This window comes from Oncorhynchus tshawytscha, linkage group LG25 (genome assembly GCF_018296145.1).
Source record: "Oncorhynchus tshawytscha isolate Ot180627B linkage group LG25, Otsh_v2.0, whole genome shotgun sequence".
Taxonomy (NCBI): domain Eukaryota; kingdom Metazoa; phylum Chordata; class Actinopteri; order Salmoniformes; family Salmonidae; genus Oncorhynchus; species Oncorhynchus tshawytscha.
This window is the reverse complement of record NC_056453.1, coordinates 21,912,259-21,984,347: the sequence shown is the minus strand read 5'-3', so window position 1 is coordinate 21,984,347 and position 72,089 is coordinate 21,912,259. Positions and strand designations below refer to the sequence as shown.

At 43.9% G+C, this 72,089-nt stretch overlaps 2 protein-coding genes across 2 annotated transcripts in view; one reads left to right on the top strand and one right to left on the bottom strand.

Annotated features, from left to right (window-relative positions):
• Positions 1 to 33,850: 33,850 nt before the first annotated feature.
• On the bottom strand, positions 33,851 to 65,887 carry cpped1 (calcineurin-like phosphoesterase domain containing 1). Its single transcript, XM_042306310.1, is given in 7 exon segments — positions 33,851 to 34,007; positions 34,976 to 35,019; positions 35,022 to 35,167; positions 42,551 to 42,555; positions 61,776 to 61,943; positions 61,945 to 61,981; positions 65,881 to 65,887. Coding segments are annotated over 7 exon segments (564 nt in total).
• A 5,937-nt stretch (positions 65,888 to 71,824) lies between these two features.
• shisa9a (shisa family member 9a) overlaps positions 71,825 to 72,089 on the top strand; it is a 39,296-nt gene continuing 39,031 nt past the window's right edge. The window contains exon 1 of the mRNA XM_042306309.1: positions 71,825 to 72,089. This exon is cut by the window's right edge and continues 825 nt beyond it. The gene's annotated coding sequence lies outside the window, so the exon portion shown is untranslated.

The window sequence follows — 72,089 nt, the reverse complement described above, 5'->3', positions numbered from 1 at the left end:
ATGACAGTCACAGAGTGGCCTGCACCCTCCAACCTGAAGCAGCTACAGCGTTTCCTGGGGTTTGCACATTTTTACAGACGTTTCATCCGCAGCTACAGCCGTCTAGTAGCACCTCGCACCACTCTCACCTCCACCTCCACTCCGTTCCACTGGAGTCCTGAGGCAGAGGAAGCATTCCTGGAACTCAAGCGTCGCTTCACCTCCTCTCTGGTCCTTACTCAGCCCGACCCAGAACTCCAGTTCATCGTGGAGGTGGACGCCTCTGACACCGGGGTAGGTGCTGTTCTGTCTCAACGTTCACCCTCTGATCAGAAGGTCCACCCTTGTGCATTCTTTTCCTGTAAGCTTTCACCTGCAGAGAGGAATTTTGACATTGGAAACCGGGAACTCCTGGCAGTTAAGCTGGCTCTGGAGGAATGGCGTCCCTGGCTGGAGGCCTCTGTAACTCACTTCATCGTGTGGACTGACTATAAAAACCTGTCCTACATCCAGACTGCCAAACGTCTGAACTCCCGCAAGCCAGGTGGGCCTTGTTCTTCGGTAGATTCAGTTTCACACTCACTTATCGCCCCGGTTTGAAGAATACCAAGCCTGATGCCCTCTCTTGCCAGTTCACCACCGACAACACGGGTACCGAGCCAGAAACCATTGTGAGTCCTGTATCCGCCAGGCTCGGCAGAACCAGCCTGAACCGGGTAATGGTCCTAGTAATGCTCTGTTTGTTTCAGATTATGTTCGTTCTGATGTTCCTCAGTGGGGCCATTCCACCCACCTCACTTGTCACCCTGGTATGAACTGGACCCTCGCCATTCCTGCATCAGCGCTTTTGGTGGCCCACCATGGAGAGAGATGATTGGGAATTTGTCTTATCCTGTTAATTTGTGCCGCAACAAAACCTCCACTAAACCCACTTCCGGTCTGCTCCACCTTCTTCCCATACCCTGTCACATCTTCTCCTGCAACGCCCTCTACTGCTCATCCTGTGTCTCCTTGAACTACCACCTCTCCCCCAGTAGTCTCTCCCTCTCTCTCAGTGTGTGATTGTGTGGGCGGAGACAAGTGTGCTGGAGTCAGAGCAGATCCCCACCAGCTGCAATCTGTTCCATAATCAAGACCTCTACAAATACTCAGTTCTGCCACTTCCACGCTGCCAGATCGTAATCTCTGCTCAGTCAGACTACGCCTCTAGCTACTCAGATCCTGTTTCCCTGCCTGACGCTGTTTTCCTCTCCACTACAGTTCTGCCCGCTCTGACTCTGGTCCCTGTCTCCAGTCCCACATCTCGTCATCCTGCTACTCTGTCCTGGATTCCCCACTCTACTACTCCCCTGGATTCCCCTCCGGACCTGCTTACCCTGTCCCAACCCCTCTTGCTCCAGCCTCAGCCTCCGCACCTGCTTACCCTGTCCCAGCCCCTCTCGCTCCAGCCTCAGCCTCCGCACCTGGTCTTCTTTGGTTACTTCATCCCCGTGTCCTTGTCCGAGTCTGCTCTTGGGTTCACCATTTCCGCTCCGCCTAATAGGTTCAGGTAAAAGCAGCTGTGGTGTTTTGGTCCAGTAATTCATGTGTGATATGTTTAGGGGGTCTGGGGCACAGAGACAGGCCAGTCCTGATCAATACAGAACACAGTACAATACCTTTACTGGGAGAAGATGGGTGGGTGCACTGGGGAGGGAATGGTGTGTGTGTGTGTGTGTGTGTGTGTGTGTGTAGCAGATATGGACTGATGATCAACAATTCAGCAACATCACTTACATAATCATTGCAATAGTTAAACTCCAATGTTGATTTATTTTTCAAAAATACAACAGAACATTAAATGGAATTGTAGTGCGAGTAAACAAACTCATTAGGGAATTATCCTGACCAAACACCAACTTATTAAGTAGTAAATCAATTCACAAATCTAACACAACACATTTTCAATGAGGTCAAGAAGAAAGGCTTGAAAAAACAAGTAGTACAGAACATCACTTTCACAGACAGGACATTGCTGTAAAGGGACCTAAAAAGTATTGTTTATCTTATTACAGTCTCTTCATTGCGGTCATGAGTTATTGTTGGCCCACCCAGCACCACCATCAAACCCATTCAAGGAGGACAACGGCTGTTGCCATGACGATTTGTTGAGTTGGAGGATTGGATGGGGTTGAAGATAGAGCCATACAGGGAGTCGTCTGAGGGCTGTCGAGAGTCATAATATTACCACAGGAGGTTGGTTGCAACTGAATTGGGGAGGATGGGCTCGTGGTAATGGCTGGAGCAAAATAAGTGGAATGATCAAGTACATCAAACACATGGTTTAATGTCATTCCATTCACTCCGTTCCAGCCATTATTATGAGCCGTCCTCCCCTCAGCAGCCTCCACTGACTAGTACCCCTTGTCAGTAAAGACATTCAGTGCTGCTACTAGACTAGACAAACAATATTCCCACCCAAGCAAATTCTCAGGGACAACTAACACAAGACATGGTCATTGGATTAGTTTGCATAATGAGTGTTAAAGACAGTGGCTTTGTAAGACATAAGGTTTGTTCCATGTCATGCAAGCCACCAACCACACCCACATCAATCCCACCCCAACAATGAGTATATGGTATCAGTTCTGTATGTTTGACAAGTAGTATGGAGCTGTATTCTCAGTGAATTGGGTGGTGTGTTTTTCCCCTATTCAGATAAATTAGTCTAAAGAACTAGTTATTTCTATAGTCAGTTTTGTTTATAAATTCAGTTAAAAAAATGAAGCAACAGCAACTAGTCTCTTGTATGCACTGATCCAATAATGTCCACTTCACTTTCATGCGCATATCACAGTGCAGCTGTCAACAGCGAGCAGCATCCACTTCCAGCCATCACTCACCTGCTTCTATCCATCCACTCTTCCTGCTCATCTATTCCTCCATCAGTTTCTAAAATATAATTTAGCTGTGGTGGCGAGTGGAGATGCAGACCCTGATCAGTTTTCTGTTACCTTTGTAGGAGCAGCACGGAGAGCAAGCAAAGATGATACATGGTATATAAATTCATCCTCAGTATAACCAGTTCCCAGGTCAGTCTGAGTAGGCTTTGCAAGATCGCCGTCACGCAGCAGTGCCAGAGAGGAAAAGGAGGCCACTGCGTTCTGCAGACAATGCTGCAGACATTTTTTGGTACCCTTACCCAGTCTGTGCCTCGACACAATCCTGTCTCGGAGCTCTACAAACAATTCCTTCGACCTCATGGAATGGTTTTTGCTCTGACATGCACTGTCTACTGTGGGACCTTATGTAGACCGGTGTGTGCTTTCCAAATCATGAGCAATCAATAGAATTTACCACAGGTGAACTCCAATCAAGTTGTAGAAACATCTCAAGGATGATCAACGGAAACAGGATGCATTTGAGCTCAATTCCAAGTCTCATAGCAAAGGGTCTGAATTCTTATGTAAATAAGATATTTCTGTTTTTGATTTTCAATAAATGTTCAAAAATAAATGTTTGCTTTGTCATTATGGGGTATTGTGTGTAGATTGCTTTGTTTTTATTTAATGAATTTAAAAAAGGTCTGTAATGTAACAAAATGTGGAAAAAGTCAAGGGGTCTGAATACGTCCCAAAAGCACTGTAAGCCTAAACTATGAGTATATCAAAATCAATCCTTTTCTTGTGCTTCTTACATTCTGTTTGGTGTCTAATGTTACGTTTTTAAAGTTGGGAGAAGTGTGTTTATGTGTTTGTGGGAGAGAGAGTGGTGTGTGTGTGTGTGTAAGTGAGAGAGAGCGAAAGTGAGCAGGTTTCAGGCAGTGTTTTTTCCTTACTGGCACACTAACCATGTTTCCATCCAACCATTTCATGCAGATTAATTACCTGAGGCATGAAAAAAGTCACAACCGGGCTGATGAAATCATGAAATGCCAACAGACAATTTGTTCATTCGGCATGGTGGGATCTTTTTGTGTCGGTAATATATACTATGCGGGAAATGGCTGTGGAAACGCCTTTATGCTCAAATATTGATATACCACTGAATAAAAATATAAACGCAACACGTGAAGTGTTGGTCCCATGTTTCATACGCACAAAAAAAGTATTTCTCTCAAGTATTTCTGTCTGCAATAAAGCTATTTTGTGGGGAAAAACTAATTCTGATTGGATGGGCCTGGCTCCCCAGTGGGTGGGCCTGCCTCCCAGTGGATGGGCCTATGCCCTCCAAGGCCCACCCATGGCTGCACCCCTGCCCAGTCATATGAAATCCATAGATTAGGGCCTAATAAATTAATTTAAATTGTCTGATTTTCTTATTTGAACTGTAACTAAGTAAACTCTTTGAAATTGTTGCATGTTGCGTTTATATTTTTGTTCAGTATAATAACCATCAAATCGAAGAAGACATGGAGTAACTCAATGATATGTTGTGTGGTCCTCCCACTACGACTTGTTGGGAAGCATGCAGTTTATTTGGCTACATATTAAATCATTTATGATGTACTTCACAGGGTGGTGAATGTGTAAGGTGATGAGCTTGATGCTCCTTTTCAATAAATATTGAGTATGTTATTCTGGTAACATTATAACATTACTGTCTTTTATCTGCAAAAAGTCAGTTTGATGGAAGCACACCTCTGGTGGGAAAATTTGCATATTGTTTTAGGCAGATTTTAGAATATTTGCATGAAAATCTGTCACAAATTGGATGGAAACCAAGCTACTGACATGCAGATCATTGTGCATGTACAGTATATTCCTTTCTCCCATTCCGCCTGCCAAATCACAGGTAGGCCTTAGAAAATCAGCCATTTCATTGCAGTATTCTATTACAGTGAATATTGTGAAGTTAAATTCAATAACAGCTTATTTTGAGTAGAAGTGTTGTCAAATTGTATAAATGATTGGAGACAGGCGCAGAAATACGTAATAGGGAGTTTTAATACTCCACACAAAAATACAACATGCCATGAAAAGGCACGGGGCCGAAGCCCAAAACAAACACGTATACAAAAACACAGGGATGTAACCCAAACAAAACTGCAAATAAATACACGGGACGAGACCCGTAATAACAATACACGGGACGAGACCCGTAATAACAATACACGGGACCCGTAATAACAATACACGGGACGAGACCCGTAATAACAATACACGGGACGAGACCCGTAATAACAACACACGGGACGAGACCCGTAATAACAATACACGGGGCGAGACCCGTAATAACAATACACGGGACGAGACCCGTAATAACAACACACGGGACGAGACCCATAATAACAATACACGAGACCCATAATAACAATACACGGGACGAGACCCGTAATAACAACACACGAGACGAGACCCGTAATAACAACACACGGGACGAGACCCGTAATAACAATACATGGGATGGGAGACGAGACCCGTAATAACAACACACGAGACGAGACCCGTAATAACAACACATGGGACGAGACCCGTAATAACAACACACGGGACGAGACCAGTAATAACAATACACGGGATGAGACCCGTAATAACAATACACGGGATGAGACCCGTAATAACAATACACGGGCTGAGACCCATAATAACAATACACGGGACGAGACCAGTAATATCAATACACGGGATGAGACCCGTAATAACAATACACGGGATGAGACCCGTAATAACAATACACGGGACAAGACCCGTAATAACAAGTACACAATACACGCAGCACGAAAGCCAAAACAACAAAGCACAGGTACTTACAAGACCAACGGACATGGGAGCATTAATCGACAAAACAATGGTGAACAGAGGGACATATATACAATTACTAATCAGGGGGAATGGGAACCAGGTGTGCGTAATGAAATAGTTCAGTGACGCCTATAGGCCGGTGATATAAACCTCCGGAGCTGGTGCACGGAATAAGCAGCAGTACCAGGGGAATTTGTGACAAGTGTGAACGTCACTAGGCAGGTTTCCATTGACCCCATTGACCCAGTTTTATTCTATAAAAACAATGTCGCAAAAAAAATCATTGGACATGTGTAATGGAAACGGTAGATAAAGGATAGATTTTCTAAAGATCTACAACATTTGTTTAGCTTTTGACAAGGGGGGATTTTTCTTGTGTTGAACTTTCTTTATTGTGACAAATGATGATAGAAATTGCCAAATCACTTTGAAGGTAGGACTGCGCGGGGCACGTGATGTCACCGGTCACAATAAAGATCCACTCCATAATTCATTCTAAATGCCTACATCTTTTCACTATAAAATAGTATTTTCTTTGCAGGACAAGGATTGTCTTGACTTTCAAGAATGCTTGAGTTGCTTCGCCTTGCTTTTCTGGTTGGCTGGCAAGTTTCACCATTGCACAGACCCTGAAAATATCTTGGCACATTATTATTATTAAAATATGGCAAATATTAGTCAATTATTCCACTCTATCCATGCTGGCTACCTGAGACATGAAACCTGAGGTGGGAGGGGTTATACAGGCTGTCTCCAATTTATTAATGCGCAATTTTTATTCGACAGTGTAGGTTTTTTTGGGGGGTGACATCATTAAGTTTAATCGACAGAAGAATGTTAAATGGAAACGCACCCTAGCAAATGTCGCAGTTATTTTCAATGCAGTACTACTCGGTATTGTGATACTTGGCCTATGTCGTTTCCTTAGTAAAATGTTTGTATTGTGACAACACTATTTTTCTATACTTTAGAGTGACTTGGACATGAAGCAAGTTTTTTCTCTCTGGAGTAAAGTGAAATCCATTCTGCGACTGATGACCTTGTACAATACAATGGGCCAGTGCTTATTCACAGTAGGTCTTAAGACTTCTCAGACTTTATCTCCACTTTCTGGAGTTCTGGTCCACAGCCTGTATTCACAGTCAGAGTCGCAGTGCTGATCTAGGACCAGTTTTGCTGATCAGGGGGACCTGATCCAGGATCAGCACTCCTACTCTGAGATGCATTATGAATCGGGCCCTGGTGTTTTATTGGCCGGAGTGTGTCCTCTCTTCTGATTGGCTCAGACCTGCAGTGGTTTCCTGAGGTCCTCGCCCATGCCCCGCCCACTGAGCTGCTCCAGGCTGTGGTAGCGATGGTTAATCTGGTCGGCGGTCACTACCACCACCCTAGCAGCCTATAGCGGAGCTCACCAGCATGTCCAAGCCATTTTGCCCCCCCCGCGCGTTACGGTGGTAGTGGCCTGAGAATACCACCTTCACTCCTACACAGCACAACACAGAGAGAGAGAGAGAGAGTGTGAGGAGAAGAAGGGTTATCATTGACAGTATCAATTAATCATTTATTAGCATTGATTAACCTTAGGCGACATGGTGTCTGGCGGGTGTCTATCTCTGTTGGTGTTGTTGGAGAAAAGCCTGTTCTGTTCCTCCCTACAGCTCCAGACTGCATCCTGTCTACATGCATATGCAGAGCTAAATGTAACATATGCAAATTGTCCCTGATAAGGGTATCTACTCTGCATATAATAGCAATATATTAATATTAGCTCAATATAATTGCATAATGAGATCATTGGCTATGCCGTATCTGTCAGATAGACTGCAAATGAATGCCTGAGAAAGTAAAGAGGGAGGGAGAGGGGAGTCTGAGAGAGCGAGAGAAAGAAATAGGGAGGGAGAGAGGAGTCTGAGAGAGCGAGAGAAAGAAAGAGGGAGGGAGAGAGGAGTCTGAGAGGGCGAGAGAAAGAAAGAGGGAGGGAGAGGGGAGTCTGAGAGAGCTAGAGAAAGAAAGAGGGAGGTAGAGGGGAGTCAGAGAGCGAGAGAAAGAAAGAGGGAGGGAGAGGGGAGTCTGAGAGAGCGAGAGAAAGAAAGAGGGAGGGAGAGGGGAGTCTGAGAGAGCGAGAGAAAGAAAGAGGGAGGTAGAGGGGAGTCAGAGAGCGAGAGAAAGAAAGAGGGAGGTAGAGGGGAGTCAGAGAGCGAGAGAAAGAAAGAGGGAGGGAGAGGGGAGTCTGAGAGGGCGAGAGAAAGAAAGAGGGAGGGAGAGGGGAGTCTGAGAGAGCGAGAGAAAGAAAGAGGGAGGGAGGGGGAGTCAGAGAGCGAGAGAAAGAAAGAGGGAGGGAGAGGGGAGTCAGAGAGCGAGAGAAAGAAAGAGGGATGGAAAGGGGAGTCTGAGAGAGCGAGAGAAAGAAAGAGGGAGGGAGAGGGGAGTCTGAGAGAGCGAGAGAAAGAAAGAGAGGGAGAGGAGTCTGAGAGAGCGAGAGAAAGAAAGAGGAGGGAGGGAGTCTGAGAGAGCGAGAGAAAGAAAGAGGGAGGGAGAGGGGAGTCTGAGAGAGCGAGAGAAAGAAAGAGCGAGGGAGAGGGGATTCTGAGAGAGCGAGAGAAAGAAAGAGGGAGGGAGAGGGAGTCTGAGAGCGAGAGAAAGAAAGAGGGAGGGAGAGGGGAGTCTGAGAGCGAGAGAAAGAAAGAGGGAGGGAGAGGGGAGTCTGAGAGCGAGAGAAAGAAAGAGCGAGGGAGAGGGGAGTCTGAGAGAGCGAGAGAAAGAAAGAGCGAGGGAGAGGGGAGTCAGAGAGCGATAGAAAGAAAGAGGGAGGGAGAGGGGAGTCTGAGAGCGAGAGAAAGAAAGAGTGCGGGAGAGGGAGTCTGAGAGAGCGAGATAAAGAAAGAGCGAGGGAGAGGGGAGTCAGAGAGCGAGAGAAAGAAAGAGCGAGGGAGAGGGGAGTCTGAGAGAGCGAGAGAAAGAAAGAGCGAGGGAGAGGGGAGTCAGAGAGCGAGAGAAAGAATGAGCGAGGTAGAGGGGAGTCAGAGAGCGAGAGAAAGAAAGAGGGAGGGAGAGGGGAGTCTGAGAGAGCGAGAGAAAGAAAGAGGGAGGGAGAGGGGAGTCTGAGAGAGCGAGAGAAAGAAAGAGGGAGGGAGAGGGAGTCAGAGAGCGATAGAAAGAAAGAGCGAGGTAGAGGGGAGTCAGAGAGCGAGAGAAAGAAAGAGCGAGGTAGAGGGAGTCAGAGAGCGAGAGAAAGAAAGAGGGAGGGAGAGGGAGTCTGAGAGAGCGAGAGAAAGAAAGAGGGAGGGAGAGGGGAGTCTGAGAGAGCGAGAGAAAGAAAGAGGGAGGGAGAGGGAGTCTGAGAGAGCGAGAGAAAGAAAGAGGGAGGGAGAGGGGAGTCTGAGAGAGCGAGAGAAAGAAAGAGGGAGGGAGAGGGGAGTCTGAGAGAGCGAGAGAAAGAAAGAGGGAGGGAGAGGGAGTCTGAGAGAGCGAGAGAAAGAAAGAGGGAGGGAGAGGGGAGTCTGAGAGAGCGAGAGAAAGAAAGAGGGAGGGAGAGGGAGTCTGAGAGAGCGAGAGAAAGAAAGAGGGAGGGAGAGGGAGTCAGAGAGTGAGAGAAAGAAAGAGGGAGGGAGAGGGGAGTCTGAGAGAGCGAGAGAAAGAAAGAGGGAGGGAGAGGGGAGTCTGAGAGAGCGAGAGAAAGAAAGAGTGAGGGAGAGGGAGTCTGAGAGAGCGAGAGAAAGAAAGAGGGAGGGAGAGGGGAGTCTGAGAGAGCGAGAGAAAGAAAGAAAGAGGGAGGGAGAGGAGAGTCTGAGAGAGCGAGAGAAAGAAAGAGGGAGGGAGAGGGGAGTCTGAGAGAGCGAGAGAATGAAAGAGGGAGAGAGAGGGAGTCTGAGAGAGCGAGAGAAAGAAAGAGCGAGGGAGAGGGGAGTCTGAGAGAGCGAGAGAAAGAAAGAGGGAGGGAGAGGGGAGTCTGAGAGAGCGAGAGAAAGAAAGAGGGAGGGAGAGGGGAGTCTGAGAGAGCGAGAGAAAGAAAGAGGGAGGGAGAGGAGAGTCTGAGAGAGCGAGAGAAAGAAAGAGGGAGGAAGAGGGGAGTCTGAGAGAGCGAGAGAAAGAAAGAGGGAGGGAGAGGGGAGTCTGAGAGAGCAAGAGAAAGAAAGAGGGAGAGAGAGGGGAGTCTGAGAGAGCGAGAGAAAGAAAGAGCGAGGGAGAGGGGAGTCTGAGAGAGCGAGAGAAAGAAAGAGTGAGGGAGAGGGGAGTCTGAGAGAGCGAGAGAAAGAAAGAGGGAGGGAGAGGGGAGTCTGAGAGAGCGAGAGAAAGAAAGAGGGAGGGAGAGGGGAGTCTGAGAGAGCGAGAGAAAGAAAGAGCGAGGGAGAGGGGATTCTGAGAGAGCGAGAGAAAGAAAGAGCGAGGGAGAGGGGAGTCAGAGAGCGAGAGAAAGAAAGAGCGAGGGAGAGGGGAGTCTGAGAGAGCGAGAGAAAGGAAGAGCGAGGGAGAGGTGAGTCAGAGAGCGAGAGAAAGAAAGAGCGAGGGAGAGGGAGTCAGAGAGCGAGAGAAAGAAAGAGCGAGGGAGAGGGGAGTCAGAGAGCGAGAGAAAGAAAGAGCGAGGGAGAGGGGAGTCAGAGAGTGAGAGAAAGAAAGAGCGAGGGAGAGGGTAGTCTGAGAGAGCGAGAGAAAGAAAGAGCGAGGGAGAGGGGAGTCTGAGAGAGCGAGAGAAAGAAAGAGCGAGGGAGAGGGGAGTCTGAGAGAGCGAGGGAGAGGGGAGTCTGAGAGAGCGAGAGAAAGAAAGAGCGAGGGAGAGGGGAGTCTGAGAGAGCGAGAGAAAGAAAGAGCGAGGGAGAGGGGAGTCTGAGAGAGCGAGAGAAAGAAAGAGCGAGGGAGATGGGAGTCTGAGAGAGCGAGAGAAAGAAAGAGGGAGGGAGAGGGGAGTCTGAGAGCGAGAGAAAGAAAGAGGGAGGGAGAGGGGAGTCTGAGAGCGATAGAAAGAAAGAGGGAGGGAGAGGGAGTCTGAGAGCGAGAGAAAGAAAGAGCGAGGGAGAGTGGAGTCTGAGAGAGCGAGAGAAAGAAAGAGCGAGGGAGAGGGGAGTCAGAGAGCGATAGAAAGAAAGAGGGAGTGAGAGGGGAGTCTGAGAGCGAGAGAAAGAAAGAGCGAGGGAGAGGGGAGTCTGAGAGAGCGAGAGAAAGAAAGAAAGAGCGAGGGAGAGGGGAGTCAGAGAGCGAGAGAAAGAAAGAGCGAGGGAGAGGGGAGTCAGAGAGCGAGAGAAAGAAAGAGCGAGGGAGAGGGGAGTCTGAGAGAACGAGAGAAAGAAAGAGCGAGGGAGAGGTGAGTCAGAGAGTGAGAGAAAGAAAGAGCGAGGGAGAGGGGAGTCAGAGAGCGAGAGAAAGAAAGAGCGAGGGAGAGGGGAGTCAGAGAGCGAGAGAAAGAAAGAGCGAGGGAGAGGGGAGTCTGAGAGAGCGAGAGAAAGAAAGAGCGAGGGAGAGGGGAGTCTGAGAGAGCGAGAGAAAGAAAGAGCGAGGGAGAGGGGAGTCTGAGAGAGCGAGGGAGAGGGGAGTCTGAGAGAGCGAGAGAAAGAAAGAGCGAGGGAGAGGGGAGTCTGAGAAAGCGAGAGAAAGAGAGAGCGAGGGAGAGGGAGTCTGAGAGAGCGAGAGAAAGAAAGAGGGAGGGAGTGGGGAGTCTGAGAGAGCGAGAGAAAGAAAGAGCGAGGGAGAGGGGAGTCTGAGAGAGCGAGAGAAAGAAAGAGGGAGGGAGAGGGGAGTCTGAGAGCGAGAGAAACACAGAGGGAGGGAGAGGGGAGTCTGAGAGCGATAGAAACACAGAGGGAGGGAGAGGGGAGTCTGAGAGCGATAGAAAGAAAGAGGGAGGGAGAGGGGAGTCTGAGAGCGAGAGAAAGAAAGAGGGAGGAAGAGGGGAGTCTGAGAGAGCGAGAGAAAGAAAGAGTGAGGGAGAGGGGAGTCTGAGAGAGCAAGAGAAAGAAAGAGGGAGAGAGAGGGAGTCTGAGAGAGCGAGAGAAAGAAAGAGCGAGGGAGAGGGGAGTCTGAGAGAGCGAGAGAAAGAAAGAGTGAGGGAGAGGGGAGTCTGAGAGAGCGAGAGAAAGAAAGAGGGAGGGAGAGGGGAGTCTGAGAGAGCGAGAGAAAGAAAGAGGGAGGGAGAGGGAGTCTGAGAGAGCGAGAGAAAGAAAGAGCGAGGGAGAGGGGATTCTGAGAGAGCGAGAGAAAGAAAGAGCGAGGGAGAGGGGAGTCAGAGAGCGAGAGAAAGAAAGAGCGAGGGAGAGGGGAGTCTGAGAGAGCGAGAGAAAGGAAGAGCGAGGGAGAGGGGAGTCAGAGAGCGAGAGAAAGAAAGAGGGAGGGAGAGGGGAGTCTGAGAGAGCGAGAGAAAGAAAGAGGGAGGGAGAGGGGAGTCTGAGAGAGCGAGAGAAAGAAAGAGGGAGGGAGAGGGGAGTCAGAGAGCGAGAGAAAGAAAGAGCGAGGGAGAGGGGAGTCAGAGAGTGAGAGAAAGAAATAGCGAGGGAGAGGGGAGTCTGAGAGAGCGAGAGAAAGAAAGAGCGAGGGAGAGGAGAGTCTGAGAGTGAGAGAAAGAAAGAGCGAGGGAGAGGGGAGTAAGAGAGCGAGAGAAAGAAAGAGCGAGAGCAAACAGAGAGAAAGTGAACTCATTTTTTGAATATTTTTGGAAAAATGTAGAAACTTTTACTCGGGGCTAAGTTTTTCTTTTCAATTTATTTTCCATCACAGTCGTCATCGTCATTATTGAAATGATTGCTATCGCTTCCCCTGAAGCGGTGTTTCTGCAGCACTCTGTTTCTGCAGCAAAATAGAAGGCAGTGAACTGATTGCACACTCACACTGGTTGGCCAAGCAAGCCCCAGTCTGAATAAGAAGCGTAAATGAGTTCTTCACTTTTTTGTAGAGGTGTGGGCGTGTGTGTGTGTGTGTGTGTGTGTGCGTGCTCTACTGTGAGTTCAATCCAGGTTTTGGCAGACAGAGGAAGTAAGATGTTCCATTTCTAACAGTAGAGCAGTAGCTAGACTTCTTCTCACTTGCGGCCATTCCTCTGAAGTAATACACCATAAACACAACCAATGACAAGGATGTAATGAAAACGGGCAGAAGCTGGCAACAAAGAACCTCAATTCCGGTCTACAGTACAAATGAAGACATCACCCATGTCCTGGAAATCAATCCGTAACACTAAAATAACATCCAGAAAACCCCAGAGTTGCTTCCCAAGAACAGCCTTTGTTTTCTGGTAAAGAACATTCAGATTCTACAGACATTTGTCCTGCACAGTGCATATCACCAAAAACACCCTGGGGATTATCACAGAGAATAAAAATATAAATGATGTAAATAGCAAAACAGTGGGTGATTACACTGCACCATTGAATAATTAATCGAACATTGATGAAAATTGATGATTAACATCTTATTTTTGCATTCTAAGTTCATTTGCAATCAAAACCCAGAGGCTATGGTTCTAGCATACAGTTATGCCAATGCACCCCTCTGTTTTCCTGTGGTACCCCACAGAACAGTCATTTAGGATACTACGGCAGCTCACACTCAACCACAGAGGGTCTGCCAACTAAGGTGTGTGTGTTTGTGTGTGTGTGTGTGTGTGTGTGTGTGTGTGTGTGTGTGTGTGTGTGTGTGTGTGTGTGTGTGTGTGTGTGTGTGTGTGTGTGTGTGTGTGTGTATACTGCCAATACTGCAGTCCTCTAACAGTCCAACAGAATTACAATTAGACAAGCCTTCCAAACCTTAACAGAGAGAAACCGAAAACAACAGAGGGTGACGTTTGATCTAGATTTTAATCACTAGGGTGAATCATACTGTAATTACATGGGGGGGAAACATTCTCAAAGTTGAACATCACTCATCAACATATCAACCAGCAAGTACTGTACTGTATGCATTTCTCAACCTTTCTGCACCCCTAATAGATTAAGAAAATGCAAATGACAGCAACATGACGTAAGCATCAGAGAAATAAAAAAAAGTTATTATCAGGAGGAATAATGCGTGAATCAGCTAGACGAAAGAAGAAAAACATCGATGTACTTTTTAAACCAGTATAGTTTCCTCTGAGGACCGTCTCAGTAGAGCTGAATCCAGAAGACTGTCGTAATTAAACACATCAGAAAGAGAGGGAAGAGGGAGGGAGAGAGAGAGAGCTAGGAAGGAAGGAGGGAGAGGGAGGGAGAGAGAGCTAGGAAGGAGAAAGAGGGAGTGAGAGAGAGCGCAAGGAAGGAGGGAGCGAGAGGGAGGGAGAGAGAGCTAGGAAGGAGAGAGAGGGAGGGGGAGGGAGAAAGATGGAGAGGTAGGAAGGAGGGAGGGAGAGAGAGATAGCGAGAGAGAGGGAAGAGATGGGGAGATAGAGAGAGAGAGAAAGCTAGCAAAGGGAAAGGCAGTGCAGTAAGCTATTAATGACAGCAGGCCCAGTCAGCCCAGTCAGCAGGCCCAGCCCAGTCTGAATCAGCTATACATCTCTCTTTCTACATCTCTCTCTCTTTCTACATCTCTCTCTCTCTCTTTCTCCCTCTCTCTTCCTTTGCGTGAAAGATGTTCCCCATTGTGATGTCCTACCTTGAGTGAGACAGAACCAGTTCAGAATGTTCAGATAGAAATGTATTGTAAACATTATTTGTAGTTCATTGTTGTTGAGAATAGGGAGTCGTAAGAGCTCTATTAGTATGTTTTCTATCTTCAGTTGGCACAGCAGGACAGGAACTGTGCCTAACCTGCCGAATGCTTGAAGGGTCTCACAATCTGAGGGTTTGGCTGTCACAAACCTTACAGAACCATCCTATCATAGTCTGGAACACTGGAGTTAAGAAAACTCTATGTACCCTAAAATAAAAATCTATTCTAAGAATCCGGATTAATTGGAGGTGATCACTTATCAACAGCCAGTGTTACTGGGCTCATTCCTATCTCCAGCTAGAGTCAGGCCTGCTGGTAAAAATAATATAAAAATAATGACTTGATAAACTTTTTCACACTCAGTCTGTCGGCCTGCACTCACAAGTGTTATTAGTCACTGGCTCTAATGTCCCAGTCAGACAGTCCCACTCGTCACCAGACAGGGAAACTCAAGAGCTCTGGCTCTTTCACTTAGGAGGTTTTCCTGACCTCTTTTTATTTGATTTATTTATTTGATTTAACCTTTATTTAACTAGGCAAGTCAGTTAAGACAAATTCTTATTTACAATGAAGGCCTACAGCGGCCAAACCCGGACGACGCTGGGCCAATTGTGCTCCACCCTATGGGACTCCCAATCATGGCCGGTTGTGATACAGCCAGGAATCAAACCAGGGTCTGTAGTGACGTCTCTAGCACTGAGATGCAGTGCATTAGACCACCCGAGTGGCACAGCGGGAGCTCGGGACCAGCTCGGGACCATGCAGTGGGAGCTCGGGACCAGCTCGGGACCACTTCATTAAAAGGATTGGATAAATAAGTGATCCAGCCTGTTCAGATCAGTGATTTCTTCAAGGTCAAATCTCTTACCTCCATCTCTATACTCTCCAAGTAAGGACCCTGTAACTCCCGCTCTCACACTGTTCACTCCCAACAGAGATGTCACTGACACATCTGTAAGACGTGTGCAGAGTGTGTGTGTGTGTGCACGCGTGTGTGTGAATGTGCGTGCATTCGCACCCTGTGTGTATGCGGTAGAGCGGGTGTCATTAGAGTATTGAACAGGAAATAATTATTCATGAAAGCGTGTCTATCTGTAGATACATTGCATGACAGAGGGAGGTACAAAATGAAGTAGCTAGTGTGGGGATTCTCATCTATAGCCTGGGCCTGACAGATAAATCACTCATCCAACATATCACTCTCTTACTGTGTCCCAAATGGCACCCTATACAGAGGACTACTTTGAACCAGTCCTTTTCATGATGAAAAGTAGTACAAGATATAGGGAATGGAGTGCCATTTGGGACACAGCCTCTGTCTCAGGATGCCTTCCCAATGTCCTCACCCCACACACACTGCTACTGTAACCACTACTGTACTGTGTGTTACTGTGGTGTCTAGATCAGAGGTGCACAACTTCAGTCCTTGAAGGCTGCAGTCCAGCTGTTTTCCGTCCTTGCCTTTTATCCAGAGACTGATTCCTATGTGATTTCTGATTTCTACTCTCTATCAGTAACATCAATGCAGTGTTAGAGAAAAACAGTATACATTTCCACCTGCCTGGGAAACCAGATATGTACATTATCCGGCTCTCCACTCTCAGTAACATCAATGAAAGGCCAGGGAGAAATGGAAAAAAGTTCATATCTGAGGGAGCACTACTGTGTGGCTCACCTGACCACTTGACTGAACAGTAATCCAGCTGCAACAAAACTAGGGCCTGTAGGACCTGCCTTGTTGATAGTGTTGTTAAGAAGGCAGAGCAGCGCTTTATTATGGACAGACTTCTCCCCATCTTAGCTACTGTTGTATCAATATGTTTTTGACCATGACAGTTTGTAATCCAGGGTTACTCCAAGTAGTTTAGTCACCTCAACTTGCTCAATTTCCACATTAGTCATTACAAGATTTAGTTGAGGTTTAGGGTTTAGTGAAATATTTGCCCCAAATACAATGCTTTTAGTTTTAGAAATATTTAGGACTAACTTATTCCTTGCTACACATTCTGAAACGAACTGCAGCTCTTTAAGTGTTGCTGACGTGTATATTGTTGAGTCATCCGCATACATAGACACACTGGCACGCTGTTAGTAAAGATTGAGAAAAGTAAGGGGCCTAGACAGCTACCCTGGGGACTTCCTCATTCTACCTGGATTATGTTTGAGAGGCTTCCATTAAATAACATCCTGTGTTCTGTTAGACAAGTACCTCTTATCCACAATATAGCAGGGGTTGTAGAGCCATAACAAATAAGTTTTTCCAGCAGCAGACTATGATCGATAATGTCAAAATCCACACCGAAGTCTAACAAAAGAGCCCCCACAATCGTTTTGTCATCAATTTCTCTCAGCCAATCAGTCACTTGTGTAAGTGCTGTGCTTGTTTAATGTCCTTCACTTTAAGCCTGCTGAAAGTCTGTTGTCAATTTGTTTATTGTAAAATAGCATTGTATCTGGTCAAACACCATTTTTTCCAAATGTTTACTAAGGGTTGGTAACAGGCAGATTGGTCAGCTATTTGAGCCAGTAAAGGTGGGCTTTACTATTCTTAGGTAGCGGAATTACTTTTGCTTTCCTCCAGGCCCGAGGGGACTCAATTTCTAGTAAGCTTAAATTTAACATATGGAAAATAGGAGTTGCAATATTGTCCACTATTATCCTCAGTAATTTCCCATCCAAGTTGTCAGACCCTGATGGCTTGTCATTGTTGATAGACAACAATCATTTTCTCACCTCTTCCACACTCACTTTACGGAATTCAAAATTACAATACTTGTCCTTCATAAATTGGTAAGATATACTTGGATACCTAGGTGTGCAAACCTTGCCAATGAAAAAAAACATTAAAGGAGTTGTCAATATTTATAAGGGCACAGTGCGAGACCCAGATGCAGACAAGGGAGGCAGATGGTTCGAGTCTGATATTTATTATAATCCAAGGGGCAGGCAAGAGAATGTTCATGGACAGGAAAAATATCATAAACAAGGTCAGAGCCCAGGAGGTACAGAGTTGCAGGCAGGCTCGAGGTCAGGGCAGGCCATATGGTCAGGCAGGCGGGTTCAGAGTCAAGGCAGGCAGGGTCGAAACCTGGAAGACTAGCAAAAGAGAGATACAAAAGCAGGTGCACGGGAAACCACACTGGTTGACTTGAATAAGACAAGACGAACTGGCATCAGACAAACAGGGAACACCGGAATAAATACCCAGGGACTAATGGGGAAAACAGGTGACACCTGGAGGTGGATGGAGACAATCACAAAGACAGGTGAAACAGATCAGGGCCTGACAATATCAGTGGGTTTTTTGATGAATGAGCCATCTGGTTCAATGAATGATGAAGCCGAGTTTGCCTTTCTGCCCAAAATATAATTTAACGTGCTCCAAAGCCTTTTACTATCATTCTTTCTATCATTTATCTTTGTTTCATAGCATAGTTTCTTCTTGTTTCAATTCAGCTTAGTCACATGATTTCTCATTGTGCAGTACTTTTGCCAATCGGTTTTGCTGCCAGACTTATTTGCCATTCCTTTTTCCTCATCCCTCTCAACCATACCATTTTTCAATTCCTCATCAATCCAAGGGGATTAAACCATTTTTACAGTCATTTTCTTAATGGGTGCATGATTATTAGTAACTGGAATAAGCTATTTCATAAGTGCAGCATCTGGCTGCTCCTCATTACACACCACAGAACAGAAAATATTATTTACATCATCAACATAAGAATCACTTCTTGTATGACCTCTTATACACTATATTAGGCACAGCCTTTGGAACTTTGGTTTTCCCAGATATGGCTATTATATTGTGATCACTACATTTGATGGATCTGGATACTGCTTTAAAGCAAATATCTGCAGCCTTAGTAAAGATGTGATGAGTACAGCTTGATGATTTCCTTCCTGTGTTCTTTGTAACTACCCTGGTAGGTTGACTGACAACCTGAACCAGGTTGCAGGCACTGGTTACAGTTTGAAGCTTTTTCTTGAGCTTTTTCTGTTACTAGCAAGTTATTGACTTCATGAACCTTGTTTCTTAGGCTACATATGTTAACATTGGCTATTTTTAGCACTTTTCTGGGATGCTTGATTGTTTTCATTGCTTTACTGTGAAGCTTAGCAGAAGTAGACATGCTCGTGTTATTTATGTTACTGCAGGGTGAACTGCACACAGTGGACTTCCTACTAGGGCACACTGCCTCAGTGCTAACAGTATAACTCTGGTTCATAGGCACATGACAACTGCATTAAATAGCTGTGGGATCAGCAGAGGCATTCAGGGCAGTTAAAAGTTAGAGGGACTTAAATTAGGTTACTTACATTGTGTTTTCCAAAGCCCCTGGGATAATCTACAATGGCTGAAGTATTATGGCAACTCAGTGACAAAAGGGTATGGATTAACTGAGCTGGGGTCATTGATAAGTAATTGTCTCAACGCAGCCTTATAATGGTGTGAAAGGGTCCAGAAACCCAAATGATTTGGGTGCATCCCATCCTCCTGATAAAACAATCTTTGATTCCAGAAGGTATCAAAATTGTCAATACATTTGTATCACCCATAGAGCTGCAGTTATGGAGGGCTACAAGTCTGCTGAAATGTTCAATGCAGTGATTTAGGGAGGTGTTACGGTTTTCTTCCGTCGAAAGAGAGGAGGACCAAAATGCAGCGTGGTTATTTATAAACATCTTTAATAAAGATGAAAATACGAACAGTATACAAAAACAATAAACGTGAAAAACCGAACCAGCCCTATCTGGTGCAAACAAACACAGAGACCAGAACAATCACCCACGAAACACTCAAAGAATATGGCTGCCTAAATATGGTTCCCAATCAGAGACAACGATAAACACCTGCCTCTGATTGAGAACCACTCTAGGCAACCATAGACTTACCTAGACTACTTCACTAAACCACAATCCCATAACCTACAAAAAAAAACTAGACAAAACACACCACATAAATACCCATGTCACACCCTGGCCTGACCAAAATAATAAAGAAAACACAAAATACTAAGACCAGGGCGTGACAGGAGGGCAGATGGCCAGGTATTATGGGCCCTCATGAATATTAAATCGAATACTAAATCATACTAACTCATGAGATATGAATGGGTAAACACACAACTCATCTTGTTCATAGTAGTAGTACTTGCCTTGTGTCAATTCACATCATGCTTGACAACACAAAGGAAACATGGATTCAACTAAAACCTTACATCATATTATACATAGTTAAAGGGATACTGCGAGCAATGCTACAGTACCTGTAGACTTCAACTACCACTAACTTCCTTCATACAGCACACATAGACATAAAAATGGGATCCACGAGTTCATCTGACTCTGGGTAAGTAAAATCTTGCAGTATCCCTTTAAATGTCCCCCATTCTGAGAGCGCGAGGAACAACAATGCTCATGCATCTACAAGAGAAATTACTTCAGAGTCTGACACAATACAGTAGAGAGAGAACCCTCACCTTTCCCGGTCCGTAAACACAACGAAGCGTCCATCACCTAAATTAAACAGAGAGAGTCTATGGGCGTGCAACAAGTGACACATTCCCAAGAGGACGCTGGACATTTAACAGCTTAATTTTGGTTCCCGTCCTCTGGGCTCTGACACACAACCTGGTGTGACACTAAACATTAAATTATCACCAACCTCCATCTCTGTTCCCACGGCTCTACACCTGCTAACTCCATCCCTCACCCTCTCAGGCTTAAAACAAGAGGGTTTAAAGTATTATCTCCTGCCTCTAATCAAATCCCCGGGGATGATAAATGTTACCTTAGTTAAGAGAAAAGGTTTCCCTGCTGTTTGATAGAGACTAGGTAGGTCTGCGTCCCAAATGACACCCTATTCCCTATATAGTTCACTACTTTTGACCAGTGCCCATAGTAGTGCACTATGTAGGGAATAGGGTGCCGTTAAGGATGCAGCCTAGCTCAGCCTGGGAACCCATGGCAGGGTAGGGTGGATAGGAGAGGAAAGGAAAGGAGGAGATAGCAGGGGAATAGACTTAGAACAGGCTTATCTATCTCCGCTAAGTAGTTACTGTATATGCAACTCTAGCGCCGTTAGCGATGTTGGGAATTCCAATGTGTTTTAAAGAATACAACAGGGCTGAATGCTAACGAAGGTAGCATCAATCTGTGATGGGAGATAGAGATCCTACCGAGACTGCTGGGGGCATCTTTATTATTACTCTGCATGTGGAGGGAAGGGGTGGGTGGCTCTGTCTATACTAAAGGGAAATTAGCCTAAATATACCTATGAGACTTTAACGACCTGAACCCTACTTTTTAGAAAATATTTTTTTATTTGAATAATAGAGACCTTTCCATTCAAATTCAGCACTAATACAATTTCAAAGGGGATTGAGAACCACAATTGTTATTACAGCTGAATAGAAACTGGGTTAGGAGCAGTATACTAAGGTAACCTGCCTAAATTACTACCGACCCGTAGCACTCACGTCTGTAGCAATGAAGTGCTTTGAAAGGCTGGTAATGGCTCACATCAACACCATTATCCCAGAAACCCTAGACCCACTCCAATTTACATACCGCCCCAACAGATCCACAGATGATGCAATCTCTATTGCACTCCACACTGCCCTTTCCCACCTGGACAAAAGGAACACCTATGTGAGAATGCTATTCATTGACTACAGTTCAGCGTTCAACACCATAGTGCCCTCAAAAGCTCATCACTAAGCTAAAGACCCTGGGACTAAACACCTCCCTCTGCAACTGGATCCTGGACTTCCTGATGGACCGCCCCCAGGTGGTAAGCGTAGGTAACAACACATCCTTCATGCTGATCCCCGCACGGCAAGCTGTACCGGAGCGCCAAGTCTAGGTCCAAAAGGCTTCTGAACAGCTTCTACCCCCTAGCCATGAGACTCCTAAACAGCTAATCAAGGGGCTACCCAGACTATTTGCATTTCTGCTATACCCGTCGCAAGACCCACTGGTTGATGATTATTTATAAAACCCTCTTAGGCCTCACTCCCCCCTATCTGAGATATTTACTGCAGCCCTCATTCTCCCCATACAACACCCGTTCTGCCAACACCCGTTCAGCCAGTTGTTAAAGGTCCCCAAAGCACACATCCCTAGGTCGCTCTTCTTTTCAGTTCACTGCATCTAGCAACTGGAACGAGCTGCAACAAACACTCAAACTGGACTGTTTTATCTCAATCTCTTAATTCAAATACTCAGTCTTTGACACTCATACTGACAGCTGTGGCTGCTTTATATGATGTATTGTTGTCTCTAGCTTCTTGACCTTTGTGCTGTTGACTTGGCCCAATAATGTTTGTACCATGTTTTTGTGCTGCTACCATGTTGTGTTGCTACCATGTTGTTGTCATGTTGTGTTGCTACCATGCTGTGTCATGTTAAACTGTTATGTTGTTGTCTTGGGTCTCTCTTTATGTAGTGTTGTGTCTCTCTTGTTGTGATGTGTGTTTTGTCCTATATTTATATTGTATTTTTTAAATCTTTTTTTTATCCCGGCCCCCGTCCCCGCAGGAGGCCTTTTGCCTTTTGGTAGGCCATCATTGTAAATAAGAATTTGTTCTTAAATTAACTGACTTGCCTAGTTAAATAAATGTTAAATAAAAAATAAATACAAAAATAAAATAAAATACTCTCTGTTTATTATCTATGCATACATAGTCACTTTAACTCTACCTACATGTACATACAGTATGTGTTATACTGAACAGTATGTATGTGTTATACTGGACAGTATGTCACACCCTGATCTGTTGCACCAGTCTTTGTGCTTGTCTCCAGGTGTCGCCAATCTTCCCCATTATCCCCAGTGTATTTTATACCTGTGTTCTCTGTTTGTCAGTTGCCAGTTTGTTTTGTTTCGTGGAACCTACCAGCGGTTTTCCCCTTGCTCCTGTCTGTTTTAGTTCCTGTTTTCTAGTTTTTTCCAGGTGTGACCTTTCTGCCTGCCCTGACCCTGAGCCTGCCTGCCATTACCGACCTCTGCCTGCCCTTGACCTATTGTTTTTCCTGTGTATTAGTAATACACTTTGGTTACTTCGACACTGTCTGCATCTGGGTCTAACCTGAAACGTGAAACAGTATGTATGTGTTATACTGAACAGTATATGTGTTATACTGAACAGTATGTATGTGATATACTCAACAGTATGTATGTTATGTACTGAACAGTATGTATGTTATATACTGAACAGTATGTATGTGTTATACTGAACAGTATATGTGTTATACTGAACAGTATGTATGTGTTATGCTGAACAGTATGTATGTGTTATACACAAATCAAATTTTATTGGTCACATACAGTACACATATTTACCAGTTGTTATTGCAGGTTTAGCTAAATGCTTGTGTTCCTAACTCCAACAGTGCAGTAGTATCTAACAATTCACAACAATACACACACATCTAAAAGTAATAGAATAGAATTAAGAAATATATAAATATTAGATTGAGCAATTTCGGAGTGGCATTGACTAAAATACAGTAGAATAGAATACAGTATTAACATATGAGATGAGTAAAGCAGTATGTGAACATTATTAAAGTGACTAGTGTTCCATTATTAAAGAGTCCAGTGATTCCAAGTCTAACTATATAGGGCAGCAGCCTCTCAGGTGCAGGGTTGCGTTACCGGGTGGAAGCCAGCTAGTGATGGCTATTTAACAGTCTGATGTCCTTGAGATATAAGCTGTTTTTCAGTCTCTCAGTTCCAGCTTTGGTGCACCTGTACTGACCTCGCCTTCTGGAGCTCAGGTGGTTGATGTCCTTGATGGTCTTTTTGGCCTTCGTGTGACATTGAGGGCTGTAGGTGTCCTGGAGGGCAGGTAGTTTACCCCCGGTGATGCATTGGGCAGATGGCACCACCCTCTGGAGAACCCTGCAGTAGCGGGCGGTGCATTTACCGTACCAGGCGGTGATACAGTCCGACAGCATGCTCTCAATTGTGAATCTGCAAAAGTTTGTGAGCGTTTTCAGGGCCAAGCCAAATTTATACAGCGTCTTGAGGTTGAAGTGGCGCTGTTGCGCCTTCTTCACCACACTGTCCGTGTGGGTGGACCATTTCAGATCGTCAGTGATGTGTTCGCTGAGGAACTTGAAGCTTTCCACCTTCTCCACTGCGGTCCCGTCGATGTGGATAGGGGGGTGCTCCCACTGTTGTTTCCTGAAGTCCACGATCAGCTCCTTTGTTTTGTTGACGTTGAGTCAGAGGTTATTTTCCTGACACCACTCTCCCAGGGCCTTCACCTCCTCCCTGTAGGCTGTCTCGTCATTGTTGGTAACCAGGCCTACTACTGTTGTGTCGTCTGCAAACTTGATGATTGAGTTGGAAGCGTGTGTGGCCACGCAGTCATGGGTGAACAGGGAGTTCAGAAGGGGGCTGAGTTGAGGATCAGCAGAGTGGAGATGTTGTTTCCTACCATCACCATCTGAGGGCGGCCCATCAGGTAGTCCAGGACCCAGTTGCACAGGGTTGGGTTCAGACCCAGGGCCCTGAGCTTAATGATGAGCTTGGAGGGTACTATGGTGTTGAATGCTGAGTTACAATAAATGAACAGCAATCTTACATAGGTATTCCTTTTGTCCAGATGGGATAGGGCAGTGTGCAGTGCGATGGAGATTGCATCGTCTGTGGATCTATTGGGACGGTACGCAAATTGAAGTGGGTCTAGGGTGTCAGGTAAGTTAGAGGTGATATGATCCTTAACTAGCCTCTCAAAGCACTTCATGATGAAATGAGTGTTACGGGGCAATAGTAATTTAGTTCAGTTACCTTTGCTTTCTTGGGTACAGGAACAATGGTGGACATCTTGAAGCAAGTGGGGACAGCAGCCAGCTGGTCTGCGAATGCTCTGAGGATGCGACTAGGGATGCCATCTGGGCTGGAAGCCTTGCGAGGGTTAACACTCTTAAAATGTCTTACTCACGTTGGCCACGGAGAAGGAGAGGCCACAGTCCTTGATAGCGGGCTGTGTTGGTGGCACTGTGTTATCCTCAAAGCGGCCGAAGAAGATTTGTAGCTTGTTCGGAAGCAAGACATCAGTGTCTGTGACGTGGCTGGTTTTCCCTTTGTAGTCTGTGATTGTCTGTAGACCCTGCCACATAAGTCTCATGTCTGAGCGGTTGAATTTCGACTCCACTTTGTCTCTGTACTGACATTTTGCCTGTTTGATTGCCTTACGGAGGGAATAACTACACTGTTTGTATTCAGCCATATTTCTAGTCACCTTGCCATGGTTAAATGCGCTGGTTCGTGCTTTCAGTTTTGCGCGAATTCTGACATCTATTTCTGATTTGGGTAGGTTTTAATAGTCACAGTGGATACAACATCTCCTATACACTTCCTGATGAACTCAGTCAACGTATCCATGTATTCGTCAATGTTATTCTCAGAGGCTAGACGGAACATATCCCAGTCCGCGTGATCAAAACAATCTTGAAGCATGGATTCCGATTGGTCAGTCCAGTGTTGAATAGACCTTAGCACTGGTACTTCCTGTTTGAGTTTCTGCCTATAGGAAGGGAGGAACAAAATGGATTCATGATCAGATTTGCTGAAGGGAGGGCTGGGGAGGGCCTTGTAGGCGTTTTGAAATGTTGAGTAGCAATGTTCCAATGATTCTCCAGAGTGAGTACTACAGTCAATGTGAGTACTACAGTCTAACTTCAGTAGTGTTTTCCTCAAATTTGCCTTATTCACATGCCCAGCTACAATAAATGTAGCCTCAGGATATGTGGTTTCCAGTTTGCATAAAGTCCAGTTGAGTTCTTGGAGGGCCATCATGGTATCAGCTTGAGGGGGGATATACACGCTGTGACTATAATCAAAGATAATGATCTTGGGAGGTATATGGTCGGCATTTGATTGTGAGGTATTCTAGGTCGGGTGAACAAAAGGACTTGAGTTTCTGTATATTATCAAAATCACACCATGAGTAGTTAATCGTGAAACATACACCCCCGCCTTTCTTCTTCCCAGAGAGTACTTTATTCCTGTCTGCGCGATGTACTGAGAACCCAGTTGGATGTAAGGATGGGGAGAGTATATCCCGAGAGAGCCATTTTTCAGTGAAACAGAGTATGTTACAATCCCTGATGTCTCTCTGGAAGGAGATCCTCTCCCTGAGCTCATCTACTTTATTATCCAGAGACTGAACATTATCGAGTAATATACTCGGAAGGGGTGGATGTTGTGCACGCCTCCTGAGTCGGACTAGAAGTCCACTCCGAATACCTCTTTTCTGCCGCCAGTGTTTTGGTGCAGCCTCTGGAATAAGTTCAGTTTCTCTGGGGGGGAACGAACAAAGGATCCAATTCGGGAAAGTCGTATTCCTGTTCGTAATGCTGGTGACTTACCGCCGCTCTGATATCCAAAAGTTATTTCCGACTGTATGTAACAACACAAAAAATGTTCTGGGCAAAATACTGCAGACTATTTACCACGAACCATACGAATAGGAAAACACTCTCTTACCCTCTGCAGTTTTTCCAAACATATGGAACATAACACTTATTTAGAAATTGTGCTTTATTTAGTTACTTTTAAATAATTAGCTGTTTTTCCAAGCAGAAAAATGTTTAAGTTTGGTCAGTTGGTCAGGATATTTTTTACCAGACGCCCACATCATGCCCTGCAGTGAAAAACGGTTCATATGTACTTCGCCAATTTCCCAATAACAGGAACAAATTGTTCTATGCCTCCAGGCCAGAACAGACAGGCTAACACACAGAGAAAGGAGGCTGATCACAGCTCTATGCCTCCAGGCCAGAACAGACAGGCTAACACACAGAGAGAGGAGGCTGATCACTGCTCTATGCCTGCAGGCCAGAACAGACAGGCTAACACACAGAGAGAGGAGGCTGATCACTGCTCTATGCCTGCAGGCCAGAACAGACAGGCTAACTCACAGAGAGAGGAGGCTGATCACAGCTCAATTCCTACAGGCTAGAACAGACAGGAGCCTTTGAATTGACAATATGTACAGTAGACAACATCAATCAATCAATCGATCAAATGTATTTATAAAGCCCTTTGTACATCAGCAGATATCACAAAGTGCTTATACATAAGCCCAGCCTAAAACCCCAAACAGCAAGCAATGAAGATGTAGAAGCACGGTGGCTAGGAAAAACTCCCTAGAAAGGCAGGAACCTAGGAAGAATCCTAGAGAGTAACCAGGCTCTGAGGGGGGGGCAGTGCTTTTCTGGCTGTGCCGGATGGAGATTAGAAGAGTCCATGGCCATTTAAGGCCAGTATTGTTCTTCAAGATGTTCATGTCACGCCTGCTTCCGCTCCCCCTCTCTGGTGCTCAAGGGCGCCAGCAAGCCCATTATTACGCACACTTGTCACCATCATTACAAGCATCTGCACAATTTTGGACTCACCTGGACTCCATTACTTTGTTGAGTGCCCCTCTATATCTGTCTGCTCCTCAGTTTGTTCCCTGTGTCAGCATTAATGTTATTATGTCTTTCATGTCCAGACGCTGTCCTGTTTCATGTCTGTTTATTAATTAAAAGTTCACTCCCTGTACTTGCTTCTCGTCTCCAAGCTGCTGTCCTTACAGAATGCTGACACCACAATTTGAAGCATCAGGGAGTTTTTTTGTTTTTAGTTTTTGTTGGTGATGTCGGGTCCGGGTGCCCGCTTCCAGGGGAACCAGGGGTGCCTCAGCGGGCTTCCACGCCTTAGCTGGCTCGAGAGGTTTCCTTGCCTCGGTTGGCTCGGCAGGCTCCCATCAAACGTCATGCCTCAGCCAGCTCGTCGGGCTCCCCGCCTCAGCCGGCTCATCAGGCTCCCATCCCACTTCATGCCTCAGCCGGCTCGTTGGGGTTCCACACCTCAGCCGGCTCATCAGGCTCTCATCCCACGTCATGCCTCAGCCGGCTCATCGGGCTTCCACGCGTCAGCTGGCTCGTCCGGCCCATCAGGCTCGCTCAGGTGGGACGCCGGGTGGTGCCCCTAGAGGGGGAGGGTACTGTCAGCCTGCTCCCTGTACTTGCTTCTCGTCTCCAAGCGTATGTCCTTACAGTTCATAGATAACCAGCAGGGTAAAATAATAATCAGTGGTTGTAGAGGGTGTAACAGGTCAGTACCTCAGGAGTAAATGTCAGTTGCAGGTGCAGTAGAGAGAGAGAGTCAAAAACAGCAGGTCCGGGACAAGGTAGCACTTCCAGTGAACAGGTCAGGGATCCCTAGCTGCAAGCAGAACAGTTGAAACTGGAGCAGCAGCACGACCAGGTGGACTGGGGACAGCCAGGAGTCATCAGGCCAGGTAGTCCTGAGGCATGATCCTAGGGCTCAGGTCCTCCGGGCGCGGCGGGAGAGAGAGAATTAAAGGGAGCATACTTAAATTCACCAGATAAGACAGGAGAATTACACCAGATATAACAGACTGAACCTATCCCCCCATCACATAGACTATTGCAGCATAGATACTGGAGAATGAGACAGGGGTCGGTCCGGAGACACTGTGGCCCCATCTGGCGAAACCCCCAGACAGGGACAACCAGGCAGGATATAACCCCACCCACTTTGCCAAAGCACAGCCCCCACAACACTAGAGGGATATCAACAGACAACCAACTTACTACGCTGAAAAAAGGCTGAGTATAGCCCATGAAGACCTCCTCCACCATAGCCCGAGGGGGTGCAAAACCGGACAGGAATATCACGTCTGTGACTCGACCCACTCAAGTGACGCACTCCTCCTAGGGACAGCATGGAAGAGCACTAGTAAACCAGTGACTCAGCACTCGTAATAGGGTCAGAGGCAGAGAATCCCAGTGGAGAGAGGGGAGCCAGCCAGGCAGAGACAGCAATGAAGGTTCGAAGCCCTGCCTCCAGCTGTTTGCTTAGAAATTTTAGGGACAATAAGGAGGCCTGCGTCTTGTGACCCGTGTTTAGCACTAACTGAAGTTTATTTAGTGCTTTATCCAGGTTAGTTTTACCTAGAAGTGAAAAAAGCATGGATTAGCTTTTCTGTATAATGTTTTTGCGATTTTTGCAATGTTACGAAGATGAAAAAACTCTGTCCTTGACATATTCTTGATATGTTCGCAAAAAGAGAGCTCAGGGTCCAGAGTAATGCCAAGGTCCTTCACAGTGTTATTTGAGATGACTGTAAAACCATCAAGATTAATTGTCAGATCCAAAAGCAGCTCTCTTTGTTTCTTGGGACCTAGAACTAACATGTCTGTTTTGTTCGAGTTTAAAATGTAAAAATATCCACTTCCTTATATCTGAAACACAGGCTTCCAGGGTAGGCAATTTTGAGGCTTCACCATGTTTCATTGAAATGTACAGCTGTGTGTCATCCACATAGCAATGAAAGTTGACATTGTGTTTCCGAATGACATCACCAAGAGGTAGAATATATAGTGAAAACAATACTGGTCCTCAAACAGAACCTTGAGGAACACAGAAACGTACAATTGATTTGTCAGTGGACAAACCATCTTTCCGACAGATAAGATCTAAACCAGGCAAGGACTTGTCCGTGTAGAACAATTTGGGGTTCTAATCTCTCCAAAAGAATGTAGGATTGATGGTGTCAAAAGCATCACTAAGGTCTAGGAGCATGAGAACAGATGCAGAGCCTTGGTCTGACGCCATTAAAAGGTAGTTTGCCACCTTCACGAGTGCAGTCTCAGTGCTATGATGGGGTCTAAAACAAGACTGAAGAGTTTCATACACATTATTTGTCTTCAGGCAGGCAGTGAGTTGCTGCGCAATAGCTTTTTCTAAAACATGTGAGTGGAATGGGAGATTCGATATAGGCCGATGGTTTTTTACATTTTCCGGGTTAAGATTTGGCTTTTTCAACAGAGTCTTTGTTACTGCCACTTTTAGTGAGTTTGGTACACATCCGGAGGATAGGGAGCCATTTATTTTGTTCAACATAGGAGGGCCAAGCACAGGAAATAGCTCTTTAATTAGTTTAGTTGGAATAGGGTCCAGTATGCAGCTTGATGGTTTAGAAGCCATGACTATTTTCATGAATGTGTCAAGAGATACAGCATTTAATAACGCGAGTGTCTCCATTGATCCTAGGTCCGGGCAGTTCTGTGCAGACTCAGGACAACTGAGCTTTGGAGAAATACGCAGATTCAAAGAGGTGTCCGTAATTAGCTTTCTAATGATCATGATCTTTTCATTTAAGAAGTTCATGAATTTATCACTGCTGAAGTGAAAGCTATCGTCTCTTGTTGAATGCTACTTTTTAGTAAGCTTTGTGACAGTATGCACATTTTTGGGGGGATTGTTCTTATTCTCCTCAATTAGGTTGGAAAAATAGGATGAATGAGCTGCAGTGAGTGCTCTTCGATATTGCACGGCACTGCCTTTCCAAGCTAGTCGGAAGACTTCCAGTTTGGTGTAGCGCCATTTCCGTTTCAATTTCTGGAAGCTTGCTTCAGGGCTCAGGTATTTTCTGTATACCAGGGAGCAAATTTCTTGTGACAAATGTTTTTAGTTTTTAGGGGTGCGACTGCATCTAGGGTATTATGCAACGTTACATTTAGATCCTCAGTTAGGTGGTTAACCGATTTTTATACTCTGACGTCCTTTGGTAGGTGAAGGGAGTCTGGAAGGGAATCTAGGAATCTTTGGGCTGTCCGAGAATTTATAGCATGGCTTTTGATGATCCTTGGTTGGGGTCTGAGCAGATTATTTGTTGCAATTGAAAATGTAATAAAATGGTGGTCTGATAGTCCAGGATTATGAGGAAAAACATTTAGATCCACAATATTTATTTCACAGGACTATCCATGGTATGACAGTGGCAATGAGTAGGTCTGGAGACATGTTGGACAAAACCCACTGAGTCGATGATGGCTCATAAAACCTTTTGGAGTGGGTCTGTGGACTTTTCCATGTGAATATTAAAGTCACCAAAAATGTAAAGTCACCAATTCTTATTATTACCCTACAAGGTCCGATAGGAATTCCGGGAACTCATTGATGGAAGGCTGTATACGGCCCAGGAGGCCTGTAAACAGTAGCTATAAAAAGTGATTGAGTAGGCTGCATAGATTTCATGACTAGAAGCTCAAAAGACAAAGTTTTTTTTTTTGTAAATTGAAATTTGCTGTCATAAATGTTAGCAACACCTCTGCCTTTGTGGGATGCGAGGGGATGTGGTCGCTAGTGTAGCCAGGAGGAGAGGCTTAGTTTAACACAGTAAATTCATCAGGCTTATGCCATGTTTCAGTCAGGCCAATCACATCAAGATTATGATCAGTGATTAGTTCATTGACTATGATTGCTTTGAAGTGAGGGATCTAACATTAAGTAACCCAATTTGAGATGTGAGATATCACAATCTCTTTCAATAATGATAGGAATGGAGGAGGTTTATATTCCAGAGAGATTGCTAAGGGGAACATCGCCATGTTTAGTTTTGCCCAACCTAGATCGAGGCACAGACACGGTTTCTTGGGGATAGCTGAGCTGACTACACTGACTGTGCTAGTGGCAGACTCCACTAATCTGGCAGGCTGGCTAACAGCCTGCTGCTTGGCCTGCACCCTATCTCATTGTGGAGCTAGAGTAGAGTAGACAACATGGCTCACATCATTGGCTGTGTGTGTACGTGTGTTATATTACTATACTGTATGTCTCAGGGCTCCAAAGGGACAAGGGTATGAGCACAGATAGAAGAATGAGACAGATATTTCACTGGATGTAAAAATGTGAAGCATTCGGTTGGCGTTTCCACTCACTACCAAATACGGTAGTGAGAGGAAGCCTACTGGCGGACAATGGGAGAAGAGGGAATAAGATGGATTTGGGCCGACATTCTGCAATTCTTTCTCATCGAATAAACATTTTATCTCAATACAGTTTTCTGTTCCCAAAACTAAAATCTGTTTTGAACGGAGTGAGCTAAGTTTTGTAGACTTTATCTTTTGCAAAAGTTTTTAAAAACCATGCTGTTTAGGAGTGAAAAGGCAAATTGATTTATTGCACATGCACACTTCACAGAGTAGGCATTCCCTAACGGAAATATGCAGATGTATACTAGAACGCGCCAATAGGATATCGCTAAGGCGTACTTGGTTCTGCCCATCTCCTTGCTTGTTCTGCCCACTATGACTAATTTGTTCCCATTGGAAATGACAAGCTGTGGTCTATCTTAGTTTAGTTATAAATATCTGTGGTATGAATGTGATAGTTAAAGGCCCAGCGCAGTCAAAAACATGATTTCCTGTATTTGATGCATATATTCCCACACAAAGGTTGTAATAATACTGTGAAATAGTCAAAATTATGATAATACCCTTTTAGTGTAAGAGCTGTTTGAAAAGAACATCTGGAGTTTTTGCCTGTTTTGGTGGGATGGAGTTTTGGCCTGCCTGGTGACATCACCAGGTGGTAATTTAGTTAATAGAGTTACAAATCTCTCTGCCAATAACAGGTAGTTTTCCGTTTTCCTCTCCCCACTTAGACCGCTCAAGCAAGATTCTTTCCTAGCAAACGTCTTGCTTAAGACATTGCTCTTGCTAAGAAGCTATTTTAGTTCATTTTTAAATGTTTTAAATTGAAAACAATCACAGTAAGGAACTTAAATGTTACCCAGAAATGATTTGATATTTAGATAAAGGCGGTTGCATCGGGCCTTTAACACTTCCATGCCCTAGGCTCTAGTCTATCACTGTACTAGTTAAACAGCTTGGGAAACATTAGTGCGGATGAGTTGAATAACCTCCTCTTGATATTATTTTTATAAGAGCTTGACAGCAGAACCTGACATCATCATCATTTAAATCTTACACAATCTGTTCCTGAATAGAAGTGTTGAATGTTTGCACTCTAGAATGAATGGTGGCCAGTGCTTGAGAGAAAAAATACCTGAGTTCAAAAGGTACTCGCACTTAAACCACAAAAAAAAACAAGGAGGCCGAGATGCAAAAATACATTTAATGTAATCCAAGCTCTAAAGAATGCAAACGGAGAAAGTGCATAGTGCCAAACAAAAAAAAAACAGCATACATTTAGGTTTAGGCTTTTACGCCTTCATCAGTGCTGTACAAACTAATTAAGAGGAGACACATACTTAAGACGCACCTGTCACAGGCGCAACAGGTGCAGGTAACGAGACGCACAGGTGCGTCTTCTTAAGTATGTGTCTCCTCTTAATTAGTTTGTACAGCACTGATGAAGGTGTAAAAGCCTAAATGTATACTGCTTTTTCTTTAGCACTTTTTAGCACTTTTGTATTATTTTGAGGATTAAATTAAGTATATTTTTGCATCTCTGCCTCCTTGTTTTTTTCCTCCTTCATGGTTTGTATAGAAGTGTTGAAAGTAATTTAACCCCTACAATCTTCCCTTTTAATTTGGATGTTTTTATAAATGACAACAGAGGTTGAACATACAGTACTGGAGGAGAAATACGGTCTGGCTGTCCATGCTGCTTTTAAATCAAATGGCATCATCAGCCATGAATCACATCTCTGCATTCCTACCATACTAATTATACAAACTGATGAAGGCTGTACTGTACAGAACAGAAGGCTGTCATCGATAATTAAAAAGAGGGACAGGCCCTATACGTAGTCTGAATTTATAATTAACACCAGAACATGTATGAACAAGTGTACGGAAGAGAGAGAGAGAGAGCATATAAGAGGTGATATAGGAGTGTATAATGCAAGGCCCTGTGTCCCAAGTCTTATCATGTTTTGTGAATCTTTAACTAGTGTTCTACAGGAAGTAGTGTGACCTGATGGTGTACAAGTACAGTAATTATATTGTCACATAATAGAAACTACCGCCACTGCAGACAGACGCCCACCCAGACCCTCGCCTATAGGTTCAGGTGTTGCGGCCGGAGTCCGCATCTTTGGGGGGGGGGTACTGTCACGTTCTGACCTTAGTTCCTTTGCTATGTCTTTGCTATGTCTTTGCGTGAGTTGGGGTGGGTAGTCTATGTTCTTTTTTCTATGTTGTGTTTCTGTGTTTGGCCTGGTATGGTTCTCAATCAGAGGCAGTTGTCGTTCGTTGTCTATGATTGAGAATCATACTTTTTTTCATACTTTTTTTCCCACCTGTGTTTTGTGGGTGATTATTTTTCCGGGTCAGTGTTTGTTCCACACGGGACTGTGTCGGTTTTAATTTATTTCTCTTGTTCCTTTTGTTTTCTGTGTCCAGTGATATTTCATTCAAATATATCATGAACACATACCACGCTGCGCTTTGGTCCTCCTCTCCTTCCACCAAAGACAACCGTTATAGGAGTGTTGTAAAGCTCACCACCATTGGACTCTGGAGCAGTGGAAACGCAGTCTCTGTCTGGAGTGTTGAATCATGACCTCTACCCCATCGAACACTTTTGGGATGAATACCGATCAGTGCCCGACCTCAGTAATGATCTTGTGGCTGAATGTAGCAAGTCCCAACAGCAATGTTCTAACATCTAGTGGAAAGCCTTACCAGACATCAATGCATGAAGTGAAAATATGTTTTTAGTGGAAGTTAGGATTCTCTAATAAATAAAGTTTAAATCAAGTTAAATTACTAAAATTAAAGGCTTGTTTGGGAGTGATCCCAAGCCCCTGGGAGGCCTTCTGCAGCTGGCCCTCTAACCAGGCCTCCTGGACGTCTCCCCGGTCCGGGCAGGCTGACACACCGAAGAACAGCTGGGTTGGGATTACAGTACAGGTTAATGTCATTATAAGCTTTATGTATACAGAACATTTCAGACAGGGAATGCAGAGCAATGTGCTTCACAGAAAAACACCAATGAAAAACATTGAAACTTCTACTCCTTAACAAACATAAGAGGATTAAAAAACTAAAGAATAACAATACAAACTGAACGACTAAAAAGCACACTAAGATCTCTTTAAATTTCCACAGTTTTGGCCCCTTTAGGTTCTCTGGCAGGCTATTCCAGAGGCTGGGGGCATAGTAACTAAAGGCTGCCTCTCCATGCCTCTTGGTCCCAGGCTTTGGGATAGTTAAAAGGCCAGTGCAAGGGAACCTGAGGGACCTACTGGGTACATAACTTTAAACCATGTCGAACATGTATTGGGGTGCACAATTGTGGATTGATTTAAAAACCAATAGAAGAATCTTAAAATGAATTCTAAAACTCATAGGCAGCCAGTGTTGTGTGCTCTCCCACTGGTCTTGGCCACTACCCATGCTGCAGCACTCTGTATATTCTGCAGTTGACCAATGGCATTCCTGGGTAGACCAGACAGGAGACCATGACAGTAGTCAAGCCTGCTTGTAATAAAATCATGGATGAGTCTCTCTGCATCAGCCTGAGAGAGAAACAGCCGCACAATCGAAATAGAGTTCAGAATCTAAAATGACACCTAGGTTTTTTACCCTTTCAGAGCATCATTTGTGTGACTGTTTTTTGTTACTTGTCATGTTTTGTGTTATTTGTGGACCCCAGGAAGAGTAGCTGCTGCTTCTGCAAAAGCTAATGGGGATCCAAATAAACAAACAAAACAGTAGTAGCCTAATTCACATTGGATTAAAGTGTTAGCTAAGGGGTGGCACTCTGCCCCTGCCATTCATGCTATAGACCAATTGTTTCTATCTGGGTCAAAATTACCAGTGTTTATATAAGGGACTGTAAGGGTTTTGTGTAATCTCCTTCTACAGTATGTTTTCATCTCACTCTAGCCACCCACCAAGAAGCTGAGTAGTCGTCTCCCCAGAGGCGTTGCAGAACTGGGCTACAGTCTCCGGGGTGGGTGTGTTACGCAGGTCATGGTTCTCACTGACAAACACCAGAGGGATGGAGGGGTCTGTACCCCTCAGAGCCACCTTCAAGTCCCGCGCCTGCCCCTCCCGGAACGGGGTGCCTGCATGGGGGAGAGAGGACACACTCACTGTTAGGGGTCGGCAAGTGGCGACCTGTGGGCTAGAAATGGCCCAAGCCTGCCTTTTATCCGGCTTGAGAATTGGTGGTATTATTTCTAACTTCCAAGGTAGTTTTTTTCCCATTTAAAGTTTCGATGGATATTATGCCCCCCTGCCTATTCACAACATTCATTACCATCCACATATTAAAAACGGAGAAATTGAACAAAGTGAATATATCTGCTCTGTGAATAAAGTAAGGAGAGTAAAATAAGTCTATTTATAATTTACTATCAAACAAACCCATCAATGCATAGCAAAGTATTTCTTCCTTCCTTCCTTCTGGTTTTTATGTTTCCATTTAAGTCATTATTTTACTGCCCTACTTTTTGAGATAAAAAATCCTTAGAAGTTTGGATAGGGTTGGTTTCATAAGACAAGAGCATTTCCGGCAAAAACACCCAAGTGACCTTTACCCTCCCTGCTATAATTAAGTGAACCTTTCTATATTCTGACACACGCATGCGCACAAGCACATGCACAAGCACACACACACACACACACACACACACACACACACACACACACACACACACACACACACACACACACACACACACACACACACACACACACACACACACACACACACACACACACACACACACACACACACACACACACACACACACACACACACACACACACGGAAATGGGGAAATTAGGATAGCTCCTTCTGTCATTTAAATCTGGTGCTTGTATTCCCCATTCAAGCAGCTGTGGTGTCTGTACTGTATCAATCCCTGCATGCATTGACTGTATTAACATTTGGGGATCCTCGTGGGGTGGGGAGCCAATCAGCCCATATGTCCTGCAGAAAGGAATGGACAAGCATCTAATTATCTGATGACTGGTGTGGAGACCAGAGAGACTAAACCAAATCAGAGAGCCATCTGGACTAATAGTTACAATACACTAACATGATTTAGATGAGAGGAACATTTATCATATAGAGCAACAAAATCAGTCAAGTAGGAAAGAATAACAATCAAATGAGGTACAACGACTGCCAACTGACTGCTGATAGCTGCTGTGAGCAAAGGGACAATACAGGGAGTCTGGTCTGAGGCTTTCAACAATATGTGTCATTATGTTAAATACAACTGGTAAATAAATGCTCCGGTCCTCTTAAATACATTTTCAAAACAATAATACAATTATAAAAAAGGAGCCCTCACATAAAGACACAGATAGACACACAGGCTACTGTTGTTAGATCCACCACACTACACCATACAAGGCTACTGTTGTTAGATCCACCACACTACACCATACAAGGCTACTGTTGTTAGATCCCCTACACTACACCATACAAGGCTACTGTTGTTAGATCCACCACACTACACCATACAAGGCTACTGTTGTTAGATCCACCACACTACACCATACAAGGCTACTGTTGTTAGATCCACCACACTACACCATACAAGGCTACTGTTGTTAGATACACCACACTACACCATACAAGGCTACTGTTGTTAGGTCCACCACACTACACCATACAAGGCTACTGTTGTTAGGTCCACCACACTACACCATACAAGGCTACTGTTGTTAGATCCACCACACTACACCATACAAGGCTACTGTTGTTAGATCCACCACACTACACCATACAAGGCTACTGTTGTTAGATCCACCACACTACACCATACAAGGCTACTGTTGTTAGGTCCCCTACACTACACCATACAAGGCTACTGTTGTTAGATCCACCACACTACACCATACAAGGCTACTGTTGTTAGGTCCCCTACACTACACCATACAAGGCTACTGTTGTTAGATCCACCACACTACACCATACAAGGCTACTGTTGTTAGATCCACCACACTACACCATACAAGGCTACTGTTGTTAGGTCCCCTACACTACACCATACAAGGCTACTGTTGTTAGATCCACCACACTACACCATACAAGGCTACTGTTGTTAGATCCACCACACTACACCATACAAGGCTACTGTTGTTAGATCCACCACACTACACCATACAAGGCTACTGTTGTTAGATCCACCACACTACACCATACAAGGCTACTGTTGTTAGATCCACCACACTACACCATACAAGGCTACTGTTGTTAGATCCACCACACTACACCATACAAGGCTACTGTTGTTAGGTCCACCACACTACACCATACAAGGCTACTGTTGTTAGATCCACCACACTACACCATACAAGGCTACTGTTGTTAGATCCACCACACTACACCATACAAGGCTACTGTTGTTAGGTCCACCACACTACACCATACAAGGCTACTGTTGTTAGATCCACCACACTACACCATACAAGGCTACTGTTGTTAGGTCCCCTACACTACACCATACAAGGCTACTGTTGTTAGATCCACCACACTACACCATACAAGGCTACTGTTGTTAGATCCACCACACTACACCATACAAGGCTACTGTTGTTAGGTCCCCTACACTACACCATACAAGGCTACTGTTGTTAGATCCACCACACTACACCATACAAGGCTACTGTTGTTAGGTCCCCTACACTACACCATACAAGGCTACTGTTGTTAGATTTGCATCCTTTAGTACAAACAAAAAAAAGTTCTGGGACACTGTAAAGTCCATGAAGAATAAGAGCACCTCCTCCCAGCTGCCCACTGCACTGAGACTAGGAAAGACTGTCACTACCGGTAAATCCAAAATAATTGAGAATTTCAAGAAGCATTTTTCTACGGCTGGCCATGCTTTCTACCTGGCTAACCCTACCCCGGTCAACAGCCCTGCCCTCCCCACAGCAACTTGCCCAAACCTCCTCCACTTCTCCTTCATCCAAATCCAGATAGCTGATGTTCTGAAAGAGCTGCAAAATCTGGACCCCTACAAATCAGCCGGGCTAGACAATCTGGACGCTCTCTTTCTAAAATTATCTGCCAAAATTGTTGCAACTCCTATTAGTAGCCTGTTCAACCTCTCTTTCGTATCGTCTGAGATTCCCATAGATTGGAAAGCTGCAGCGGTCATCCCCCTCTACAAAGGGGGAGAGACTCTAGACCCAAACTGCTACAGACCTATATCTATTCTAGCCGACCTTTGTAAGGTCTTTGAAAGCCAAGTTAACAAACAGATTACTGACCATTTCAAATCTCACCGTACCTTCTCCGCTATGCAATCTGGTTTCAGAGCTGGTCATGGGTGCACCTCAGCCACGCTCAAGGTCCTAAACGATATCATAACCGCCGTCGATAAGAGACATTACTGTGTAGCCGTATTCATCGACCTGGCTAAGGCTTTCGGCTCTGTCAATCACAACATTCTTATTGGCAGACTCAACAGCCTTGGTTTCTCAAATGATTGCCTCGCTTCAATGCCATACAACTCTCCTTCTGTGGCTTCCAACTGCTCTTAAATGCAAGTAAAACTAAATGCTCTTCAACCGATCACTGCCCGCACCTGCCCGCCCTTCCAGCAATACTACTCTGGACGGTTCTGACTTAGAATATGTGGACAACTACAAATACCTAGGTGTCTGGTTAGACTGTAAACTCTCCTTCCAGACTCACATTAAGCATCTCCAATCCAAAATTAAATCTAGAATCGGCTTCCTATTTCGCAACAAAGCATCATTCACTCATGCTGCCAAACATACCCTCGTGAAACTGACTATCCTACCGATCCTTTACTTCGGTGATGTCATTTACAAAATAGCCTCAAACACCCTACTCAACAAATTGGATGCAGTCTATCACAGTGCCATCTGTTTTGTCACCAAAGCCCCATATACTACCCACCACTGCGACCTGTATGCTCTCGTTGGCTGGCCCTCGCTTCATACTCGTCGCCAACCCCACTGTCTCCAGGTCATCTATAAGTCTCTGCTAGGTAAAGCCCCGCCTTCTCTCAGCTCACTGGTCACCATTGCAGCACCCACCTGTAGCATGCGCTCCAGCAGGTATATCTCACTGGTCACCCCCAAAGCCAATTCTTCCTTTGGCCGCCTCTCCTTCCAGTTCTCTGCTGCCAATGACCGGAACGAACTGCAAAAATCTCTGAAGCTGGAGACTCTTACCTCCCTCACTAGCTTTAAGCACCAGCTGTCAGAGCAGCTCACAGATCACTGCACCTGTGCATAGCTCATCTGTAAATAGCCCATCCAATCTACCTCATCTCCATACTGTATTTATTTATTTATTTATTTATCTTGCTCCTTTGCACCCCAGTATCTCTACTTGCACATTCATCTTCTGCACATCCTACCATTCCAGCATTTAATATCTATATTGTAATTACTTTGCCACCATGGCCTATTTATTGCCTTACCTCTCTTATCCTACCTCATTTGCACATGCTGTATATAGATTGTTCTACTGTATTACTGATTGTATGTTTGTTTATTATACACACGCTGCGTCAAGTTAAGTAGCTTACCTCTACTCTCCTAGTTGTGTGTGCAAGATCAGGTAAACCCAGTATATGTGTGGTCTAAATGAAATAGAGTAGGCTGCCTATGCATCGGTGGAGAATGTCATGGCAGTTATCTTTCCAAGGAAATGTAATTAAATATGATGAGTCTATAGTTTACTACAGTGTCTATAACTAAATAGTGTTAATGGACAGAAGTGGAGGGCGCTCAACCAACGTGGGTTGAGGTGCAATCCATTTTTTAAATCATAGTTTAAAAGGAAAAGGTGCAACGCCAGCATAGGCTACCCAGGGAGATCGTTCAAGACTGACATCAACATTGAGGACATTGGGAAATGCCCAACCATAGGGGCAACAGTGAGCGCTATTGCATAAAGCAGGCTTGAGTTTTGCTAGGGCATTGTGGAGGTGGGTGTTGGAGGGGCTGGCGGTTGAGCATATTTCCATGACTCTGGATCAAAAGCTTTTGTGTTCATTCCCAGTTGTGGATGGGGATAATTCCATGACGCTGGATCAACGATGATTGTGTTCACCATTCAGAGTGAGTGCCTAAACTTAACCCTTAAGTTCTAAATTTGACGTTTGGAGAAATGGAACGATACAGAGCAGCAGGAGCAACAGGAACACTTAAATTTGACCTTTGGAGAACGTGGATGAACGTCTAACTGCAGGGAGACTGTGGGAACTTGTTAGCGTGTGGTCTCAATTAAATAGAGTAGTCTAGCCTATGCATGGGCGGACAAGCACCTGGCAGTTAAGCACCTGACCAAGGAGCTATTGAAATTAGAAAGTTAAAAAATGTAATGTAATAAGGTGTGAGATGAAAATGGACAAACTAAAGGGTGTTGCAATATAGAAGTGTAGTCAGTGGTCATTCTGAACCTTGTTTGAGGTCAGTAGGTCACATGACCAAGAAGCTATTGAAATTCAAAAATGTAAATAAATAACTTAAAATAGTGTGAGATGTAAATCAACAAAAAAAAAGTGTGTGCAATGTGTGCCTATGCCGTCGGGTTAGCTATAACTAGTTTGGAAAGTGTTAGGAGTAATGGTTAAAGAGCTGTTGAAATTTGAAAAATTTGATTTGTCACTATGTTGACGGTCCCTAACTGCTGTTGGTAGATCTAAGGGAAACTACAGGTGAATATCCAACCTGAATCTGTCTTTACCTCGGTGGTGGGCGTCAGACAGAAATCCAGAGGGTGGGGGCAGGTGCGATATGAAAAGTTGCGTGCTGGAGCAGGATGAATAAATCGGTTCTGTGCAGCTGTAGCTCCAGTCCTGCTACAGTTATACCTCATCAATCTGCATTTGGGACAAGTCAATACCACGGTATCGGTGAGTGATGATGAGGGTAAGATTTTTCACATTAGGGTACTAGGGGGTAACTAGCTGCCCCTAACAACAATGTCTAATTGCTGGCACAAAAAAGCAATGTTTAGGAAAAAAAAGTGTATCTGGATGAAGGTCATGCTTTGGCGAACAAACTATAAAGGGACATAAATGGCTATTAAATCCATTTAATCAGTGTTATTTACAAATTCTTAAGTAAGTAATACTTAAAATCTAAGTCTAGTTGTCATATTTTAATTATTTAAATCAAATTTGGGGGGAAAAATGGTGTTGCACATGTCACTATTAATATCTGCACTATGAGGAGATTTGATGTCAAGTCCCTCTTTTTAACTCACAGGCAGATTCATTTTCTTTGTTGTTCCTTTTCCTTACAATCCATTATGTACAATTGCACTAAATATCTATTTGAATAATGCAAGATTTTAAATCCCAGCAGGCTTTAAAATGACAATCAGGAGCAAAAGGTTTTCAATAGTTGTTTTTAATTCATAAAAAAATATATTCATTGCAATATGATATTGGAATGGAATATAACTAATAGCATTAAATAACATTGGAATATAACATTCAATAACAATAAAACATAACTTAACTAATTCAGTGTAACATTGATGTTGCATCTCTTATGCTCTGCTATTGCACAATTCTAATTTGTACCTAGGTCACAAATGAAGCTTTCCCCAGTACAATTGGAGCACCACTCATGAGCCCACCTCCTGCATTGCTCACACCTAATCCAGTCCTGTGACTGAAAACAGCTCCTCACAGAAAATATATTCCTCATCACCTTCTTTGGTGGCTGATGTGGCTTGTTGTGCTGCAACAACCTTCTTTGGTGGCTGATGTGGCTTGTTGTGCTGCAACAACCTTCTTTGGTGGCTGATGTGGCTTGTTGTGCTGCAACAACCTTCTTTGAGACAACTTTTATTTGAAGAACCTGCACCATTTTCTTTCTCTCTCTCTCTTCTTGTTGATGTTTCTGCCGAGCCTTTTCCTCCAGCAACCTTTTGTAAGGTGAGGCTGTCAGTATAGCCGCAGACTCTGCCTTCCTCTTCCTCGGCCTCGACTCCTGGAGCCTCGACCTCAGGGACAGCTCCAATAGAACTGCTGCAGCTGTTGGTTGTTGGTTTAAGCAAAAACAAACAAATAAGAACACATGTGTATTGGTACAATAAACACTTCTAACAGACTTTTTAATTTTCTTACCAACATTTGGACACGGGTAGGCTGCAGGGTGGAGGTTGTGGCGGAGATAGATGTGGTCGAGGTAGAGGTTTTGGCATTAGAGCTAGTGGCGGTGGAGGTAGAGCTAGTGATGGTGCCGGTAGAGGTGGCGGCGGTAGAGCTGGTGGCCGTATCGGTAGAGGTGGCAGCGGTGGCAGTAGAGCACTGTTGAATGAATTCTTTGCATTGAAAATAAACAACAGGGGGATCACGTGACCCTTGAACGAGATGGCCATGAACTAAGAGCTCCGCACAAGTAGTTTCCAATTCCTAATATTACCTCCACTTCAAGTTTAAACTCCTTTAGCTTTAGTCAAAAAGTCATGGCGACATTACAGGTAACATTTTTACCTGGACTCGGGCATTAGCAACGGAAAAGGCCTCCAAGAAGCAGCTAGCTTCAGAAAAAGCTAGCGCCATTAGCAAAGAGCAAGAGGACCCGTACCCCCCCCCCGAGGCCCAACGAATGCCAACCCCACACTCTGTCGAAGACATCCTTTCTGAGTTGAGATCCCAACGTACAGAACTCAACATTAAATTAGATGCCATTAACTCTCAGCTCAGTGCGATAGGGGGCAAGGTGACAATCCTGGAAAATGCTTTGCCTGACATCAAGAACCATAACCGCGGGGCACCTGGACGAGGCAGAGGGGCGAATCCTATCCATGGAAAACTTAAAAACTTAAAAGAAAATTGAGCATCTGGAAGAGAAAACATAGGACCTGGAAAACAGGGGGCGAAGGAATAATTGTGTTCTATTAAATCTGGGCAAAAAAGAAGAGGGAAACATGCCACTGATTCGCTACCTGCAAGACATACTTCCCGAGTGGCTCCACCTGTCCACCGACAGGCCCATAGAACTCGAGAGAGCTCACCGAGCACTGAGGCCCCCACCAGCAGCCAGACAACCACCGCGCCCAATCACCATACGTTTCCTGAGATTCACCGACAAGGAACGAGTCCTACAGGCGGCGAAAATCAACACCATTACAGTGGGAAAGGCCAAACTCACTTTACACCAGGACCTGTCAGCTGGAATACGCCGAAAGTGCAGAGAGTTTGACGAGGTGAAGAAATACTCCATTGACCGAGGCATCTTTAAATGTCATTATAGCTGTCTAATCTATATTTATTTTCCTTTAGCTGAGAGGGATAGGCTCTGGGGGGGGGGTTCAGAACACAGAATTGAGACTGAGGGGGAGGTGTTCAGAGATTGTTATTTTATGTACACCATTTATTTTCCTTTTATGTGAACGCAGCTGTAACTACTATCCACTTTTACCCAGAGATGACTTGCACTAAAGTTTGATTACTGTTCGATGACGATGACTAGCACCTTAAATCTATTGACATGGAACTGCCATGGTCTAGGGCATGCAATAAAACGGAAAAAGATACTATGTGCTCTAAAAAAAGGAAAAAGCAGACATCGCGCTATTACAAGAGACACACCTCTGTGATGCTGAACATGCCAAACTCCGCAGAGCTTGGGTGGGACAGGTGTATTTCTCATCTTTCAAATCAAACAGTAGAGGCACAGCCATACTTATCCATACGAATGTTCCATTCATAATTGACAAATACATATCTGATCCGGAGGGGAGATTTATTTTGATAACTGGGTCACTGTATGGACAACCAATTACTATCTTAAACATATACGCCCCTAACACAGATACTCCTGCTTTCATGTCAAAAATGATAACCCTGTTCAATGATCATTTTGTTTCCTTTGGCATGGTGGCCGGAGATTTGAATTGTACGCTTAACCCAACCCTAGACAAATCATCTCAAATCCCCACCACAAATCCTAGATCTGCAAAGATGTTGAATTCTCTTACTAAAGAGATGGGACTGATAGATATCTGGAGAGAGACTAATAGCTCATCTGTGGACTATACATACTACTCTAATGTTCATAACAGCTACTCCCGTATAGATTACATTTTTATCCCAAAGAGTTTCATAAATTCAGCCACGTGTACAATCGGACCCATAGCACTTTCAGATCACGCCTTTGTCCACCTCCGCTTGGACCTCTGCAAAAACATCCCGAGGTCAAAGAGCTGGAAATTCAACGCCTCCATGTTATCAAACGAAGCATTCCATACATTGGTAACTACATAGATAGACAACTACACACAAGACAACAAAGATTCTCCTGTTTCTCCGGCCACAATGTGGGATGCTGCCAAAGCCACACTAAGAGGTCATCTAATTGCATATGCTTCCTCTAAGAAAAAAGCAATGGAAGCACACAGGCTAGATCTTGAGAGGGAGCTGGAATGCTGTGAAAGAATACATAAACAATCCCTAGACAGCACCTCCTGGAGTCATCTTAAAGCAGCCAAAGCCCAACTGAATTTGGACTACACTCGGGAGATTAAAAAAAAGAAGTTTTCTTTACTAAACAGAAATACCATGAGTATAGCAATAGGCCCAGTAGATTGCTTGCTTACCAATTAAAAAAAGAGCAGTCAGAGCGTACAATCATGGCTATCCGAACAGCAGAGGACGAGGTCACATATGACCCAAAAAATATCAATTTAACTTTTCATGATTTTTACTGCAAACTATATACAGTACCTCTGAGAGAAAACACACGGAGGCAGAACTCCACTCCTTCCTAGAGGGAATCTCGCTACCTAAACTATCAGATACCGACCAAGAAGATCTCAACTCCCCCTTCACTCCTGAGGAGATGCTGGAGGCAATTACCTCCATGCCACCTAATAAGTCCCCAGGCCCAGATGGATTCCCCATAGAGTTCTACAAAGCTTTTTGGCCCCAGCTTAGCCCTATTTTCATGCCAATGCTGGATGATTTTTGCAAAATGGAGTTCTCCCAGACTCAATGCACACAGCTCGCATTACAGTGTTGCTCAAAAAAGACAAGGACCCTCTATCCTGCTCGTCCTTTCGGCCCATAAACTTGTTGGATTACGACTACAAAATAATTACCAAATTGCTCGCCAAAAGACTAAACACTCTTCTTCCCAAAATAATAAAAGCAGACCAAACTGGATTTATTAGAGACTTAAACTCTTCTGATAACATTCACCGTCTTTTTGATATTATTGATCAAGTAAACGCACAGAAGACCCCTGTCCTGCTGGCTTCACTGGATGCTGAGAAGGCGTTCGACAGGATGGAGTTGAGCTTTCTGTTCTCAGTCTTAGAAAAGTTCAATATGGGCCTAAACTATATTAAATTGATTAAATCACTATACTCTCATCCAAATGCCATGGTGACTACAAACAGACTGAATCCTGACAGATTCGCTTTGGGACGGGGCACAAGAAAGGGGTGCTCGCTGTCCCCCCTGCTCTACTTGTTGGGGACTGAGCCGCTGGCAGAGTTGATAAGGAGCAATCCAAGTATTACGGGTGTTTCTGCAGGCGGCCTGCAGCACAAGATTTTGCTTTACGCGGATGATGTCTTGCTCTACATATCCAACCCTGAGAAATCCCTCCCTCCCATTTGAGACACAATTGCTCAGTATGGCAAGTTTTCAGGTTATAAGATACATTTTAACAAATCCACTGTCTGCCCTCTCAATCTTACACTCACCAGCTCTATGAAGACATTCCAATGGAAGACACAGGTCTGAATAGCCTTTTCAAGGAAAACTATCTTTCCCTCCTGGATCGAATCAAGAACGATCTCCAAACCTGGATCTCCCTCCCAATTAGCTTAGTAGGAAGAATTAATGTCATCCGAATGAACATCCTCCCTAGACTGAACTATTTATTTCAGATGCTCCCATGCTATCTCCCAGTTTCCTTTTTCAAAACAACTAACCAAAGCATCACCAAATTTATATGGGGCAATAAAAAACCTAGGATCAGGGTCTCCACTCTATCGAAACCTGAATCTAAGGGTGGTCTTGCCCTTCCCTCCCTTCAATTGTACTACTGGTCTGCCCAAATCCGCAACATGCTAACATGGATCACAAACAGACAAGAGTCAACATGGATTCAGATCGAAGCCTAATCCTGTGTTTCATTGCCACTAAGCTCAATTATATTCATTAATAACTTTAGTGAAGTGGGCAACATAGCCAAAACCTTTGTGATTTACAGCACCCTACTAGCGTGGAGGGACTGTAAGAAATACCTGGGCATTTCCTCCCAAAAATGATCTCCCTTGCCCATAGTAGGCAACCCAGACTTGCCAAAAGTCCTGAAGGATGCCAACTTTCATCTTTGGCATACTCTAGGAATCAGGACCTTTTCAGACCTATTTCCTCAGAAAACCACTGCACTGAAATCCTTTCAAGAGCTCTGCAGTGAATTCAATGTGCCAAGATCCCATTTAAAAAAAAATACATCTTCAAATTAGACATGTCATTTCTTAATTTACTTCCAAGAGGAGGTTTAGAACTCAGTTGAATGAAGTTGAAACCCTTGTCAAATCAAATCAAATTTATTTATATAGCCCTTCGTACATCAGCTGATATCTCAAAGTGCTGTACAGAAACCCAGCCTAAAACCCCAAACAGCAAGCAATGCAGGTGTAGAAGCACGACGGCTAGGAAAAACTCCCTAGAAAGGCCAAAACCTAGGAAGAAACCTAGAGAGGAACCAGGCTATGTGGGGTGGCCAGTCCTCTTCTGGCTGTGCCGGGTGGAGATTATAACAGAACATGGCCAAGATGTTCAAATGTTCATAAATGACCAGCATGGTCATATAATAATAAGGCAGAACAGTTGAAACTGGAGCAGCAGCACGGTCAGATGGACTGGGGACAGCAAGGAGTCATCATGTCAGGTAGTCCTGGGGCATGGTCCTAGGGCTCAGGTCCTCCGAGAGAGAGAAAAAAAGAAAGAATTAGAGAGAGCATATGTGGGGTGGCCAGTCCTCTTCTGGCTGTGCCGGGTGGAGATTATAACAGAACATGGCCAAGATGTTCAAATGTTCATAAATGATCAGCATGTTCGAATAATAAGAAGGCAGAACAGTTGAAACTGGCGCAGCAGCACGGCCAGGTGGACTGGGGACAGCAAGGAGTCATCATGTCAGGTAATCCTGGGGCATGGTCCTAGGGCTCAGGTCCTCCGAGAGAGAGAAGGAGAGAATTAGAGAACGCACACTTAGATTCACACAGGACACCGAATAGGACAGGAGTAGTACTCCAGATATAACAAACTGACCCTAGCCCCCCGACACATAAACTACTGCAGCATAAATACTGGAGGCTGAGACAGGAGGGGTCAGGAGAATGTCACAGCACAATCCATTAAAGGCTAAATATATTATATCTATAGACTGAGAAAGGAGGCTCCTCCTTTACTCCTTTGAAAATAATCTGGGAAAAGGACCTTGGTCTGACTATCAGTGATGAGTTATGGGCGGAGGTTTGCGACAGGGTATACTGCTCCTCTACTAATGTAAAAATGAAAGAATCTAATTACACATTTTTGTACAAATTTTATTACACTCCTTTGAGACTCCATAGAATGAAAACGGACATCTCTCCTAACTGTAAAAGATGTACCTCTGAAAGTGGAACCTATATGCATGTATTTTGGAACTGTAGAAAGATTGCCAAAATCTGGCAATCTATACATACTGCTGCACAGAAAATACTAGAGGTACAGTTTGATATGACCCCGTGTATCTGTCTACTTAATGCCCAGCAGGGCTTTGTTCTTGATCCTGACAGAGAACATTTGCTTATGACTATTACATACTTGGCTAAGAAATGTATTATTCTATTGTGGGCCTCTAATACCCCTATTGTGGGCCTCTAATACCCCTATTGTGGGCCTCTAATACCCCTCCTACATTTAAAATGTGGATTGACCAGAATGTTGACTTTCTCCCTCTTGAAAAGCTCACTTATGACCTCTGCAAGAGACAGCCCAAGTTTGATAGACTCTGGTCTCCACTACTCAACTATATTTAAACTATATTTAAGTGAATGGGGTGATTAGGGAAATGAGCAGATACATGTTGTGTAAGGTGCTGTAAAATCTAAAAACTAATTATTTGCTCGTCGTCTCAACTAAGGCTGGAAATAGCTAATAAGAACCTTGATAGTGCTGCTGCAAGTTTTATATATATATATATAGTTTTATATATATATATATAGTTTTTTAAAATAATTATATACACACACATATATATATATATATATATATATATTTTTTTTTTAAATTATTATTATTTTTTTATATATTATTATTTTGTATTTCTATCTTTTAAAAGTCTGTCACATCTGTGAATGTGGAATGTGTTTTGTTGGTTGATTGAAAAACAAAACTTAATTTAATAAAACTTTAAATTGAAAAAAATAAAATAAACAACAAAAATAATACATCGGTGTTAGTACAATAAACACTTTCTACCAAGTACATGCTGCTTCTGCAACGTTTCGTTAATTTTGATTACTTTTTCTTACAGGCAATGGGCCACTCTATAACCTCAGCGGACACGAAGTCTGCTTCTGTGAAGATGTCCTTCTCCACAGCCCACTGGCCCGGAAGCCCCCCACTCCTCTCTCTACACTGGCCAACTTGTTATAGGCCTTTGCGAAGAGGCCAGACATTTGGTATATACCTATCGTTTTCCCAGGATGGATCGTCATACACTGCTGCCCTGTTGTAAAAGGCCTTCAGACCCTTGAAGACGTTACGGTCTAACGGCTGCATCTTGTGGCTGCAGTGGGGTGGCAGAGTGATGAGAATCACACCCTGGCTTCTTGCCGTCAGAATAACCTCCAGGGTCTAACGGGAGGGGTGCCCATCGGGGATGAGGATGTGGGGTTCCTCAGGGATGCAACCAAAACAATGGGTGAAGTGGTGGAGCCAGACGACAAAGATGGTCCTGTCGATCCAGCCTGAGTCACTCACCCTTCCAACGGACCCTGGAGGTGCTCCAACCAGCAGCTGTCCTTTCATCCTCTTCCGGGGGAAGATGAAGAGGGGCGGTCCGTACTGCCCCGCTGCACTGATAGCACAAATTACTGTGACTGTGAAGTCCCTCTCTATTCTGGTGATCCGTGCAACCTGTTTCTCCCTGGGTGGCCACCACAGGCAACGGTTTCTGGACACTTTGTTTTCCCATCTCATCCATGTTCCCAATCCTCATTGGCGAAATGTCCCTGACGCTGTTTAAAATGTCCTCATAGGCCGTAAAAAACTGGTCAACTTAAAGCTCATTAAAGCCCACGGCCCTCAGAAGACAGGTTGCTTACAGTACTCGAACTGATAGTTGAGAGTTGCGCTTCATGAAGCCACTGCACCAATCGAGCCCTGCATACCCCGTTCCTTTGCTGAACCTGTGCTTGATTCCCAACCTCTCTGTCAGATGGAAGGCGAGTCTTCTCACGTCCCATGATGTTAGGCCAAATAGGGCTCTTTCCATTTGTTTGACTGTGGTTGACAAGGTCACTTTCATGTGTGGAAGAGAAGGCTGGCACCCCACCCATTTGGCTGAAGCCGGGGCTTTTCTCCTCCTTTCCTCTGTGGTGCTGTAGGGTTCTTGGTGGAATGTTGAGCACCCTGGCAGCCCCCTTTAAGGTCTGCCAATTTTCTACTGCCTTCAGGGCATGTTGTATCACCTCAGAGCCATAGCTTCCACAGTCTGTTTTCTTCTTGTATGGTCTCATCTGCAAATAAAAACATGAAATTATTTTAGGAACTGTAAGGTACTGACGCCCCAAGGGGCCAGTTACCCCCTTGAAGAGGGGGGCGAGTTGCTCCCAACACACTCATCCAACATATTACTACTTCACTCAAAAATGATCTAAATTTTTCTGGCTAAACAAGTTGATTATTTATCTTAAGGCTTCCCTACTTGTATAGTTTACAATTGGCTCATTCATCCCCCTCCTCTCCCCTGTAACTATTCCCCAGGTCGTTGCTGCAAATGAGAACGTGTTCTCAGTCAACTTACCTGGTAAAATAACAAATACATTTTTTAAAAGAATATATATACAGTTGAAGTAGGAAGTTTAAATGTATTTGGCTAAGGTGTATCTAAACTCAGTTTTTCACAATTCCTGACATTTAATCCGAGTAAACATTCCCTGTCTTAGGTCAGTTAGGATCACCACTTTATTTTAAGACTGTGAAATGTCAGAATAATAGTAGAGAGAATGATTTATTTCAGCTTCACATTCCCAGTGGATCAGAAGTTTACATACACAATTAGTATTTGATAGAATTGCATTGAAATTGTTTAACTTGGGCAAAACGTTTCAGGTAGCCTTCCACAAGCTTCCCACAATAAGTTGGGTGAATTTTGGCCCATTCCTCCTGACAGAGCTGGTGTACCTGACTCAGATTTGTAGGCCTCTTTGCTCGCACACGTTTTTTTCAGTTCTGCCCACAAATTTTCTATAGGATTGAGGTCAGGGTATGTCATGGCCACGCCAATACCTCAACTTTGTTGTCCTTAAGCCATTTTGTCACAACTTTGGAAGTATGTTTGGGGTCATTGTCCATTTGGAAGACCCATTTGCGACCAAGCTTTAACTTCCTGACTGATGTCTTGAGATGTTGCTTCAATATATCCACGTTATTTTCCTCCCTCATAATGCCATATATTTTGTGAAGTGCAGTCCCTCCGGCAGCAATGCATCCCCACAACATGATGCCGCCACCCCCATGCTTCACGGTTGGAATGGTATTCTTCAGCTTGCAAGCCTCCCCCTTTTTCCTCCAAACATAATGATGGTCATTATGGCCAAACAGTTCTATTTTTGTTTCATAAGACCAGAAGACATTTCTCCCAAAATTACAATCTTTGTCCCCATGTCCAGTTGCAAACGGTTATCTGGGTTTTTTCTGGCGATTTTGGAGCAGTGGCTTCATCCTTGCTGAGCGGCCTTTCAGGTTATGTCGATATAGGACTCGTTTTACTGTGGATATAGATACCTGTTGTACCTGTTTCCTCCAGCATCTTCACAAGGTCCTTTGCTGTTGTTCGGGGATTGATTTGCACTTTTCGCACCACAGTACGTTCATCTCTAGGAGACAGCGTCTCCTTCCTGAGCGGTATGACGGCTGCGTGGTCCCATGGTGTTTACTTGCATACTATTCTTTGTACAGAAAAACGTGGTACCTTCGGGAGTTTGGAAATTGCTCCCAAGGATGTACCAGACTTGTGGAGGTCTACAATTGTTTTTCTGAGGTCTTGGCTGATTTCTTTTGATTTTCCCAAGATGTCAAGCAAAGAGGCACTGAGTGTGAAAGAAGGCCTTGAAATACATCCACAGGTACACCTCCAATTGACTCAGATGATGTCAATTAGCCTATCAGAAGCTTTTAAAGCCATGACATAATTTTCTGGAATTTTCCAAGCTGTTTAAAGGCACAGTCAACTTAGTGTATGTTAACTTCTGACCCACTGGAATTGTGATAGAGTGAATGATAAGTGAAATAATATGTCTGTAAACAATTGTTGGAAAAATGACTTGTGTCATGCACTAAGTAGATGTCCTAACCGACTTGCCAAAACTATAGTTTGTTAACAAGAAATTTGTGGAGTGTTTGAAAAACGAGTTTTAAGGACTTCAACCTAAGTGTATGTAAACTTCCGACTTCAACTGTATCTATATATATATATATATATATATATATATATATATATATATAAAAAATATATATAAAATATATATAAAAAATTGATCAACTTACCACAAAATTATTTTGTAGAAATATATCCAAAAGTTGTGATGCCACAGATTACATTTTTGGTTGAGCAAGAGCAGTGGCAGCCAGGGAAAGTGTTGGGGAAATAATTTGGTGACATCTTGTGGTCTTAATGTGAATTACAGGAGGGGGGGCAGCTACCCCAGGGGGCTAGTTACCCCCCTAGTACCCTAAAATGTGAAATGATTACAAAGTTAAAGAAACCATACAACTCTATGCACGATGACTCATTTTTTCAATTTCCACTGCAAATTTTACAAAAACATATTTAGGTTCACTTGAAGAACAGTGCAGATGCAAAGATGGGTAACAGGATGACACTTTGTGTTGTTTTAGTGCCATCATTCTGTTACCAAACTTTGCATCTGCACTGTTTAAAAAAAATGAATGTGTAATACATTTTAAAGTGAAATATCGGAGTCTCAGCATTATTACCATGAAATTGCCCAACACGTCAATTGAGATTCATGAGCCATGGCGAGCTGTGATTTCTGTAGACACAACGACACTAATAAATACCCCTAAATACCAAATATTGCAACGCTAGCTTCTATGAGGCCACTAGCTTCTATGATGGTATCATTTTATTTAGACAGCGAAAGGCACACTTTAATAGGCTGAGCTGAGCTCAGAGAATATCTGAGAAAGAAAGGATTTTGACAGGCCTGGATAAACACATTCCGATGGGACTCTGCTGAGAAAACTATAGTCCTGTACCACATCGTTTACTCAAGCATTTAGGAGATTGAAGGGTTTCCAGCTGCTAGTACTTCAGTCAAGCTAAATACTGTATATAACCTATGTATCCATATTCATCAGACTGCATACTGTGTTTAATTTCATGTGCGTACAACCTTGTCCTTGAGAAAAAGTACAAAAATATGCATCACAATTAGTCTAAAAGATAAAAACTATATAAAAATGAATACATAATAGGCAATTCACAAGAGCTATAACAAAACAAGGGCACAGGCAGTATTACAAAGTATTGTATTGACTTCACTATGAATCAACTGAGCCAGCCAGTACATTCTGACACAGATGTACCAGAGACAGTTAGTTCTAACTCTTCTCTGTAGGGGTCTCCCCCTACATAGTCTTCTCTCCTCCTCTCCTTTCCTCTCCACTGTCCCCAAACCCCTCATAAACCCATTAGAAGCTCTTCCCATTGGACGTCCCCATCAGCAAAACACACACACACTCAGACACACACGCACACACACTGTGCTGTGCACACACACAGAGCCTGATTTCCCCACTCTTTCTCCTGTCCAAATTATGCGCTGCTGCTGCTCAATTCCACAGAGTCCTACTTTATCTGCCTTCAACTACAATTAGAAGGCTTCCGCATGGGTGGAGGGGGACTGTATGGCTCAGCTGGTATAGCGTGGTGCTTGCATCACCAGGATTGTGGGTTCAATTCCCGGGGCCACCCATACGTAAAATGTATGCACACATGACTGGATAAATGCATCTGCTAAATGGTATTCAGCATATTATTATATTCTATACTACTGCGAGTCAGAGACTAACCTCACTCTTACCTTCCCCCATTCATATGCTCTTCTGTCGTCCCCTAACCAACCGCTGAAGTCCTTTGTAGTGCTCATTAGGAGTGTGTTTAGTCCAGCATGTTGCTTTAATCTAATCATCCTTCCTTCTCTGAACGTTTCACGGCTCTTCATTCTCTGTGAGAGTCCTTGATGGGTCTCTCCCTCAGTCTCTCCTGGGATGGGATTACATTTTACTCATTTAGCAGACACTCTTATCCAGAGCGATTTAGAGGAGCAATTATGGTTAAGTGCCTTGCTCAAGGGCACATCAAGGGATTTAAAAGAGCAACCTTTCGGTTACCGGCCCAATGCTCTTAACCACGAGACTACCTGCCGCCATGGGATCACAGCGAGATTTGTCAATAATAGCAGCACGGAATGGGATGGTGACATGGGATATGTTTCCTCTGACAGCTGCTAGTTAGGGAAGGAGACCTGTGGATTTCTGGAGTAGGGGGTTAGGGATGGGCATTTTCATTGGGCCCAGCATGGAGCCTTGTGGCACACCACAGGTAGTTAACGAAGGTGATGAATGATCAAACTGTCAGTTGCTGAGTCCTTCAAGGCCCTGTGTTTTCCTGATCACTACAGTGATAATGTACGTTGTTGAAGGATACAAGTAGAGAATTTAATTAATTATATAGCCTTTCTCCCTTCGTGGTGACTGAAGAATGGTGAAATAAGAGATATTTTCACACAATAAAGTGAGGTATGCAAACAAGTTGGGGAGGGAGATGTTTACTCAAAGACACAACCAGCCAGGAGACATTTGGGGCCAATTTCCTGTCTTTCCCTGACAGCACTGTTTATGGACAGGCAACTTCCCCTGGCCAGCAAAATAGTTTTTTTCTGTTTGTAAATAAACACAAACAGCTTTTTGGGGATTTCAAATGTCATTTGGGGAGTGTTGCCTGGCGATTCCCCCCCCCCCTCCCCCCCGGCAGGGGGAGCCGTGGAAACGGCTGTGCGTGTGACGGACGTAGCTTGTAATGCACCTGGCACACACAACCTGCTCAGGCTGCCTGACGGTAACTAAGAGAGACGGCAGGCCATTTAAAATGGCCCCAAACCCTGGGCGGTTAGACTATCACTATGCATTTGGTAGGGACATGTGAAATCACAGTGACCTATAAATGCAACTGATCAGGGAGGGATGGAGGGATAAAGGGGAATGAGAGGAAATCGTGCCCTACTTCAAAATCAAATCAAAGTTTATTTGTCACGTGCGCCGAATACAAGTGAAATGTGCACCTTACAGTGAAATGCTTACTTACAGGCTCTAACCAATAGTGCAAAAGAAAAAGGTGTGTGTGTGTAAGTAAAGAAATAAAACAAAACCAACCTCACTGAGCTCGAGCTGTTTTGCAAGGAGGAATGGCAAAAAAATTCAGTCTCTCGATGTGCAAAACTGATAGAGACATACCCCAAGCGACTTACAGCTGTAATCGCAGCAAAAGGTGGTGCTACAAAGTATTAACTTAAGGGGGCTGAATAATTTTGCACGCCCAATTTTTCAGTTTTTGATTTGTTAAAAAAGTTTGAAATATCCAATAAATGTCGTTTCACTTCATGATTGTGTCCCACTTGTTGTTGTTTCTTCACAAAAAAATACAGTTTTATATCTTTATGTTTGAAGCCTGAAATGTGGCAAAAGGTCGCAAAGTTCAAGGGGGCCGAATACTTTCGCAAGGCACTGTATACAGACACCGGTTAGTCAGGCTTATTGAGGTAGTATGTACATGTTGGTATGGTTAAAATGGCTGCAATCCCGTTAACGGAATGATATGACAACAGCCAGTGAAAGTGCAGGGCGCCAAATTCAAAGCAACAGAAATCTGTTGAAATTAAAATTCCTCAAACATACAGTACATGTATCTTATACCGTTTTAAAGGTAATCTTTTTGTTAATCCTACCACAGTGTCCGATTTCAAATATGGTTTACAGCGAAAGCACCACAAACGATTATGTTAGGTCACCACCAAGCCACAGCCATTTTTCCAGCCAAAGAAAAGGTCACAAAAAGCACAAATGGAGATAAGATTAATCACTAACCTTTGATGATCTTCATCAGATGGCACTCATATGACTTCATGTTACACAATACATGTATGTTTTGTTTGATAAAGTTCATATTTATATAAAAAAATCAGAGTTTACATTGGCGTGTTACATTCACCAATTCCAAAAACATCCAGTGATTTTGCATAGCCACATGGATTCAACAGAAATGCTCATCATAAATGTAGATGATAATACAAGTTATACACATGGAATTATAGATATACCTCTCCTTAATGCAACCGCTGTGTCAGATTTCAAAAAAACTTTACGGAAAAAGCAAACCATGCAATAATCTAAGACGGCGCTCAGAAAAATAATCAAATTAGCCGCAATGTTGGAGTCAACAGAAACCAGAAATTACATGATAAATATTCCCTTACCAAATCATCAAATCAAATCAAATTTTATTTGTCACATACACATGGTTAGCAGATGTTAATGCGAGTGTAGCGAAATGCTTGTGCTTCTAGTTCTGACAATGCAGTAATAACCAACAAGTAATCTAACTAACAATTCCAAAACTACTGTCTTATACAGAGTGTAAGGGGATAAAGAATATGTACATAAGGATATATGAATGAGTGATGGTACAGAGCAGCATAGGCAAGATACAGTAGATGGTATCGAGTACAGTATATACATATGAGATGAGTATGTAAACAAAGTGGCATAGTTAAAGTGGCTAGTGATACATGTATTACATAAGGATACAGTCGATGATATAGAGTACAGTATATACGTATGCATATGAGATGAATAATGTAGGGTATGTAAACATTATATAAGGTAGCATTGTTTAAAGTGGCTAGTGATATATTTACATCATTTCCCATCAATTCCCATTATTAAAGTGGCTGGAGTTGAGTCAGTGTCATTGACAGTGTGTTGGCAGCAGCCACTCAATGTTAGTGGTGGCTGTTTAACAGTCTGATGGCCTTGAGATAGAAGCTGTTTTTCAGTCTCTCGGTCCCAGCTTTGATGCACCTGTACTGACCTCGCCTTCTGGATGACAGCGGGGTGAACAGGCAGTGGCTCGGGTGGTTGATGTCCTTGATGATCTTTATGGCCTTCCTGTAGCATCGGGTGGTGTAGGTGTCCTGGAGGGCAGGTAGTTTGCACCCGGTGATGCGTTGTGCAGACCTCACTACCCTCTGGAGAGCCTTACGGTTGAGGGCGGTGCAGTTGCCATACCAGGCGGTGATACAGCCCGCCAGGTACTCTCGATTGTGCATCTGTAGAAGTTTGTGAGTGCTTTTGGTGACAAGCCGAATTTCTTCAGCCTCCTGAGGTTGAAGAGGCGCTGCTGCGCCTTCTTCACGATGCTGTCTGTGTGAGTGGACCAATTCAGTTTGTCTGTGATGTGTATGCCGAGGAACTTAAAACTTGCTACCCTCTCCACTACTGTTCCATCGATGTGGATGGGGGGGGTGTTCCCTCTGCTGTTTCCTGAAGTCCACAATCATCTCCTTAGTTTTGTTGACGTTGAGTGTGAGGTTATTTTCCTGACACCACACTCCGAGGGCCCTCACCTCCTCCCTGTAGGCCGTCTCGTCGTTGTTGGTAATCAAGCCTACCACTGTTGTGTCGTCCGCAAACTTGATGATTGAGTTGGAGGCGTGCGTGGCCATGCAGTCGTGGGTGAACAGGGAGTACAGGAGAGGGCTCAGAACGCACCCTTGTGGGGCCCCAGTGTTGAGGATCAGCGGGGAGGAGATGTTGTTGCCTACCCTCACCACCTGGGGGCGGCCCGTCAGGAAGTCCAGTACCCAGTTGCACAGGGCGGGGTCGAGACCCAGGGTCTCGAGCTTGATGACGAGCTTGGAGGGTACTATGGTGTTGAATGCCGAGCTGTAGTCGATGAACAGCATTCTCACATAGGTATTCCTCTTGTCCAGATGGGTTAGGGCAGTGTGCAGTGTGGTTGAGATTGCATCGTCTGTGGACCTATTTGGGCGGTAAGCAAATCAAATCAAATCAAATTTTATTTGTCACATACACATGGTTAGCAGATGTTAATGCGAGTGTAGCGAAATGCTTGTGCTTCTAGTTCCGACAATGCAGTAATAACGAACAAGTAATCTAACTAACAATTCCAAAAAAACTACTGTCTTATACACAGTGTAAGGGGATAAAGAATATGTACATAAGGATATATGAATGAGTGATGGTACAGAGCAGCATAGGCAAGATACAGTAGATGATATCGAGTACAGTATATACATATGAGATAAGTATGTAAACCAAGTGGCATAGTTAAAGTGGCTAGTGATACATGTATTACATAAGGATGCAGTCGATGATATAGAGTACAGTATCAACGTATGCATATGAGATGAATAATGTAGGGTAAGTAACATTATATAAGGTAGCATTGTTTAAAGTGGCTAGTGATATATTTACATCATTTCCCATCAATTCCCATGATTAAAGTGGCTGGAGTAGAGTCAGTGTCATTGACAGTGTGTTGGCAGTAGCCACTCAATGTTAGTGGTGGCTGTTTAACAGTCTGATGGCCTTGAGATAGAAGCTGTTTGGAGTGGGTCTAGGGTGTCAGGTAGGGTGGAGGTGATATGGTCCTTGACTAGTCTCTCAAAGCACTTCATGATGACGGAAGTGAGTGCTACGGGGCGGTAGTCGTTTAGCTCAGTTACCTTAGCTTTCTTGGGAACAGGAACAATGGTGGCCCTCTTGAAGCATGTGGGAACAGCAGACTGGTATAGGGATTGATTGAATATGTCCGTAAACACACCGGCCAGCTGGTCTGCGTATGCTCTGAGGGTGCGGCTGGGGATGCCGTCTGGGCCTGCAGCCTTGCGAGGGTTAACACGTTTAAATGTCTTACTCACCTCGGCTGCAGTGAAGGAGAGTCCGCATGTTTTCGTTGCAGGCCGTGTCAGTGGCACTGTATTGTCCTCAAAGCGGGCAAAAAAGTTATTTAGTCTGCCTGGGAGCAAGACATCCTGGTCCGTGACTGGGCTGGATTTCTTCCTGTAGTCCGTGATTGACTGTAGACCCTGCCACATGCCTCTTGTGTCTGAGCCGTTGAATTGAGATTCTACTTTGTCTCTGTACTGGCGCTTAGCTTGTTTGATAGCCTTGCGGAGGGAATAGCTGCACTGTTTGTATTCAGTCATGTTACCAGACACCTTGCCCTGATTAAAAGCAGTGGTTCGCGCTTTCAGTTTCACACGAATGCTGCCATCAATCCACGGTTTCTGGTTAGGGAATGTTTTAATCGTTGCTATGGGAACGACATCTTCAACGCACGTTCTAATGAACTCGCATGAACTCCTTTGATGATCTTCATCAGAATGCACTCCCAGGAATCCTAGTTCCACAATAAATGCTTGATTTGTTCGATAATGTCCGTTATTTATGTCCAAGTAGCTACTTTTGTTAGCGCGTTAGGTATACAAATCCAAATGCTCGTGCAGGTCGAGCATTACTTTGGACAAAAACTTCAAAAAGTTATATTACAGGTCGAAGAAACATTTCAAACTAAGTATAGAATCAATCATTAGGATGTTTTAATCATAAGGATGTTTTAATCAGGGGACTGAGCACGCAACCCTGGGGTGCTCCAGTGTTGAGGATCAGCGCGGCAGATGTGTTGCTACCTACCCTGATCACCTGGGTGCAGCCAGTCAGGAAGTCCAGGATCCAGTTGCAGAGGGAGGTGTTTAGTCCCAGGTTCCTTAGCTTAGTGATGAGCTTTGAGGGTACTATGGTGTTGAATGCTGAGCTGTAGTCAATGAATAGCATTCTCACATAGGTGTTCCTTTTGCCCAGATGGGAAATGGCAGTGTGGAGTGCAATAGAGATTGCATCATCTGTGGATCTGTTTGGGCGGTATGCAAATTGGAGTGGGTCTAAGGTTTCTGGGATAATGGTGTTGATGTGAGCCATGACCAGCCTTTCAAAGCACCTCATGGTTACAGACGTGAGTGTTACGGGTCTGTAGTCATTTAGGCAGGTTGCCTTTGTGCTCTTGGGCACAGGGACTATGGTGGTCTGCTTGAAGCATGTTGGTATTACAGACTCAATCAGGAACATGTTGAAAATGTCAGTGAAGACACCTGCCTGTTGGTCAGCACATTTGAATGTTGACCTGTTTAAAGGTCTTACTCACGTCGGCTACGGAGAGCGTGATCACACAGTCGTCCGGAACAGCTGATGCTCTTATGCATGCCTCAGTGTTGCTTGCCTCGAAGCGAGCATAGAAGTGATTTAGCTCGTCTGGTAGTCACTGGGCAGCTCGCGGCTGTGCTTCCCTTTGTAGTCTGTAATAGTTTGCAAGCCCTGCCACATCCGACGACCGTCGGAGCCGTTGTAGTATGATTCAATCTTAGCCCTGTATTGACGCTTTGCCTATTTGATGGTTCGTCGCAGGGCATAGGGAATTTCTTGTAAGATTTGAAGGCGGCAGCTCTACCCTTTAGCTCAGTGCAAATGGTGCCTGTAATCCATGGCTTCTGGTTGGGGAATGTACGTACAGTCACTGTGGGGACGACGTCCTCAATGCACTTATTGATAAAGCCAGTGACTGATCTGGTGTATTCCTCAATGTCATCGGAAGAAGCCCGGAACATGTTCCAGTCTGTGATAGCAATCCTGTAGTTTAGCATCTGCTTCATCTTACCACTTTTTTATAGACTGAGTCACTGGTGCTTCCTGCTTTAATTTCTGCTTGTAAGCAGGAATCAGGAGGATAGAGTTGTGGTCGGATTTACCATTTGGAGGGAGAGCTTTGTACGCGTCTCTGTGTGTGGAGTACAGATGATCTAGAATTTTTTCCCTCTGGTTGCACATTTAACATGTTGATAGAGATTTGGTAGAACTGATTTAAGTTTCCCTGCATTAAATTGTGCAGTCATGGAAAATATGAGTTACTTACCGAGCACTCAGAGGATTGTGCAGGAGTGGAATGTGTTTAATGTATAAATGTATCCATTATAGTGTTTGTCAGCAGAATGTACAGTACAAGGCAAATTGGAGGTCATTATTACTAAGCATGGACAAAAGGAGAGGAAGAGGGTAGCTCTGGGGTCATCTGTATGCACAGCATTTCTTATGTAAGCAGAAGTAAGATTTTTCCCTTGTCATTTAGCTAAATGTGCATTCTGCAAAATGTGAACAAACACTACAGAAAAATGCTACCTTTCTATATAGTCATAATAAAATCATGTTCATGAGAACTATATTGGACACATATAGTATACATCCCAGAGAAGACAGACAGACAAGCCTGGTGACTTCTGCAGATGCACATCAGAGCCAAATGTTCCACAGATCCAGCTTTGGAAGGCAAAGCACCCCACAGTCCCTAATTGTCAGGCAAAGGTAGTAAGGAAGCAGCACGTTGGCGTGCAACAATATTATCTCTGCAGTGGGTCTCGCCTTCCGATTCCTCTTACCCTGTTATCAAATTAGTCAGCTGGACATCAAACACTCACCAAGCTATAGCCGCTCACTTAATTACATTCACCACCAGCACCTGTTTCCCCGCTAATGCCTCTCAGGCATACAGAGAACACCACTCAAACTTGTTCTCCTCCTTAAAACCACACAGGGAAGGATTGGGTTTTTCTGCATTTTTTCTTACATTGACAAATGGGAGTTTAGTTTTCCTTAAGGCCCTCTGCTTTCTCCCAAGCCAGACTCAGATCTATTTGAGTAGATAAAACTCATCATTTTTCCAAGATCTACCATTTGTGAAAAATTTCCTCCAGGCAAATACTTCCCTCATATATTTTTGATAAAGCATCACGCAGATACAGTAGTGGGAGGGAGTCTACTGTTAAGTCCGCCGGTATCAAGATGAGGCTCATTCTTCTGCCTCTCATAGAGAACATTCTGTAATGATTCCAAACACTCCTAACGTTCTCAGGAGTTCACACATTTAATCAGAACAATCTCAGTGGGGAAGGGGAATCCATGAATCATTATATAACAGCCATATTCCATTCCCTTTATAGACCCATATAATATCAGAGACTTTCAAACTGATTTATCAGAATGTCAGTAACAGTGCATCTGCGTAGCTGCTGGGCATAAAACTGTTGTGGTCACACAACTGCAATGAAATGTGCCGTAGCAAAACTATACTCGTCCACTCCCGGTTGTTGTTATGAATACAAACGATGGCATCATGTCGGGGACAGTGACACAAAAAGGATCCCATCATTGTCAAAGCATGACTGGACTGCTCTCTTCTGTACGGTATGTCTACCATATGAATACAGGAAATATTATCATGTTCCCACCTGTTAAGGCTCAGGTGTCTTTCCTTTGAACTTTGCCTTACCTTGCATGGACCATGTCCCCACACAGCACCATGAACTTGGGCCTGCGGCACAGCTTGTTGACGGCCTCCACAGCCTGCTGGGTCAGTTGGACCTCTTCGGCCCACTCGTCCCCTCCCCTGTCACAGTCCCCCTCCCTCCTTTGCAGACCCAGCTGGAGGTCTGCAAAGGATGAAGCAGGATGGACCTCTCCATTCCTTCTGCTCTTCTGGGAAGGTAGGGGAACAGGAGAACAGGGGAGAGTCATGCCAGAGTCATTGAATAAAATACACTCAACATACGTTTTTTGACACCCAGTCTCTCCTCTGTTCGTGAAAGTAATGCCGGAGTTATAGTCCTAATAGCAGTATTCTTACAAAATGGTCCTGTAGACCCACAGGGGATTTTGTTCTAGCCCTTACTAATCAATTAATCATCAAGCCCTTGAATCGTTTAGTCTGGTATGTTACTACTGTCTGTAACAAAAAGCCTACAAACCCTGTGGGTCCAGGGCCAGGAGTAGAAAACAACACTGACGAAACAGTTATTGTCATAGTCGTGTTTCCCCTCTCAATAAAGAAAAAGGTTAAATAATTGGGCCTAACAGAACTATGGATATTGATGTGTGCATGGCAAAGTGTTTTAAATAATCTGGACATTACATAACGTGCCCATAACCTACAATAATCTCACTCAAATATTAATTTAAAAAGGCATTTGTTTTCACAGAGATAGGTAGGCATGCTGCGCCGCTAGTGAGTAGCAGTCGGGAGGACCTAAGATGGATCTAACATTGTTTTTAATGGATTGCCCTTGTTGCATAAAAATGGCCAGCAGAAACAGACATCCGCTGTTTGTACAATGTGTTAAGAGGAAGGACAAACAAACTCTCTCTAGTCTGGTCTGCATCCCTCATTCTGTTCTAGAAGCTCAAAAAGCTACACGCTGTGTACACACACACACACACACACACAATACAGTATACACTCTCTCTCTCACACAGACACACACACACATGGCCGTACACAGCAGGACTTCCTTTCTCATCAGAATCTTCAATGTTTAACAAGCAGCAAATGAGTGATGGTGATTCACAGTACTTGGAACAACAAGTCTTTGTATCTTCGTTTAGGAAATAATGGAGAACATTCCCTGCTTCTATGGTTAACAGTAAGGGCAATTCTGCTACATTTTGACCTCATATTCATTATCTCCAGTACCATACCAGTGTTTACATAATGTGACAACGGCACGTTTCTATGATCTGTTGTAAAAAACAATAAGAAGAAAGGTCCTAAAAAATGCTTCTCTGTGACTTCACAGGGTAGAATTAAAAGTAAGGAAAACTGTGATTTTTAAAACGTGCAACAAGCTTCTAGCCAGAGGGAGGTCTTTTCCTGCTCCCCAAGTCACCACGAATGTCATACTTTGAAAATCACTGTTTTTAAAATATTGTATAAATATACCATTTTCATATATGTAGACATTGGTATTGTGCTGGAGATAATGAAAATGAAGTTGAAAAGAGTTGGAATTGCCTTAAACATCTATTAAACACAACACCAATTACATGTCTTACTTGCAGGGTATTTGGAGGGATCAAGGTTAAGGCAATGTAAGGTCTGCTTCCAACTCACACCCTCAAACATGTAGATCCCCTGAACGCAGCTCACTTTCCAGACCACTTTCCAGCCCACAGTCTCAAACACCTAGATACCCTGAACGCAGCTCACTTTCCAGACCACTTTCCAGCCCACACTCTCAAACACCCTGAGAGCTCACTTTCCAGACCACTTTCCAGCCCACACTCTCAAACACCTAGATACCCTGAACGCAGCTCACTTTCCAGACCACACTCTCAAACACCTAGATACCCTGAACGCAGCTCACTTTCAAGACCACTTTCCAGCCCACACTCTCAAACACCTAGATACCCTGAACGCAGCTCACTCTCCAGATCCCAATCACCTGAATTCTGATCACCTGTTCACACACCTGTATCTCTTTGTCACACACTATTTAGTTCAGTTCTTTGCACCCCATCACTGTGAGGTATTGTTTGTTTTGTGACACATGGCTTTTGGAGTGATGGGTTTCCTGTGAGTTACTCTTCGTGTGTATGGTAGTTTTTGCCTGCCTCACTAACAACGCCTATTCCCTGCCTGTTCTTTGGCATATTGGATTTCCTGTTATCTATCTATTGCCTGATCTCCCAGACTACGTTACTAGCATTTTCCCTGCCTGTACTGTTGCCGTTTTGGACTCCCTGTGCATGACCTTCTGCCTGCGCCTGGACCCAGCTACCTGCCTCCTCCTGTGGTCCTTTGCAATAAACACCTGCTGTGCCCTGCACTTGAAACCAGCTCTCGGTCTCCCTCGTGCTCATTACTGGCAAATACTAACTAATTTTTACATGACAATTTTCAGTCGAAGTTTACATCATTTTCACTGAAGACAGAATGTTGCTTGGGTACTTTTCATAGGTTGAAAATTTCCCCAAACTTCTACAATTCAGCAAAATCCTTATGCTGTAAAGGTTTATGCTGCAATATAATGGAATATCCTGCATCAGCATATGGGCCTTAGTTCACTGATCTCTCCAGCACCAATTGGATATATGTGTTTCCTCCCAACCCTAGATATGTAACAGGCTAAGCCCTCTCTTTTTTACTGCCTCATATGAGACAGACGCATGATTTGTAAAGCTTTCATACTAGCCTTTAATCTCTCATTCTAGCCAAGTCTGGTACCTTTTAACACTAAACAAACTTTACAGTAGTGTGCGTCTCAGGAATCGCTGCTGTGTGAACTATTTTAGAGGCAACTTTTTTTTTTTAAAGCATAAATAGTTTTTTACACAAGGAGCCAAAGCTCCCATGACCGTTGATAAGCACACGCAACTTTGTGCGGATGCACTGAGCGAGCACCAATTCAAACATAAATCTGAGAGATTTCTCAGGTGGTAGATGGTATGTTCAAACAATGTTAATCATAATTCAACATGAAGCACTGAGGGGCTTTTTAATAAAAAATAAAAGGAATGAAATTTGGAACTTATATGGAATTTTCAGTGAAGAGAAAAACCTATTAATTCCACCATCAGTTTGAGGTGCTGAAAAACTAACAATGTGTTAGAGATGTGATGGTGCAATCAGCAAAGCTGTCAGAGGAAGAGATTAGTCTGCGAATCTGATTAGTTTGAACACTCAAATGCCTCAGTCTGTAAGCGTGGCCAGAAATGGGACTATTCAGCCCAGTCCATTCACTGGTCAAAGGTCAAATGTCTAAGGTAGATAGGGTCTTCACTAGTTACCACAACTACAAAGTTATTATTAAGGCTAAACCTAACTTTAACCACACTTCTAACCTTATGCCTAACCTTAAATTAATGCCAAATAGCAATTATTTGTTTTCATACATTTTTATGATATAGCTGATATACACCGAACAAAAATATAAACACAACATGTAAAGTGTTGGTCCCATGTTCCATGAGCTGAAATAAAAGATCCCAGAAATGTTTCATATGCACAAGAAGCTTATTTCTCTCAAATAAAATGCTCAAATTTGTTTACATCCCTGTTAGGGTTGGCATATCAGAAGCTGATTAAACAGCATGATCATTATGCAGGTGCACCTTGTGCTGGGGACAATAAAAGGCCACTCTAATGTGCAGTTTTGTCACACAATGCCACAGAGTTCTCAAATTTCGAGTGAGTGTGCAATTGGCAAGCTGACTGCAAGAATGTCCACCAGAGCTGTTGCCAGAGAAATTAATGTTAATTTCTCTACCAATGTCGTAATAGACCGCAGACCACGTGTATGGTGTCTTGAGGGCGAGCAGTTTTCTGATGTCAACATTGTGAACAGAGTGCCCCATGGTGGCGGTGGGGTTAAGGTATGGGCTGGCATAAGCTACGGGCAAAGAACGCAATTGAATTTTATTGATGGCAATTTGAATGCACATGAGATACCGTGATGGGATCCTGAGGCCCATTGTCTTGCCATTCATCCGCCGCCATCCCCTCATGTTTGAGAATGATATTGCACGGCTCCCTTTTGCAAGGATCTGTACACATTTCCTGGAAGCTGAAAATGTTCCAGGTCTTCCATGGCCTGCATACCCACCAGACATGTCACCCATTGAGCAGGTTCGGGATGCTCTGGGTCAACTTGTTTCGACAGCGTATTCCAGTTCACGCCAATATTGAGCAACTTTGCACAGCCATTGAAGAGGACTGGGAAACATTCCACAAACCACAATAAACCGCCTGATAAACTCTATGTGAAAGAGAAGTGTCGCGCTGCATGAGACAAATGGTGGTCACACCAGAAACTGACTGTTTTTCTGATCTGCACCCCTACCTTTCTTTTAAGATATCTGTGACCAACAGATGCATATCTGTATTCTCAGTCATGTGAAATCCATAGATTAGGGCCTAATGAATTCATTTCAATTGACTGATTTCCTTATATAAAATCTTTGAAATTGTTGCACGTTGCATTTATATTTTTGTTCAGTATATATTTTTACTTTGTGTCTGTGGCAACTAGTGAGAACCGATAGACAGTGAGCGGGTTCGATTAATCTCGCCCGTGTAGCCATGTTTTGCATCGGCTGAAAGTTGATTTTAATTTGGAACCGGGCTGCTTCCCGGGCGTGAGCCAGGTGCCCCGCTTTGTCCGAAGGTGACGTCTGCTCAAAACAAAAGTTACATAATTAAGCACGTGTTGTAATTAGTAGGATTCTGTGTTTTTACATGAAAAAGTAATTGCTTTTGATTAAAACTCTTTATCTGCCTTCCTAATGAAAACTAGTTTGAAAATTCTAAATGTATTTGATAGAAAAGAGTAGATGTATGTTTAAGCAATAAGGCCAGAGGCTATATGGCCAATATACCACGGCTAAGGGCTGTTCTTAGCTGTGGTATATTGGCCATATATCACAAACCCCACAAGTGCCTTATTTCTATTATAAACTGGTGACTAACGTAATTAGAGCAGTAAAAATAATGTTTTATCATACCCATGGTATACTGTCTGATATACCATGGTTGTTAGCCAATCAGCATTCAGTGCTCAAACCAGACAGTTTATAATTCTGGACAATGCACCATGCTGCCTTGTTGACAACATGACCGAGCGGTGCAGATTACTGTTCGACTTGAGACGGGCAGTCCTCCTTCCACACTTTCGCCCAATGATGTGACAAGCCATTGCCCGGTTCAGCCCGGGCCAGCAGAAAAGAACTCCCACCCTGACTGACTTCCTATCACACCATGACTAACCAATCCTAACATAGGCCTATTTAAAGTTAAAATCCTAAGTTGCTACAGCCATTTTTGGACTGATAAACTAATGATATATACCCATTGAATCTTGAAGAATGTAACTTATAAATGCCTCATAAAATTAGTTAAACTGTCATACCCCATCAGAACCCCAAATATAAGCTTACTTTTCTTTAATGTTTCTAAACAATGTAAATTTAAACTAACACTGCACAGCCTCAAAACATGTTTAAAACTAGCTTATACATTTGATATCATAGAAGGTCAGTACTTGCATCCATAGCTCTGTCTATGAATTTGAGAGTGGTCACATTTTCTCCAGCCCTTCCCTTAGCTTTTTAACAAAACAGGGTTGGGGATGTTTTCTTATGATTTCAATTAGGGATTCCAGCTTAAAACATATGATTTGAAGGTATTCCTGATGTGTTAATAAGTCTCCCATACAACACCACATGTAATATGCCATTGGTTTTGGGCAGAAACCCATTTTGGGGTTATGATAAGGTAGCTAAACGGCAATAATGCAACTCACATTTACAGCCATAGGCATTTGTAAATCATAACTTCTTGAAACTAGGGGGCACTATTACAGCCATAGGCATTTGTAAATCATAATCTTCAAAATCAAGGGGTATAATTCAGCAAAACAAAATTGCAAAACAAATGGATGTTAGCTAGCCTACTATATGGGTGGCTAGTTAGTTAGCTTGCTAGCTAGTTGGCTAGATTTAGGTAGCTACCTTCAGTCAGTCTTGATGTTGTTCTTTTTTTTGTCAATGTACAATGAGGTATTTGTGAATCCCAAACAAGGTGAAAGTCACTATCTGGCCAAGTAGCATAACAACAATTTCCGAACCCCTGCCTAGTTCTACAATTTCTACAACAACCGACCGGCCTTGTTGCTGACAAAACTCAGAGGGAGACTTCCAGAGAGTGACAATACACTCGTGAATTTAATCATGTCATTCATATGAATTAATAAAACGAGCATGAAATTAATATTTGTGATTCAGCCATAGACTCGTCGCTCGTGTTGAATCGACTACATCATCTATCTATTAACTATGCTTGGCTGCATAATTTTCTGTAGCAGCCCGTGTGACTGACTGACCGCATCTGGGAGCTGTACCTTGACTTTCTCTCTCTCTCTCTCTCTCTCTCTCTCTCTCTCTCACTCTCTCTCTATATATATATATATAACTCAGCAAAAAAAGAAACGTCCCTTTTTCAGAAGCCTGTCTTTCAAAGGTAATTCGTAAAAATCCAAATAACTTCACAGATCTTCATTGCGAAGGGTTTAAACACAGTTACCCATGCTTGTTCAATGAACCATAAACAATTCATGAACATGCACCTGTGGAACGGTCGTTAAGACACTAACAGCTTACAGACGGTAGGCAATTAAGGTCACAGTTATGAAAACTTAGGACACTAAAGAGGCCTTTCTACAGACTCTGAAAAACACCAAAAGAAAGATGCCCAGGGTCCCTGCTCATCTGCGAGTACGTACCTTAGGCATGCTGCAAGGAGGCATGAGGACTGCAGATGTGGCCAGGGCAATAAATCCGAACATCACACCTGCGGGACAGGTACAGGAGTGCAACAACTGCCCGAGTTACACCAGGAACGCACAATCTTTCCATCAGTGCTCAGACTGTCCACAATAGGCTGAGAGAGGCTGGACTGAGGGCTTGTAGGCCTGTTGTAAGGCAGGTCCTCACCTTACCTGCAACAATGTCACCTATGGGCACAAACCCACCGTCGCTAGACCAGACAGGACTGGCAAAAAGTGTTCTTCACTGACCAGTCTCACCAGGGGTGATGGTCGGATTTGCGTTTATCGTCAAAGGAATGAGCGTTACACCGAGGCCTGTACTCTGGAGCGGGATTGATTTGGAGGTGGAGGGTCTGTCATGGTCTGGGGCAGTGTGTCATATCATCATTGGACTGAGCTTGTTGTCATTGCAGGCAATCTCAATGCTGTGTGTTACAGGGAAGACATCCTCCTCCCTCATGTGGTACCCTTCCTGAAGGCTCATCCTGACATGACCCTTAGGCATGACAATGCCACCAGCCATACTGCTCGTTCTGTGCGTGATTTCCTGCAAGACAGGAATGTCAGTGTTCTGCCATGGCCAGCGAAGAGCCCAGATCTCAATCCCATTGAGCACGTATGGGACCTGTTGGATTGGAGGGTGAGGGCTAGGGCCATTCACCTCAGAAAGGTCCGGGAACTTGCAGGTGCTTTGGTGGAAGGGTGGGGTAACATCTCACAGCAAGAACTAAAGCACCTTATACCACCCACCCTGCGACCTGTATGCTCTAGTCGGCTGGCCCTCCCTACATATTCATCGCCAGACCCACTGGCTCCAGGTCATCTACAAGTCCATGCTAGGTAAAGCTCCGCCTTATCTCAGTTCACTGGTCACGATGGCAACACCCACCCGTAGCACGCGCTCCAGCAGGTGTATCTCACTGATCATCCCTAAAGCCAACACCTCATTTGGCCGCATTTCCTTCCAGTTCTCTGCTGCCTGTGACTGGAATGAATTGCAAAAATCGTTGAAGTTGGAGACTTTTATGTCCCTCACCAACTTTAAACATCTACTATCTGAGCAGCTAACCGATCGCTGCAGCTGTACATTGTCCATCGGTAAATAGCCCACCCAATTTACCTACCTCATCCCCATACTGTTTTTATTTATTTACTTTTCTGCTCTTTTGCACACCAGTATCTCTACCTGCACATGACCATCTGATCATTTATCAGTTCAGTGTTAATCTGCTAAATTGTAATTATTTGCCTACCTCCTCATGCCTTTTGCACACAATGTATATAGACTCTTTATTTTATGTTTTTTTTTCTACTGTGTTATTGACTTGTTTATTGTTTACTCCATGTGTAACTCTGTGTTGCTGTCTGTTCACACTGCTATGTTTTATCTTGGCCAGGTTGCAGTTGTAAATGAGAACTTGTTCTCAACTTGCCTACCTGGTTAAATAAAGGTGAAATAAAAATAAAATAAAAAAAGAACTGGCAAATCTGGTGCAGCCCATGAGGAGGAGATATACTGCAGTACTTAATGCAGCTGGTGGCCACACCAGATACTGACTGTTACTTTGATTTTAACCCCCCTTGTTCAGGAACACATTATTCCATTTCTGTTTGTCACATGTTGGTTCAGTTTATGTCTCAGTTGTTGAATGTTGTTATGTTCATACAAATATTTACACGTTAAGTTTGCTGAAAATAAACACAGTTGACAGTTGAGTTTATATACACACTACCGTTCAAAAGTTTGGGGTCACTTAGAAATGTCCTTGTTTTCCATAAAAACATACTTGAAATGAGTTGTAAATATAGTCAAGACATTGACAAGGTTATAAATAATGATTTTAATATAAATAATAATTGTATCCAAACTTTGCAATAGTCAAAGAATCCTCCATTTGCAGCAATTACAGCCTTGCAGACCTTTGGCATTCTAGTTGTCAATTTGTTGAGGTAATCTGAAGAGATTTCATCCCATGCCTCCTGAAGCACCTCCCACAAGTGTAGACATTGTTAATGTTGTAAATGACTATTGAACCTCTGAAATGGCAGATTTTTTAATGGAATATCTACATAGGCGTACAGAGGCCCATTATCAGCAACCATCACTCCTGTGTTCCAATGGCACGTTGTGTTAGCTAATCCAAGTTTATAATTTTAAAAGGTTAATTGATCATTAGAAACCCCTTTTGCAATTATGTTAGCACAGTATCTGGAGCATCAGCATTTGTGGGTTCAATTACAGGCTCAAAATGGCCAGAAACAAATAACTTTCTTTGGAAACTCGTCAGTCTATTCTTGTTCTGAGAAATGAAGGCTATTCCATGTGAGAAATTGCCAAGAAACTGAAGGTCTCGTACAATGCTGTGTACTACTCATTACAGTGCAAACTGGTGCTAACCAGAATAGAAAGAGGAGTGGGAGGCCCCGGTGCACAACTGAGCAAGAGGACAAGTATATTAGTGTCTAGTTTGAGAAACAGACTCCTCACAAGTCCTCAACTGGCAGCTTCATTAAATAGTACCCGCAAAACACCAGTCTCAACATCAACAGTGAAGAGGCGACTCCAGTATGCTGGCCTTCTAGGCAGAGTTCCTCTGTCCAGTGTCTGTGATCTTTTGCCTATCTTGATCTTTCTTTTTATTGGCCAGTCTGAGAGATGGCTTTTTCTTTGCAACTCTACCTAGAAGGCCAGCATCCCAGAGTACGCACTTCACTGTCACTGTTGATGTTGAGACTGGTGTTTTGCAGGTACAAACATGTTTTTTTTAAACAGTATTTTGATGAGTTGAGCTTTTTGAACAGGTGAAAGGCAGCGAGTAGAATATGATAGAATATGGGAAATATGAATTGTATATATGGGAAATCATTCCTAAAGGAAATCAATCCACAGAACTCTATAATCCAACGTTTGTGAGGCATAACAAATATAATTGTGTGATGAATAGAGAAACATCTCTGTGTATGATGTCACTGTTCATGGAAAGAGACGAGTGTTTGTGTGGACTCTTAGTCAGGCCAGTGTATAAAAGCATTAGTCTTCGAGTGTAAAAAATAAATACATACGTGTAGCCTATGCAACTCAGGTTGGCAAAACAACCCCTCTATAACCCTCTCTCTAATCTCATTTGGAAGTTACCATAACGGAAATGTCTGCATCTCGTGACCATGTTTTGTCCGTGCGCAAATTATAAGAAGGAAAAAACTGAATTGCTAGGCAGCACAACTCGATCCACAAATCGTAATGCGCGTTTTGGGCTGTCACAGACTCACAGATGTGTTTAACAATACAGTAATCTCTCTTTCTTCTTCGGAATTCCTACTTACCTTCTCTCCTCCTATCATTTTGCGCACCATGCTCTCCCACCTCAGCTCTTATTCGCTCACTCCAGCTCAAAACATTTGTGCAGTTAGTTCTAGCTCCATCGACTCCTGTGTGTGAGAGCGTACTGATGGATGTGAGAAGTGAAGTAGCCTAGATTTGATAACATCAT